Source organism: Camelina sativa, chromosome 8 (genome assembly GCF_030686135.1).
Source record: "Camelina sativa cultivar CO46 ecotype springtype chromosome 8, ASM3068613v1".
NCBI classification, from domain to species: domain Eukaryota; kingdom Viridiplantae; phylum Streptophyta; class Magnoliopsida; order Brassicales; family Brassicaceae; genus Camelina; species Camelina sativa.
Window position 1 is genome coordinate 21,020,648 of NC_141887.1, and position 71,165 is coordinate 21,091,812.

General features: G+C 35.3%; 5 protein-coding genes and 5 pseudogenes across 5 annotated transcripts; 8 read left to right on the forward strand and 2 right to left on the reverse strand.

Moving 5' to 3' along the window:
* The window catches only part of LOC147940252 (uncharacterized), a 2,753-nt pseudogene extending 393 nt beyond the window's left edge, over positions 1-2,360 (forward strand).
* A 5,106-nt stretch (positions 2,361-7,466) lies between these two features.
* On the reverse strand, positions 7,467-8,947 carry LOC109125957 (protein FAR1-RELATED SEQUENCE 5-like; annotated as a pseudogene).
* An 8,846-nt stretch (positions 8,948-17,793) lies between these two features.
* LOC147940253 (uncharacterized) lies at positions 17,794-18,832 on the forward strand (annotated as a pseudogene).
* Positions 18,833-24,325: 5,493 nt separating this feature from the next.
* Positions 24,326-27,568, forward strand: LOC104707437 (uncharacterized). Its single transcript, XM_010423788.3, has 3 exons — positions 24,326-25,486; positions 26,731-27,273; positions 27,364-27,568. The coding sequence occupies exons 1-3, from the start codon at positions 24,599-24,601 to the stop codon at positions 27,463-27,465; spliced, it is 1,533 nt and encodes a 510-aa protein (XP_010422090.1). The 5' UTR covers positions 24,326-24,598; the 3' UTR covers positions 27,466-27,568.
* A 7,371-nt stretch (positions 27,569-34,939) lies between these two features.
* LOC147940254 (uncharacterized) lies at positions 34,940-37,516 on the reverse strand (annotated as a pseudogene).
* A 5,279-nt stretch (positions 37,517-42,795) lies between these two features.
* Positions 42,796-43,306, forward strand: LOC104707438 (E3 ubiquitin-protein ligase RHA1B pseudogene; annotated as a pseudogene).
* A 1,513-nt stretch (positions 43,307-44,819) lies between these two features.
* LOC104707439 (beta-adaptin-like protein B) lies at positions 44,820-50,447 on the forward strand. Its single transcript, XM_087463378.1, has 15 exons — positions 44,820-45,287; positions 45,881-46,078; positions 46,202-46,315; positions 46,441-46,691; positions 47,047-47,182; positions 47,323-47,502; positions 47,601-47,693; positions 47,779-47,990; positions 48,077-48,140; positions 48,253-48,432; positions 48,530-48,622; positions 48,771-49,168; positions 49,287-49,476; positions 49,558-49,761; positions 49,930-50,447. Exons 1-15 carry the CDS (start codon positions 45,072-45,074, stop codon positions 50,227-50,229), a joined length of 2,829 nt encoding a protein of 942 aa, XP_087319504.1. The 5' UTR covers positions 44,820-45,071; the 3' UTR covers positions 50,230-50,447.
* A 1,566-nt stretch (positions 50,448-52,013) lies between these two features.
* On the forward strand, positions 52,014-53,316 carry LOC104709655 (uncharacterized). Its single transcript, XM_087463379.1, has one exon. It carries the CDS (start codon positions 52,056-52,058, stop codon positions 53,001-53,003), a length of 948 nt encoding a protein of 315 aa, XP_087319505.1. The 5' UTR covers positions 52,014-52,055; the 3' UTR covers positions 53,004-53,316.
* Positions 53,317-66,292: 12,976 nt separating this feature from the next.
* Positions 66,293-68,880, forward strand: LOC104707440 (AT-rich interactive domain-containing protein 2). Its single transcript, XM_010423791.2, has 3 exons — positions 66,293-66,680; positions 66,883-67,772; positions 67,893-68,880. Exons 2-3 carry the CDS (start codon positions 66,954-66,956, stop codon positions 68,679-68,681), a joined length of 1,608 nt encoding a protein of 535 aa, XP_010422093.1. The 5' UTR covers positions 66,293-66,680; positions 66,883-66,953; the 3' UTR covers positions 68,682-68,880.
* Positions 68,881-69,440: 560 nt separating this feature from the next.
* LOC109126075 (uncharacterized) lies at positions 69,441-69,677 on the forward strand. Its single transcript, XM_087460736.1, has one exon. The coding sequence runs from the start codon at positions 69,441-69,443 to the stop codon at positions 69,648-69,650; it is 210 nt and encodes a 69-aa protein (XP_087316862.1). The 3' UTR covers positions 69,651-69,677.
* The last annotated feature ends 1,488 nt before the right edge of the window (positions 69,678-71,165 follow it).

Genomic DNA, 71,165 nt, shown 5'->3' on the forward strand with positions numbered 1-71,165 from the left:
TATCTAGGTCCATTAGTGCGGGAACATGTTCCTGTCACCGTTGATGATTGTAGGAAAACCAGTGACGAAGTCAAAACTGTTCTGTGGAAATCTGTTCAGGTCACCTTCTTCTTTACACTCTCATATGTCAATATTTTATATATGTTATGTTTTGATTATTAACTCTGATAATTATATGTAATATAGGCAAGGTTTGAGGTTGATGAAGAGTTTCAGAAGAATGTTGTGATGGGGCAAATGGGATGTCTTTGGAGGGCTTCCAAATCACGACTTGTCTCATTGATAAGGAGTAAATCTACTAATCAAGAGAGGATGAATCTGCGACCAAAGAATGTTTCACCAACAGAATGGCGTAAATTTGTTAAGATCAATACCAGCTTAGCCTTTGCAGCTGTTAGTGAATCCTACAAGGAGAGAAGGCGACAACAAATACCTCACACTTGTAGCCGAAGAGGAATGGTCATGCTGGCTGAAGATATGGTAACATCTATTACCTTTATTATGATAAGAACTCTATACAAGTCCACCATGTTAATTTACCCGAGTTATTTATTTAACAGAAACAAGAGAGTTCAGAATCATCACAAGTGACTAGGCTTAAGGTCTGGGTAAAGTCACGTACCAAAAAGAATGGAACCCCAGTGAACACCCAAGCAGCTGAGAAATTTGTAAGTTATTGAATTTCCCTCACATGAGTTTTCGTTTAGTATTTGTTCTCAATTACCCACTCTATATATGTATGTTTCCTAAATGATGCAGAAGAAGGCAGCTCAACTGGTTGATCATGCTGCTTCGTCAAATTCAACAAACCCACTAGAAGACAACCTAGCACAACTATTAGGACTTGATAATCCAGGTCGTCTGAGGGCAATGGGTAGAAGCATGAGTAAGACCAAGTTAGCTTGTTTTCAAGTTAAGAAAAAGTTTATGGCTGAGATGGAAGAAAAACAGTATCAGTTAGTTTACATGAATTGGAAGACGAGATTGCTAGAATTAGACAGGTTAGTTAAACTCACATAGTTGTAAATATCTTCATACAATGTTTTATTATATGTTATTCTAACTTTGTTTTATTTGTGACAGAGGCAAGAACCTGAAGTTAGTGAAAACTCAGCTCCTGCAAGAGCCAGAGTAAGCTAATTTGATTTGAGATTAGTTATTTGTGTTCATACGAATTCTCACATTGTCAATAAAATTATTGTAGAGTGTTAACACGCAAGAACGTCGTCATTGTGTGTTGGTTGACTGGTCTAGTACTGATGAAAATGTGGCTGAGGAACTTCTTTTATTATCTGATCCGAAGGACTTCGTGAATGACATCCCCTTGGGCCCTTTTGCTGTTAAAGTTTTGGTTGAGAAAGCAATAAACACAGAAGCCTTTCTTTGGAGACCTTCAATAGGGATGTTTAATGTTGAGCAAGCTGTTGGTGAAATGATTGCATGGCCTGAAAGTAAATGTGTTCTTATTGACCAGATGGGATTTTATGCTGAAGAGATTCCTCTTAGGGTAAAGTTTCTTATACAAAACCATATTTCTTATGGTTTTTGAGTTTATTATTTTCTGCATTTGATAGAGCCCAACAACAGATTGTTTGAACAAGTGCAAACTGCTGGACTGGTCTGGTAGAACTGATGGAGTTGTGGCTGAAGGCTGTTGGCAGTGTAATGAACCAAAAGCGTTGGTTAATGATATCCCTCTTGGACCAAATGCAGTCAAATTCTTTGTCGATGTGGTACATGGAGGAGATACATTCCTGTGGAGGCCTACGCCACAAATTAGATACCTTGGGGACTCTGTGAAGTCATTCGTAGCATGGTCTGCCAATAAGTGTGTTTTAGAAGATGCATCAGAATCAACTTTCCAAAGGTCTCCTACATCATCTATAAAAGCACCAAGTCCTAAAACTGCATCAAATGGTAAAAATTCTGCATCTCAAGGTTCTAACACTCCAAAAGCACCTGTAAAGATAAATCCACCACTTTCTCAGTCCCCACTCCAAAATTCTCAGGTACTTTTTCATATGGTATAAAGTGGCTCTTATTTTTCTGTTATTCGAACTATAATATAATGGTTTCTTTTGTAAATATTGTAGAATGATATTGTCAAAGAAAATCAGAAGTGCAAGTTAATGGAGATTAGCGGAAAGAATCAGGTGGTTGCTGAAGGACGTTGGGCTTCAGACAACCCATACCAGACTATTCATTTTGTTCCCTTATGGCCTAATGCAGTTAAGGTTTGGGTTGACATAGTGAAGGTGAATGTTGCCGCAGTTTGGAGGCAGTCGGGTGAAATTGAATGTATGGGAGATGCAATTGGGACATTCATTGCATGGCCAAAGGATAAAGTGATATTGTGTTAAAACTTATCAGGTTTATTCTACTATTGTTTCTGTTTGATCTAAGGCTTGAATGGTGAATTTGAATTCTGTAATGAATTGTTGGATTGGTAAGTGCTGCAACAAACCAATTAGTAACACTTTCCCAACGCTATAATGAAACAAATATAGCATCAATACCGAAAGCTTTCACAAAATAGCATAATCAATAGTAAATACAAACCAGTATTATATAACAAATATAGCGTCAAAACGAAAAGCTATCATAAAATAGGCCATCCATAGCAAATTGAAAAAATGTTATTGTATAGAACTTACAGCGTTAATAAAAGAAGCTATCATAAGAAAGACCAATTAATAGCAAGTCAAAATAAACGCTATCATATATTTAAAATAAGATAGCAAACCCAAAAACGCTATAATATGTGTGCGACCTATTATAGCTGCCGCTAACATAGCGTTTGATATCGTTATTAATGACATATAATAGCATTTCTCTATTGCTAACAAAACCTATATTTCTTGTAGTGGCAATAACCGACTTGAAGAAGAAAGCTGTATTTGCATCTCCTTCAGCCAACCACCGCACTATAGACTTCTGTCTGTAGAAAGACTCCTAAGCAATTAAGAAATTCCATTTCTTTCTCTCTACAAACTCCTCTCTAAATAAGGAATCTGACGGTGATCGGAGCAAATCAACCTGAATGGATTCAAGATGAGCCAAAGAATCCTTAGGGGCTGTTATTGGATTCTAATTTATAAAGATTTTTGAAGAGTTCAACAAAATCATTGAAAGTGAATAACTGAAAGATAGTTAAAGATTGCTAGAGAGTTTTGTTGATTAGTTTTCTAAAATTTTGTAAAGTTCTCCAAACAATCTCTGTATTTTTGTGATACTTTCCATGACTTTATTTTGTAAAGAAAGTGTCAGAGATCATGAACCAATAACATAATAATTGAAAACATTAACAATCCTAGATTCTTTTGTTTTGTTTTAAATGAATAACACCAAACTTTTGTTAAGATTTTAAATGACTTTTTACAAATCACAAACTAATAACATTAAACTTTAACAGAGTTTAACAAAATCTTGATCTAATAACAACAGATTTTACATAACATTTAAAATCTTTAAAATTCTATTCAAATCTCAAACCAATAACCCTCACTTAGTCTTGTGTTGGATATTACTAAAGCCCTCCCTATTAAACTGCTTGCAAGCTGCTTAAACATTCTTCATTTTTTGAGCCATGGTAAATAAAGCAGAGCCTGCCCCACTTTGCTCCAACAAGGCTGCAGCGATAACCTCCTTGAACCTGGGATGAGTGGATAGGAACAAGAAATACTTGAAGGATTTCTTACTACTCTGAATATGGGAAGAGGTGTGCACCAGAATAGGAGAATGGTCTGAATCCCTAGGAGGATCATAAATAGCTATAGCTTCCGGGAATGTGTCCCTCTAATGATCATTCCCTAAAACACTGTCTAGCTTTCTCAATACTGGATCTTCCGGCTGGTTATTCTTCCACGTATAAAATGCTCCTCTACTCGTCAAATCTGACAAACCATTCTCTACCAAACAGTGGTTGAATTCTGACTTACCTGTTAGAGGCAAGGGATGAGAAAGCAATGAATAATGTTCATTAGCTGAGATAATCTGGTTGAAATCTCCCATAACCATCAAAGGAGACCCCCTTGCATGAGAGTTCTGAGCTATCCTTGTGATATCCACCCAAAGGTCTCTTCTCTGGAGAAGAGTGTTATAGCCTTAAACAAATGCTACTGGAAAATTTTCTTTCGACTCCGGTATGTAAACCCCGCAAAGCATAACCTGAGCTGATTTATAATAACATATGACAGATACAGATGGATCTCAAACCACCAAAATTCTGCCATTCTCTGCAAACTGGTAGTTATATTCTCCCCTCCACCCTCGAAAGGAGGCCCGTAAAATTTGATCTGCATTCTCCTCCGAGACATGCATCTCCAAAAAACTACACATAACTGGCTTATTTCTGGACATCCAATTTATAACAAATCTTTGTCTAGAGAAGCTGTTTAAACTCCTACTATTCCAACAAAAAACCTTCGTCATCTAGAACCCAAAAGTGAAGGTAGAGCTACTCTCTTTCAAGGATTAGCAGCCACTAACCGGGGAACTACCCCGATTAGGCTGAGAACCTGATGCAGGAGGCGAAATCCGGTACTTCTCTGGACAAGGCTTCCTAAACTGAAGCTTATTAGCGCTCCTTTGTATTCCTAACTGTTTCGTAGTCTCCATCTTAGCAAACTTACGAGCACTCAACGCTCCCGGAAACCCACATTGCATATCCGCTACACCCTAAGCTTTCTTTCCCTTGTTCTTTTTCTTGCAACAAACTTCAACCCAATGGTTCTCTAGAGGAAGCGTCTCTTGCTGTTCCTTTGAACCCCAAACTCTTCACTTCTTCCCTCTCATCTGAGACGGGACGTTATGCAACTCTGCCCCAGTCGGCACCGTAGTGAGTTCATGTACCTGGAGAAAAGCATCAATCGACCAAGAATAGAAGTTGAACGCACAATTCCCAGCTTTCCATTACCCCACTTGCAGAACCCAATCCCTAGTCTTCACACAAGGTATCAAAATGAGGCACGACGTGTCCGAAACCTGACGAATGGTTATGTTATCATATTTCCCCTAGACAAGGTTGAGATCGAAGTAAATTTTTGCCGAGAGAGGAATCAACCCATGAAACTTAGCCACAATGTGACCCTTCAATTTATCAGCAGTAAAATCGAGGGCGGAGCTTGGACAACCGGAATCCATTTCCAATAGTTATCGGCAAGTCAATCTTCTTAAGGTTCCTTAAAGATGCCTTAAACCGCTCTGTTTGAGTTGGTATTGTGGAATTAGGTAAATTCTGAGATATCCGAGTCGAGAGGTTAGAGATCTGAAAAGGAACCAGATCCAAATTAGAAAGAAGATCTGGATCTGGAACTAGAGCCAGAATAGTGCAAGATGAAAAGATCCAATATCCTGGAAAAAACTGAAGAGAAACCGACTAAGAAAAAAAAAAAGGGGGTGAAAGAAGAATATTCTCGGCGAATGGCGTAAAACCGAATTCCGGCGAAAAATTTATGGAGAAATCGCCTTAAAAACTCTCAGACACGCAAACTAAGAAAACCTAGTATAATAGATTGTTTTCCTTATATATTTTTGTTCACCGAGTAGTGTATATATATCCGCGGTGGTTAATTATTTACTGGAATGTGTGTTAACATCAACCTTTGATATTTGTTACATGAGCTCGATATGGAATATCTCTAACACTGGGTTAAATTAAACACATGTTTCGTCATTGCATCGTCCGTTGCCTGTAATCTGTCGGCAAAAACATTGAAAAGCTAAACACCCGACCGCACAAACGGTCCAATACCATCAAACATCATTACAAAACAAATTTTATAATTTTATAAATTTGTCATGTAACCAATGTTGCAAGTTGGCATGTGTCCTAACTACTTAACCTGTCAGCGACTCAAGAAACCAAGCAGCTTCCACTAGCAACACCATAATCCGTGTCTCTCTATACCGCTCCTCTATATAAGCACAAACATGGGAAGATATTTAGATTTAAGGAAAATCTCCAAGCTTCTAAAGGTTACGTGCTGAGAAAGAAAGTGGTTCTCTTATAATTTTTACTTATACGATGAATGGAGAACTAGTGAAAGGAGGTTCTGGTGTTTCCGTGAAAAGAAGAAGACAAGGAGATCATTCTGGAGAACTTAGGATGATCCCAAAACGCGGGCAGATCAAATCGCGGATAGCTGCAACCGCTTTGCACTCTATTATTTCGGTTTTATCTAGGTCTAGATGATGATGTTGATAATGATGATCACTAGTTCATCATCTTGTATGTTATGTTTAGAGATCTAAAGATCCGTATGTGTGTTATCTTTTCTTTGCTTTACACATAACCATATAAATAATCCCATGTGGTGATGAGTGTTTGGATCGTGATTATGTTTTCTAAAAATCATTTTAGTTATGTTATTTTGAATGGTTCATCCAGGTGCCTCGTTTCTATACCGTCGTCTTAGAATAAATAGATTCGACAGAGTCAGCAAATAATACAAAGACGTTGAAAAAACATACAAGATTCGTCGGAAGCACATGCATGTAAATATGATATATATGTTGATCGACAGACACAAATGAAGAAATTAGTGTATTTTTTATGATAAAGAAAAAACATGTTGCTTCCTAGACTCCACACAAACCGCCACTATGTCTGCGACAATTGCAATTATTAAATTGTATGCTAAATAAGAAATTTATTGATTTTATATTGGCTTCTATATATATATATATAGAATAAACAATATATTAAAATATTTTATGTAATATATAAGGTTCAAATATTTTATTACATTATTTGAATTAGTAAATCGTTTTGAGTATAAACTTGTTATTATTTAAAATACACTATAGACTAAAAATCTTTCTCTATAAATTAATATTAAAATTAATCTATCCATTTAATAAAATTTGAACAATATTTGGATTCATCCTTAGGGGTGAGCTAGGGGTGAACCCCTTTGTTCACCCCCTCTAATGTTAACCAATAAAAATATGCTACCTAAGACTAAATTTAAACCATATATTGAATGAAAAAATAAAACAAAAGCTGTATTATTTTGTTTGACGTTGTTAACGTCGTTGACGTCTCCCATCTTTTACATTTTTTTTTCTCGGCCTCCTGTCTTTTAGTTTTTACAAATATTTAAATGAAGATTTTGTATTTACAAGTATTGTTCATTAATCATTATGAACACAGATTTTGGACGTTACTCATCTCTACAATCCAGTAATTTTTTTTTTCTTGTCAGTATATACATGTACGCCTAAGCCAAAAAAAAAAGCACATTTGAAAGAAAATAATAAAAAGAAGATCATTGTAGAATAAAATAATACTAATGTACTTTTGCAAAAATGTGATTTCATAAAGGAAAAATGAAAAGTGATATAGCTTTATATGATTTTGGGAAAAAAGAAGTGGTATAGCATAACATTAAGATGGACCACCATAACTCTTGTCATATTCCTACAAAATATAAGACTTCAAATTAATAATAAAAATGACAAATAATTTAAGAACATAGAAATAGTAAAAATGAATTGTTTACCTTGAACACTTGTGAGATAAATGACTCATGATGTAAGGTCAGACTAGTGGTAGTAACAGATAATTGAGTATCTGGAGTAAGAGTAGTGTCCTATAGCATTTATCATTTTATTAAATGTTAATATACATATATATATATATATATTTATATTTATATTAATAAGTGAATATATATGTAATTATATTAATAAGTGAATATATATATATATATATATTTATATATATATATATATATTTATATTAAAAAGAAAAAATATATATCAAATACCTGAAATGATAACTTTTTTTTTGCTGTATCATTACTTGATGATTTTGATGTACGTCGATTTTTTACTTCAAGAACATTCAAGTATCGATCATGGGGACCAACTTTTTGGTTCTTTGGTCGTCCAACATAAGCTTTTCTTTTTATTCCACGTGCATTTGGAACTTCCTTGTCTTCTACTTCTTCTTCTTCTTCCACAAGTCCAACATCTGAGCTTTGGGGCATCCATGCATTAGCTTTCACAAGTTCTTTTTCTTTTCCTCCAATTTTCTAAGCAATTGAATGGCATCTTCATTTGCGCACAACGTCAACTCTATATGATCAGCAGCAACAGATGCAATTTCACGGAAAGTACGACATATATGGCTGTATCGCCTTCCAATCGATTGCTTCTCTGTTTCATTAAGTGTCTTCGGATGATAATAAGATATTCTTCGTGTTTTTGCCTCTTTGCTCCATCGAGTTAGAATGTATGTAGATGGAATTCTTCTAACATTTTTTTTGTCCAGCACTTTCAATGCATGACGACATAAGATCCCAGCAAAAGAAAACTTCATGCAACCACAATGTATTGTTTGGCTTATATCATCATAATTAACCAAATGCTCTCGTGTCACACCACGATAAGATACTTTGTATTCATACACCATCTCAGACTTATTGACTTTTGTAGCAACATAATCACCGATAACTATATATTGCCTCTGGAACAAGCTAAAAACTTCAGGCGTATACACTTCCTGTGCATGTTGCAACATTTCTACATAAGCACATAATACCGGCAAGGTATGCATCATATTGAAGTCAGCAATCAATTCTTTGTATCTTCGATCATCCAACACTCTCTCATAGTGTCCAAAGAAGCACAACAAGTTATAATTACGCTTCAACTATTTTTTCAATATATTATTCATACTTTCACTACGTTGTGTGCTCACCATATCTGCTGTAAAAGTATGACGTCCATATACCATTGCCCATTTTTCTTTGAGCTCAAACAAATTCTTCAACCATTTATCCTCCGTCAATTTATGCTTCCCGAGCATATCACTCCATGCCAATAACCAATCTTGTTCTTCCTCATGGTCATATACACACTTACTAAAGTCCATGGCAAATTGTTCTGCTCCATGAAATACATGACTCAACTTCTTTCCTATACCCCTCCTTTGAGCAAACATAACGAAGCCTTACTACCTTCTCTTTTTTTATCGTCCTTCGTTGTTTCCTTACGTCAAAACCATGACTGCCTCCATACTTTTGGTAAGTTGTATGCGCAGTCTCATCAGAGCTAAACTCCATGCCAATACATAGTTCATCTTTCAGCTTTTGATGCACCATATATCTCGAACATATATCTCCTAGTAAATATACTTAGAAAAAAACTCTTTTAATTGATGTTTACGTCTTACCTTGCGGAATTAGTACGTCTTTGTTAACATCCACCAAATCCAGACTTCAATATATCCGGATCAACACACAACAGAGAAAAAGATGACCTGAAAAACCTAATCCATAAATATTTTAATATAGAAACTCACACATATGTATCGATTACAATACCTCTATTTTTCACCACTAATTTTTAAAAATATATTAGTTTAATAATGATAAGAGAATCTGAAACTACTTCATATTGGCACCCAAAACAAAAAAGAGAATCTGCGTAACTTCACCTGACAAGTTGATGTTTGTATAACACTGAAGTTTTCCTTCTTCTAGATGTCTAAATTGATATTATCTCTGTCTTCCTCTGTAAATTTGTGAAAAACTTCTGATTAGCGTTTGTTACGAAGAACCCAATAAAGAATAAAAAGAGAAAGTATCCAAAGCTTAATCAAAACAAAAAAGTATCGATGAAGTAGACCTACCGATTAAAGATGAACAAAAACCCTAATCAGTAATAATAGCCTAAAACTATTGTATAATATATATATATAAGACAGGGGGCCGAGAAAAAAAAAATGTAAAAGATGGGAGACGTCAACGACATTAACGACGTCAAAACAGCTTTTGTTTTCTTTTTTTATTTCAATATATGGTTTAAATTTAGTCTTTAAGTGGCATGTTTTTATTGGTTAACATTAGAGAGGGTGAACAAAGGGGTTCACCTCTAGGGGTGAACCCAAGTATTGTTCATAAAATTTCTACAAGTAACAAATATGTTAAATCTCAATATTATTAATTTATAGAAGTTTAAGTAATATGTCCAACCTATTGTCTCTTTTTTTCCCTTGGAAGGGATTTATATAAGAGTTGCTCATAGCTTAACAAGATTAAGCTGTACCGATTCAGACTTTTATTCAGCTACTTGTAATCCGTCTATCAGGCTTATGAACAATTAGTTTGTTGATCACCAAGTTAATAAAATATTAATTTTGACGAAATATATATATATATATATATATATATATATATAAGGCTTGAACAATTTATTTGTGCTTTATATTAAATGCAAAATGAAGAGATCCAATTTTCCTTTGTTGTTAGCTTCTCGGTCGCAACATCACTCAGTGCTGAATCAACTACATAATGATAATATTTGCAGGTACGCAAAGCCATGAATCTTTCAAACCGTCGAGGGCAAGACTAAGCTTATGCGTTGTAACATATAGTTTTTACTAACTCAATGATGTGAGAAAGGCAGAAAGCATATCTCAAACATCAAAAGAATGCGAGTTCCTTTGTTGAGTTGCAAATTTGTATCCTTTTGTTGCAAATGTTAGATTTAACGGAAAACATCACAAAAATATTGAAGAAAGTTTGAGGGCAAATGTTTTAAAATATTATATATAACAGACGTTTAGAAAAGAAAGAAAATAGAAAGTTAGCTCACTCGTTTAGTGGACCACTTAAATTATTCCTTTATTTTTTTCAATAATTTAACAATTTAACATAACTTAACTATGAAACTTTTTATAGTTAGAAAACGATTATGGATTTATGTTTTAAAATGAACGAACTGAAAAATTACCATTTTTATTTTGGAAAGAAGAAGGAAAATATTTGGTGGCAAAATGAAATAATTTTTGTGTGATTTTGAAAAATAATGTGTAAAAATATAAAATTCACAAATTATATATATTGAGCTTAACAACATGTTGTTTGTAAAAACACAATGTATTACAAAAAAGCATGTTAAGATATAAATAAAATTGTGTAATATATAAAATTTAAAGTTTATGTTATCCGGTGTAGAAGAGATTAACTATGAATCGAATCTTGATTCAATTATGACAAAAAAGGGTTTATACAAAAACACTACAAGAAAATATGCGTTTAGCGACTCCATTAATAGTTGCTAATATTGGAGTCGCTAAACAGTTGCAAACACCTACTTTGCGACTAATAAACGACTATTTTAGATGGTCGCAAAATTTACGTGTCTCAAAATGGTCACAAATTTACGACTGAATTATGACGCCGTTATAAAGTCGCCAATAAGCGATTCTTTACAGACTCTTTATATTTGGAACCTTCGCTCGTAAACGTAGTTACAAATCAGTCGCAAGTTAGTGATTAAATTGTGTGACCATTTTAAGACTCCTTAACTGTCGTCACAAAGTAGTCCTCGTATATTAGTTAGCATTTTGCCACTAATCTGATAGTTTCATAGAAATAAATTTGGTCGCAATTTGGTGACATTTTGGCATATAATAAACCTATTTTATTATCAAATTTGGAATTAATCACAATAAATTAAAATTGAAAACCAAATCATTAAGAAAGATATCATAATCATTCTTAAACAAAAAGATTAGCATGATTGTATTAACCAAAAAGATCATCCTAAAGCAAAACAAGTAATAAAATCAAAAAAGCAATTCATGTTTTTTAAGAAAAGATAATGTTTAGAACTTGGAGTAACTGGAGAAAGGGATGTGGTGGCTGTTGTTGTGTCTAACGTGGTGGCTGGTGAGTACCTGACACGGTGGCTGGTGGTATGATGTCTTCAGGTGCGGTTGCTGGTGTTGTTGATGGTACAGTTGGTCGCAAGGAAACCATAAAAGTTGCAAATCCTGGATCTTTATCTTTCATGTAGCTAACAAGGTCATCGGTCTTCATTTGATATTCTTGATGTTCTTTATCACGTCAGGCATTCTCAGCATCTAGATGAGCTATCTTGCGGCGAAGTTGTTCTTGAAGCTGGAGAAGTGTTGGTGTTGATGAAGAAGATTCTGCATAGCTTTCTTTCCTTTTCCCTTTCCTAAGTGTCTCAACAAGAGATCTAAGGCCAAAAATGTTTCCCTTCTCATCTGTTTGAGTACACTAAAACAAAGAAAAACAAAAGCATTTTGTTAGTCAAGACTAGAAACAAGTATTAAGAAACCAAGATGCTCAGCAAATAAAGAAACCATGCGGATTAAGAAAACAAAAATGTGGATTAAGAAAGCAAAATACTCATTCTTTTCATCAAAATAAAGAAACTAAGGAGTTACCTTAAGAATAATCATACACACTCATCAAAATAAAGAAACTAAGGAGTTACCTTAAGAAAGATTTCATTCTTTTCATCAATACTGAGAGTGCGATGAGTTGAGCGTTCAGAAGAATTCCCTGAATTTTCTGGACCACATCGTCCACTTCACACAGTCTCTCCTCTAATATTTTCTCATAAGTCTCAGCTACTTTTTTAGCTTTTTGATCAACAAACGATCCGTCAGCTCGAGTATGTGTCTTCATGAACACTTCGCCAAATGATATCGGACGGCCCAATTCTTCCTCCTCCAAAGAAATTGTAAAATGTTAAAATCATGGAAGCGAGGTGTTTAGGGTATTAATATCATGGAAGCAAGGTGTTTAGGGTGTTCGTGGAAGAAATGTTAAATTACCATCTCTTGATGAATTTGCACATATGATTTCTGACCAGCAAGGTGTTTGTGGACTCCAAGACCACCACGATCGGAGTTTCTGCACTGTGAAGCATATGAGCTCCTCTCCATTATATCATGTTCGTTCCAATGAGCACACATCTCAGCCCACAGTTCTCCACGAATCCAAACAGGTTTTTACCACTGCTTTTAGCTTGACTGACAATGTCTTTCATTCGTTTGTTGGCTATCTTTAAGAACCCCTCTCTAACAAGTCAGTAATTCTAGTATCTCAATAGAACTTCCGCTACATATTACAATTGAGTTAAGTTAGCAATGATACGAAGTCATTTATGAGAGATAATAAAACTTTGAAAGCTATAAGACATTACCGCAAATGTCCTCAAATATCTCTCTTGAATGGGTGTAGGAGTAACCTTCCAACTGTAGTAAGGACCATCGAATTTCCTTCTAAATATTCCAGCAATCACCCGAGAATTTTTTCCTTTGTGCCTGTTAAACCTGTCACAAAGAAAAAAGACAGAGTATTAGTCTTTATAAAAACATTGTAACACTAAGCGGATGTAACTTAGATCTAACTAAGCAAACAAAGTAAAGAAAACTTAATCAAACAAAGAAGTCCTTTACTAAACTTGATCAAACAAAAACAGAGTATTAGTCTCAATCAAACACAATCATCTCAACCAAATAATCAAACACAACCAAAAACTTAATCAACCAAACAATCAGTCTCAACCTACCACTAAGCGGATGTAACAATCATTCTCAACCTAACACTAAGAGCAAAGAGAAATTACCATAGAGTCTCAACGCCGAAGGATGGGTTCGACAGACATAATTGGTAGATGTTGTCGGCCTGGAAGAGCTAGCATAACATCTAACAAATCTTGGTAGTCTTGTTAGGCTGGATTAGAATTAGGGTTTTCTTCTTCGGCAGGATTGGGATTAGGGTTTTCTTCGTCGTAATCCTCTTCCATATTTAGGTTTGGTTGTTATGGTATGAGTGGAGGAGCAGGAAACGGTGGTTGAGGAGCAAGAAGCGGTGGTTGAGAAGCAACCCGCGGTGGTTGAGAACCAACCCGCAATGGTTGAGAAGTAGGAGGCGGTGGTTGAGAAGCAGGAGGCGATGGTTGTGTCCTCGGCGGAAACTGGGACGGCATAATTCTATGTGATTTAGTCACGGACTAAGAGCCTGATGGATTCGAGGAGTGAGACAACGTTGCAACACCACTTCGACCTCCGCGTGAAGTCGCACCATTGGAGGCCCGATTACCTGCGCCAGAACTGGGTTCCCCTGTAGTCGCACCATTGAAAACCCTAACACCTCCAGCGGATCTGCCTCCGCGACCCCTACTTAACCTTCTATTACCAGCCATTAGAGAGAGTTGAGAACGAGGAGAGATTTGAGAGGAGAAGAGGAGAGATTTGAGAGGAAAAGAAGAGAGATTTGAGAGGTTTTTGACACTTTGTCAAAAATTAGAAAGAGATAAAGAAACCCTAAATGGTTTCTTTGCCTAGTAATTAATGAAGATGAGCCGCAAAGTAGTCGCAAAAGAGACAAATACTAAAAACTATGGGGGGATATGATGCGCCTAAACCTTGGCAAAAAATACTAAAAATTAGACAACTATCAAATAGAGTAACACAATGTTCGCAAAAAAAAAAGAGTCGCAAAGTTGGTAACAAATTAGTCGCAAATTGTTACTCTATTGTGACTCTTAGACTTTAGTCACAATACAAATTTTTGAAATCTATAATTTTTGACCAATACTATTGATATCAATTAACAATATCGATTCATGATTGTATTACAAAGTATATGAAATAGTTTATGAGCTTAAAATATTGTTTTCATATCTTTGTTATGAATTTTTCATAAAATTACAAACCTTCTTATGAAATAACATATAACTCTTTAGAATGATTTAGATATTATGAAATTTTTGGGTCTAACTACGAAATGGAAAAATTTGACAAAGTTTATATGACTGATATTGATCATTGTAAAGTAGAAATGTGTATTGAAACATGTTAACATTTCTCTAATGTAAAATTTCAAATTCAAAAAATCGAGAGTTGCTAAAGAGTCGCAAACAGTATCTAATTAAGGTTTTAGACGCTAAACAGTCACAAAACAGTATATATCACATGTGTTAGACGCAAAACAATTGCAAAAGTAGTTGCAAAGTAGTCGCAAAATTTGTAGCAAAATAGTCGCAAAAAACAAGAGTCGCAAAGTTGTAACCAATTAGTCGCAAATTGTTACTTAATTGTGACTCTCAGACTTTAATCACAATACAAATTTTTGAAATCTATAATTTTTGACCAGTTTTATTGATATCAATTAACAATAAGGACTCATGATTGTATTATGGAGTATATCAAATAGTTTATGAGATTAAAATATTGTTTTCATATCTTTGTTTTGAAATTTTCATAAAATTACAAACCTTATTATGTTATAACATATAACTCTTTGGAATGATTTAGATATTATGAAATTTTTGTCTCTAAATACTGAAATGGAAATCTCTGACAAAGTTTATATGACTGATATTGATCAATGTAAAGTAGAAATGTGTATAGAAAAATGTTAACATTTCTCTAATGTGAAATTTCAAATTCAAAAAATCGAGTGTTGCTAAAGAGTCACAGAACAGTATCTAATTCAGGTGTTAGACGCTAAACAGTTGCAAAAGTAGTTGCAAAGTAGTCGCACATGTGGTAACAACTTCCGTCGCAAAAAATAAGAGTTGCAAATTCGTAACAAGTTATCGATAAATATACTTGTGACCGGAGTAAAAAGGTTGCTAATTTGTGACTCTTTGTTTTTGATAAATTACAGTTACTGAACAGTCTCAAATTGCGATGTTTTTACGACTATATTCTGTTCGTCGTAAATGTGTGTCTATTTTGTTTCTGCCTTGACTTTGGTCGGGAAACAGTCTTAAATGAATTGCTAAATGGTCGTTATTTTTTTGTGACCGAAAAAAGAGTCACAAGTGGTAATCGCTAAACACAGATTTTCTGTAGTGAAATAATTTAACATTTAACAAATAACATATTCTTTAATTCAATATAACATATTTTATAACAAATAACATGTTCTTTTAAAGTCATACGAAAAAAATATCTCGTTTCCTCTTAACCACAGAACCATATTTTTTGTATCTCATTTCTTTAAAATGATGATTTTATCAATTTGCTCTTTGTTGGAAGTGAATCCATTTTCCACTAAAAAAATAGGGTATAGTCATTTTGTTATTTACTTTAGATTTCTTAGACCTTCTCCATCGGGACCTCTTAGATACAATTCTTAGGTTTTGTCAGATTAAAATTAAATCAAAAATCATAATATTGGTAAAAGGTATCTCTTAATTAGGAGGTTTAAGATGCGTTAAGAGGTCTGAAGTGTTCAATAATTGTTAGATGAAAAAAAGAAAAAAAAAAATTGTCGACTATTTTCTCTTTCTCCTCTCTTTGTCTACGAAGAAATTGAAAAATCAGAAGAGATATATCTGAAAAATCGATTGCAAGCTCGGTTTGAGTGATTCACTTTCTTGTGACCTCCGGCGATGCATATAATCTCATAATGAAGGGGGAGGAGCTTGAGACCAGAGACGCTGAGCATGAGAAGCTTAAGTTGGAGTTAAAGAAACTTCAAAAGATGAAGGAGTTCAAACCTAACATGGTAACCCTCTAGATCTATTGCTTTTGATTCTTGATTTGGTGATTAGATTAGAATTTGGTTTGGTTTTTGCCTCAAACCACAAAGAATTTCACCACATCTGCCAAAAATTTAATTTTGCTCTTGATCGTGTTTATAATTTTTTTTGTTGTAAAACACTTGGAGTGGATCTTCCATAACCGGCCTGTTACATGTACTAGAGTGTATGGCCCATGGTCGAGGCCTATTACCTAATTCCTATGTCTAGTTGGTTTTGTACTATCCCTATATATATATAACCTCCATTCGATTCTATGAATAATAACAAGAGATTTACACCTTCAAATTCTCTAGTTTCATAACACGTTATCATCACGAAGCTCTAAATCCAGCTGAGAAAAACTCTTACCCTAAAACCCTAGAAATCGTCGCCTCTTCCCTTGTTCGTGATACACCTGAGTTCGTGGTCTGTTCCTGTCCGGGGTGAGTTCTGTTCGGCGATCGGTTCCTGTTTCGAAGTAGCAGCTCAAGTTCGTGATCGGTTTCTTCCTCCTATCTTGTCCGAGGTTCGTGATCAAGAGAAGTAAAACCAAGGTCTTTAGCTCCCGGTCCATATCCAGTCAACCTCCAAATCGGTGGAAGATAAATAAGATCAAACCCTCTTAGAACCCATAATCGAATTTGATCTTTAAATCTATTGGAACTCTAAAACTTACAAGTACACAATCAAACAAACAAGTTCATAAGCTTTCAAAACCCTAAACCCTATAACTTTAAAACTTTAAAAATCGGTTGTTATAGGTTGTTTAGATTTGGTTGCAATTAAACTGTTTATGCTATGATTAAAATCCGATAATGATTGTTTGATTGCTTGAACCCTTAGAACTAAACTCTAAAATCTGAATTGCTTAAGATTTAAAGTTTAGGGTTGTTTGATTGTTTGTTTGTTGCATAAGAACCCTAGAACTAAAACTATTAAATTCGAAATTCATAGAAGAAAATTAATCTGGTTGTTCTAAGGATTAAAACCGATTAAGATTGTTTGTTTAATCAAACCTTAAAATCTAAAACTTTAAAATCGGAAATTAGTCTAAATTTGCATGAAAAGAAATTTGGATAACTTCTAAATTAATTATAATCATTATCTTAAAGATTTAAGAAATATTTCCTAAAACTTTGTTGTTATCTAATCTTAAGAAAAAAGGAAATCCAATCTAGTAAAAGGAAAACTTCTAAAACTCAAAATTATTTAAGGAAAAGGAAATTGTTGCATGCTAGTATCTATCTAGGTTTGTTGTCTTGCATGCATGATTAAACCACGAAATTTGAGTGAAACTGTTGGGCATGGTTCGGTCTCACTACCGCATGACCCTAAGTGTTTTGGCATGGTTCGGTCTCACTACCGCATGACCCTAAGTGTTTTGGCATGGTTCGGTCTCATAATACCGCATGACCTAATATTGATTGCATGGATCGGTCTCATAATACCGCATGCTAAAAATCAGTTGACTATTTATGTATTATGCAGATGGCAAGGCTTAAAAATCTTGACTATGTTGCCTTGAATGCTTCTGGAGACAATTACATGCAATGGGCATTGGACACTAAGATCATGCTGAAGTCAAAGGACTTGTTTGAATGCATTGAGGAAGGTTATGACTGTTCTGATAAGCAAAAGTACAAGGCCATTATGCATATGTGCCATCACCTTGCTGAGAGTCTCAAGAATCAGTACCTCACCATAGAGGATCCTCTTGACCTTTGGACAGAGCTGAAAAGCAGATATGGACACCAAAAGACGGTGCTCCTACCAAAGGCTCAATTTGATTGGAAAAACCTAAGGATCCAAGATTACAAATCCGTGGATGAGTATAACTCAGAGCTGTTTAAGATAGTCTCAATCCTTAGGTTGTGGTAATGAGGTGACCGAGAAGGAGCTGCTAGAGAAGACATTCTCTACTTTTCACACTAACAACATACTGCTTCAGCAACAGTACCGTGAAAAGGGGTTTAAAACCTATGCAGACCTAATCTCGTGTTTGCTGCTAGCTGAGCAGAACAATGAGCTATTAATGATGAATAGTGCAATGAGACCTCCTGGTACAGCCCCATTACCAGAAGCTCACAAGATTGATTTAGCAAAGAAAAATCCTCAAGAGCCTAAAGAGCCAAAGGAGACCAAGGAGTCTACCTATGTCCATAGGGACAAGAGTGGCCGTGGCCGTGGAGGAAGTGGACGTGGTGGTCCTGGTCGTGGGACTTACCAAGGACACAAGTTTGATGGTCAAGGCCGTGGTAACCGATCCGGTTTCGGCCGTGGTCGGGGTAGAGGCCGCGGGGCATTCAAGCCTCAACCAAAGACCAAGTCCACTTGCCATAGATGTGGTTTGGAGAACCATTTGATAAAGACTTGCAGAACTCCTAAGCACTTTGTTGATCTCTATCAAGAGAGCTTGAAGAAAAATCCAGAGGCTAACCTGGTCTATCTCGATGGTGAAGATGATTTTGATCATGAGAATGATCTATTTGATCATGAGACCTCCGATTGTTTAGGAGAGGATATGTGAACTCAAAATGTTGTTTTGGTTTAATTTCTATGCTTTATGTTTTGCATTTGATTGAATTATTGTTTTGGATAATTATTTTGGTTTAAATTCAAATAATTTTTTTTCCTTCAATATATTACTTTAAAAGCTTAAAATATAAATTCTTGTCTATATTAGAAATGGTTGAGGACAAGAGTGAACTTGTGGTGGATAGTGGATCTAGCCACACAATTTTGAAGGATAAGAGATACTTTATTAATCTCATAATGAAAAATATCAATGTTAGTACAATTGCGGGTATAGCAAGCCTTATAGAGAGGGCTACGGCCATGCTCATATATTATTACCTAATGGCACACATCTTGAACTAAGTGATGCCTTGTATACCCAGCTCTAAGAGAAGCTTATTGAGCTTTAAGGACATTCGTTTGAATGGTTTCCATGTTGAAACAAAGGGTGAAGGAGACAAAGAGTTTCTATATATTACTGAAATCGTACAAGGACATAATAAAGTCCTAGAGACTATACCTGCACTAGCCACTGGTCTTTACCATGCTAAGATTAACATGATAGAAGCAAAATTGGCAAAGATTAAATGTTCAATGAACAATTCACTCTATTGCATGACCGGCTTGGCCATCCGGGTTCAAACATGATGCGTAAGCTTATAATGAATTCAAATGGGCACAATCTTAAAGAGAGGAAAGTTATCCCTAAGAATCTCACGTGTGTAGCATGTGCACAAGGGAAACTTATTGTTAGGCCATCACCAGTCAAAGTAACTAAGGAAACTTTGCATTTTCTGGAAAGGATACAAGGGGACATATGTGGACCTATACACCCACCTTATGGGACGTTTAGGTACTTTATGGGCCTTATTGATGCATCAACCAGATGGTCGCATGTTTGTTTGTTATCCACAAGGAACCTAGAATTTGCTAGGCTTTTGGCTCAAGTTATAAGACTAAGAGCACATTTTCCAGATTTTCCACTTAAGACTATACGTTTAGACAATTCTGGTGAATTTACATCCCAAGCGTTTAATGAATACTGTATGTCCATGGGGGTGAGTGTGGAACATCCTGTGGCACATGTCCATACACAGAACGGATTAGCTGAATCCTTCATTAAACGAATACAACTTATTGCCCGACCATTGTTAATGAGGTCGAAGCTTCCTGTGTTGGCTTGGGGACACGCAGTATTACATGCAGCAGAGCTTATACGCATCAGGCCATCTAGTGAACATAAGTATTTGTCATCCCAACTATTAACGGGTCATGAGCCAGACATATCCTATCTCAAAACATTCGGGTGTGCCGTTTATGTATCGATTGCTCCACCACAGAGAACTAAGATGGGACCTCAAAGGAGGATGGGAATATATGTTGGATATGAGTCTCCCACCATTATTAAGTATCTTGAGCCAACTACAGGAGATTTGTTTAAGGCTAGATACGCGGACTGTCAATTTACAGAATCCGAATTTCCTATGTTGGGTGGAGAGACAAGCAAGCTGGTTAAAGAATTATCATGGAATCAAACATCCTTGAATTTGCAAGATCCTCGAACTCTAGCATGTGATGCAGAGGTTAAAAAGATTATTCATTTACAGAAGCTAGCTAATCAATTGCCAGATTCCTTTGTTGACCCAAAGAGAGTAACAAAATCGTACATACCAGCTTGTAATGCACCAATACGTATTGATGTTCAAAAGGAACACAATCAAGTTGCTACAGAGTCTAAGCCACGTTTAAAACGAGGTAGACTATTAGGTTCCAAAGATAAGAACCCTCGGAAATCTAAGAAAGGTGCAAAACAAACCGAGGTTAAGGAAATTACAGACATGGCCGCGGCAAATCCTAAGGTACCAAATGAGGTTTGGGACGCTGAACCTCAAGGTCCTGAAGTTATTGATAATAATGAGATCTCAATCAATTATATCATGTCTGGAATTCAATGGAACCGTAAGAATGTCGACATTGATGAAGTATTTGCATATAAGGTAGCACTTGAGATAAATGAGGATCATGAACCCACGTCTATATTAGAGTGCACTCAAAGTAAAGATTGGCTAAAATGGAAAGAAGCCATTGACGTGGAGTTAAACTCTTTAAAGAAGAGGAATGTGTTTGGTCCTATTTTAAGGACACCATTCAATATAAAACCAGTAGGACATAAGTGGGTCTTTGTAAGGAAGAGAAATGAGAGTAATGAAATCGTGAGATATAAGGCACGACTTGTAGCACAAGGATTCTCTCAAAGACCAGGAATAGATTATGAGGAGACATATTCCCCTGTGATGGATGCAACAACTTTTAGATATCTAATAAGTCTGGCTATAAGAGAAAAACAGGATTTGCGGTTAATGGATGTTGTAACTGCATACTTATATGGTCCACTGGATAATGAGATTTATATGAGATTACCAGAGGGTTTTGAGCTTAAAGATTAGAGTGGTTCTCGAGAACAATACTGCATAAGGCTGAACAAATCCCTTTATGGACTGAAACAAAGTGGGCGAATGTGGTACAATAGAATAAGTGAGTACCTAGCCAAAGAGGGCTATAAGAATGATCCCATCAATCCATGTATTTTTATAAAGAAGTTTGCAAACAAAGGGTTTGTGATAATAGCAGTGTATGTGGATGATTTAAACATCCTTGGAACCTCTGGTGAAATTGCCCAAACAGTTGGATATCTCAAGAAAGAGTTTGAAATGAAAGACCTAGGTACAACTAAGTTCTGTTTGGGATTGCAGCTTGAGTACATTGATAATGGAATCCTTGTGCATCAAATGGCATATACAGAAAAGGTACTCAAGAGGTTTAATATGGACTAAGCTCACCTATTGAACAGCCCAATGGTTGTGAGGAGCCTTGACTTGAATAAAGATCCATTTGGTCCAAAGAAGGACGATGAAAAAGTTCTCGGTCCTGAAGTGCCATACCTCAGTGCTATAAGAGTGTTAATGTTCTTGGCTAGCCACACTAGACCGGACATATGTTTTACCGTGAACCTCCTAGCAAGATTTAGCTCTTGTCCGACTAAAAGGCACTGGAATGGTATTAAACATGTTTTGCGTTGCCTACAAGGGACGACAGACTTTGGTTTGTTTTATACTAACTATAACAAGGAAGGTTTTAGTTGGTTTTGCTGATGCAGGTTACTTATCGGATCCGCACAACTCAAGGTCTCAAACCAGTTATGTTTTTACTCACGGTGGTACGGGGATCTCATGGCGTTCTATGAAATAAAGCATTGTGGCCACTTCGTCTAACCATGCGGAGATCCTAGCTTCATGAAGCCGGATGTGAGTGTGTTTGGTTGAGGTCAATGACTCAACATATCAGGACAGATTGTGGCATGATCGACGATAAGGAAGCAACGGTTATATACGAAGACAATAAGGCCTGCATCTCACAGCTCAAGGAAGGATACATCAAGGGAGATCGGACGAAGCACATCCTACCCAAGTTCTTCTTCACACATGAACTACAAAAGGCCGGAGAAGTTCAAGTGGTCTAAGTTCAATCATGCGACAACTCAGTCGATCTCTTCACTAAAGCATTACCGACAACTACATTCAAGAAGCTCATATCACCAGATTGGAATGCGGAGGCTTAAGGACTTTAGGGATGCTTAGAACAGGGGGAGCAATGCGTGCTGTACTCTTTTTCCTTCACCATGGTTTTGTCCCATTGGGTTTTCCTGGTAAGGTTTTAATGAGGCAGCACCCCCAAGCGTATTGTACGGTTATGTCATCCAAGGGGAAGTGTTATAAAACACTTGGAGTGGATCTTCCATAACCGGCCCGTTACATGTACTAGAGTGTATGGCCCATGGCCGAGGCCCATTACCTAATTCCTATGTCTAGTCGGTTTTGTACTATCCCTATATATATGTAACCTCCATTCGATTCTATGAATAATAACAAGAGATTTACACCTTCGAATTCTCTAGTTTCATAACATTTTTCCATTTGTTTTTGTTATAAAAGAATCGAAGATTGTGTCTTTCTTTGCTGAATTATAAATGATGAAATAGATCCAGAATCCATGTGTTTTTTCCCGAAATTTCTTTGGATGCAGGGATCATTGTTGTGGACGAAAAGAGTCACAACAATGGCTTCAGAGTATCCTGAATTTAAATTGAGTTATCTGTTGATTGACACCGTTGCGATGGATTTGTTCGGTACCCAGGACAGGTTTTCATTTCGTAACACCAGTCCAATTTGGAACACTTTTTCCAGCTCCTCATGTATTGACTACAATAATTCTTACAAATGCATTTTAATTTTATGATGTTCAAGTTCGATACCATTCTGACTGGTTCATGTTTGGTGATATTCTTTCAGATCTCGCAGCCACAGGTTGTCTCAATTGCCAAAAATGTGCTTCCAGGTAAAGAAGATCAAAAACGTTAGCCAAGAAGCTAAACGTGAATTCCAGGTAAAATAACATACCGAGTCTTCATGAGCATTGTCGTCCACCAATTATCAGCATGGATTTAAAATCTTCAAATATTATTCTTGATTCTTCCTTCAACGCCAAGGTTCGTACCGAGTCTTTTTCTTAAAATGTTGTTAGATAAGATCTTGGTTCTTGTTTTAGTGTAAAACTACTGTTTGGTTACAAAAATGCAGATTTCAGATTTTGGTCTTGTTGTATCGCTTGATGAGCATGGCAAGGCCAACATTAAACTATCTGGGACACTTGGTTATGTTGCCCCGGAATATCTCTTAGACGGTAACTATCTATTCAGATTCCACAAAGTCCAAAGTCATTCTTGTTTGTTATATGTCAAGAAGCTATCTGTAAAAATGTCGAGCGTGCTTTTGGAGTTTTGCAAACTCGCTTTACCATAGTCAAAATCCCCGCTTTTGTATAATGATAGCGTGTATCATACTTTACAATATGATAGTAAAAAATAAATGAAATGGCTACACGCAATTTGATCCAACAGAATTCGTACAAGTAGAAGCAAACAGAACTTTAAATGTGGACTCTACATTTTCAACTAATATACTTTCAAATGTCAGCAATATAATGACCATATTGAGCAAGTGGAAGAAAATTCATAATCAAATAAAACATTAACAATTGAAGGATGATTTGGTTGAGAATATATTGCAAAAGTAAAATTAAAACTAATCTTTTTCTCCATTTGTAATTTCTACTTCTATTTTAATATGTTTTTATGATTTGTATGTTTAAAAGTTTATGAAATACAATAATTTTCTATTTTAATAAAATTTTAATTATTAAACATTTAAACTAATTGTTAAAAAAAAAAATTTAAACTAAGAACACCACTTAAAATTTATCATTAAAGAAGTAGAATTTTAATTAACAAACAAAAAGTTCTTACTTTGTAAACATATACTTTCTAATACTAAAAAAATATAAGAGCCCTTAAAATACAAACCTACAATAAAGGACGTAAATTTTGTATATCGACAAAAATTTATATGGTCTGCTAAATGACGTAATCAGAGCAAATCTCGACACGTAGATCGTTCAGTATGACCCACGATGGAAGCTTAGGAACAGTCAGACCCACACAAAGTTGAAAAAAATTGGTTCTGCTCATTTGGTTTTCTTCTACTTTTATAGTGTGAGAGCATTAGCTTAGTACTCTGTCTCTCTCTCTATCCAGAAAAAAAAAACAAAAACAAAAGCAAAAAACTCATAAATTTTTATTTTTATTTTCAGACAAACCCATCAGTTTTTGTTTTCCTACAAACAACGGTTTGGTTTTTGTCACAAATTCATATTCACACTGTATATGAAAGGAAACCAAAAGGACTCATCGGAGAAACCCAAATGGGATCGGAGCTCATCGAATATATCCATGACCCGACCCGGTCGTTTAATGATCTGGTTCATCCTCTTCATCTCCGTCACTTACATCATCTACACTCTCAAGATCGTCTCCACTTCACAACCTTGCGAAGATCTAACCTCCTCCGACTCAATTCTCAATCATCAAAGACGACCGGAGAAAAAAGCAGTCACGGTTCCAGCTACGGCGGTGGAGACGGCGGAGCACGAAGCCACCGATCTAAACCATGTGGTTTTCGGGATTGCTGCGTCGTCGAAGCTATGGAAACATAGGAAAGAGTACATCAAGATTTGGTTTAAACCAAAGAAGATGAGAGGCTACGTGTGGTTAGACAAAGAGGTAAAGATAAAATCCGATGCCGGAGATCAAGAAAACCTCCCGCCGGTGAGAATCTCCGGTAACACGTCGTCGTTTCCTTACACTAACAAGAAAGGACACCGATCAGCGATTCGGATCTCGAGGATCGTTTCCGAGACGTTGATGAATCTTGATTCTGTTTCCAAGAAGAACGTGAGGTGGTTCGTGATGGGTGATGACGATACCGTGTTTGTTACGGATAATCTGATTAGGGTTTTGAGGAAGTATGATCACGAGCAGATGTATTATATTGGGAGCTTGTCGGAATCTCATTTACAGAACATTTTTTTCTCTTATGGGATGGCTTATGGTGGTGGAGGTTTTGCTATTAGTTATCCTTTGGCTGTGGCTTTGAGTAAGATGCAAGATCGGTGTATTCAGAGGTATCCGGCTTTGTATGGTTCTGATGATCGGATGCAAGCTTGTATGGCCGAGCTTGGTGTTCCATTAACTAAAGAGATTGGTTTCCATCAAGTAAGTATTTTGATTTGGTCTTGTTGATTTTATGAAAATGGGTATTGCTTAGATTGGTTTAAGTCCAAATGGGTATTGCTTAGATTGGTTCGATTCCAAATGAGTTTGGCTTAACAAAATTAGAAAAACTAGTGAAATCGGCAAGTTCGATGATTGGTGTATGTAATTGGCATTCATGGTATGCGTAGCTTAAAGTTTGGTATAATTTATTAATTTAAGATTAGAGATTAGTCGCAATGGATTTGTTAAAACTTGTTTAACGTTTTTAATTGAGATCTTGAGAGGTAAGAGATTAAAAGATTAATTTCTGCACAAATTTTAGACTGTTTAATGATTTCACTAGCCCTGGGCATATTATCCGAACCCGAATCCTGAACCCGACCCAAATTCGGATATTCGATCGGGTTTGGGTAATATCAGAACCCGAAATAAAATCCGAACTAATCCGAATTAAATGTAAAAATACATTTAGGGGGAATTAAACCCAGTATCTTGGACATTTAAGGGTGCATATTAAACCATTTTGCCATCTTAGTTTTTTTGTCCTAATGTGAAAAGTTAAATATTTATATATACATATGTGTTCTGAAATTTATAAAATGATAAAAAAACAAAAAAAATAATTTTTTTGAGTTCGGGTATACCCGAATAACCCAAATCCGAATGGATAATACCCGAATTCGACCCGAAATACAAAAAACCCGAATGGAAATCTATATGCCTAAATCCGAAAATCCGAAAACCCGATTGGGTTGGGGAATCCGAATGCGTAGGGCTAGATTTCACATTCGTTTCAATTTTAATAAATTTTTCGTAGGTGTGTGAATCTTTATGGCATTCGAGTTTATGGAGATCCGAGTTTTGTGTCGCTGTCGCACTACTTAATTGGTAAACCCATTTTAAAACAGCCGACCAAAAAGTTAACCATTGGAAATAACAACAAGCTTCATTATATCTTTTGATTAAAAGAAGAAACGTGAATTGTTGTAAGCTTTGGTTGATGTTCATTAGTTTATTTAAAACGAATTAAAGAAAGATTAAAGCAGAATAATTCGAACATGTGGCGCTTGAGCAGAGTAACCATAGTTGTTAGATTCCTAGATGTCGGAATAGGACCCGTGTGTCAGTTTCAACCTTTAAAGGTCTTCTTAAAGACGTGTGACTCTCTTTTTCACTCTACGCGCAACGTAGCACGTGATGCCTACGCTTTTATTAATTCAGTTTTTTTTGTTTTCCTTCTTTAGTACGATGTTCATGGGAACCTCTTTGGCCTCCTAGCTGCCCATCCCGTAACACCGTTTGTATCAATGCACCATCTTGATGTGCTGGAACCGATTTTTCCGAACATGACTCGCGTTCGTGCCATCAAGAAACTAACTACACCGATGAAGATTGATTCATCCGGGATTCTCCAGCAATCAATATGCTATGACAAGTACAAAAGCTGGACGATTTCGGTCTCATGGGGATATGCGGTCCAGGTGTTCCGCGGATCCTTTTCTCCTCGCGAAATGGAAATGCCATCTAGAACTTTCTTGAATTGGTACAAAAAAGCGGATTACACGGCCTATGCATTCAATACTAGGCCCGTAAGTCGCAATCCTTGCCAAACACCGTTTGTTTTTTACATGTCAAATGTGAAATTCGACCCGCAATTGAACACAACGGTTAGCGAATACACGAGGCATCGGGTTCGCCATCCGGCTTGTCGTTGGGATATGGCTAACCCGGAGGAGATCAACACTATAGTCGTTTATAAAAAACCGGATCCTCACCTATGGAACAGGGTAAGTGAATGATTTAATTTTTAAAGATGTGAAGCTTTTTTCATTACATTAATATGTTAATTCTTATTGATTGTTGTTTCTCTTGGGCAGTCACCGAGAAAAAATTGTTGCAGAGTATTACAAACAAAGAGGAATAATACATTATGGATAAATGTTGGTGTATGTAGAGCAGGTGAAGTCACTGAAGTTTAGTGATATCAATTTTTGTAACATAACTTTTTTGAAAGAGACAAAAAATATATTAGAGGTATCAGAAAAATATATATCAGAGGTATCACCTTGTTAGGCCTTTTAATCCTGGTTTTGCCGGCTAATTATTTAAATTTTACACCGTATTTATATTTTGTTTATGCGTTTCAAATATCATTTTTTCCATAATTCTTCCGTAGTAAGAAAGAAAAATATTAAGTAGTGTAGAATTTATTTATCTCAAAAACAGGTTTACATGAACCATGATGACATGAGTTCTCTCATTAGTAAGCGTTGGATAACTCTTATACTTACAAATTTCCAAACACTAACCATGTAGTGATTACTAGGTCATATACATTGATAAAGTTTCAAGTTTCAGTATGTTGTAAGTAACTTAATTTTAATTTGAAGCTGGTCCGGGTCTAGAACTCACTTGTGTTGAGTAAGGGTATGACTAGTTCAAACGCAGCGTTTGCGGTTGCGGTTGCAGGAGATTGCGTAATTGGGTGGTTGCGGTTTCAAGCGTTATTAATCGTTTTGAATGACTGATTTAGCGCTTTAAATGGATGCGTTTGCAGGAGGCTTACGACTGGTTGACCAGCGGGTGCAGTTAAAACATAATAAATGTAATATATAATTATATAAATGTTTTCAAACACCAAAAAAAACATTAAAATTGATTTATAATTATAATTCATTAAAAATACTAAAATAATTATTCAAAAAATAAATAAATTTCATATTGAAGCGAGAGTTGAGAAAAGTCATTGGTGATTTGTTTTAATATTTTTCACAAATAATTTTATTTTCTTAAATTTCTGATGAAATATTATATTTATTTAGATTTTTTTTGAATTTATGTGTGTTGTGCCATTAAAATTTACGTCAAGTTTTTCGGGTTATTGTTAATTAAAATCTTACTTTCTTGTATAATTATTTATTTTTAATCTCCTTAATCGTATCTGTACTTCATTTTCTCTCATCCTCAATGGATAAAATGGTTAAGTAGAAGATTTCTGAAAAAATATTTCATTATTATTAATTTGTTTTAAGTTTTAAAAATAAATCCAACCACAACCGTCCGCAAACACAAACGCTTGCGAGAAACAGCTTTCGGAATTCAGTAGTTTCAAACGGTTGGAAGCGATTGGAAGCGGTTTGTGTGATTGGTACCAATCGCTAGCAACTGCTACTACCCGCAAACGCTTCGTTTGCGAGAGGTAGCGGGATAACCGATCAACACCTAAATTACTAGAGTTGGTTTAGGGGTTTGGGTCACATGTGTCGAGTGTGGACTCTAAATGATCTGGGTTGAAGTCACTGCGACCCATTTCAAAATTTTTGCTCTTATAAGCTAAAACATAAAGATCAGAGATGCTGCAATCAGACGGAGGATAATTACGCATTTGGAACCATTTTTTAGTTGAGAATAATGTGACAATTGCTTTATGGGGACATGTTCAAAGATACGAAAGGTTTTGTTCCATTAATAACAACATTTGTGATAAACGTTGGCAATGGAAACCCTTCATCTTGTGACTGCGGAATTTGATTTTTGGGTGTTTTATTGGGGGGTTTTAGTCGCGGAAAGACAGAATCTGGTCTTGGATCCAAGTGAAGAACGAGGAGACATGATTCAACTTACTTGTTTTTGTTGGTTTGTTTGCCACACAAATTTGTGTAGCATTATTTTTTTATGAGGAACCCAACATTGACTATAAAATAGTTGTTGTATATATTCACTATGTGAACTAGATTAGTTCAAATTACAAAACAAGGAATGGTGGAGAAAACTTATTAATATCAATGTACATTCAGTGTTCGATTCAATTACTTAATCAAAGCTATATGAATTCGTATTTTCTTAAACAACTAGTTCCTTGGTTCCTTAGACTAAACACATCATCATGTCAAACGATCACTATGCAAGTAGATTCATTAACAATTAACAAATATGCACCCAACTCACAAGAAATTCGAACCAGACATACATAATCTAAAAGGAGGTTTCATATTCCCTCAAACTAGGTCTCGTCAAAGTCGACATCAAAGTTTGATTTAACCCAAAGTTAAAACGTTTAACATACATAATTGGATCTAAATCAACTTATTAAACTTAAAGATTAATCCGGTTTTCAATTAAATTAAGCTAAACTTGAATTAAACCAATCGGTATTTTTCTTTAACCAAAAGTCAATTAGTAATTGTTGAAAACTAAACCTAAGTACAAAGTATTCAACATCCATTTTAAAAAAAAACCGAAACAATCAAACATGTATTTCAACCTTGCAAATATTTCTCTGTTGACATTTTTCAATTTGATTTTTACCTTTTATAACAATTTGTAAAACTTTTCCCAAAAAATCAATTTGTAAAACAATAGTAGTTTTTTGAGAAACTTTCTAGTTGAAAACAATTTTGAGAATTTTTTTGGAGAAACAATTTGATGTAAAAAAAAATATATAATTTGTAAAAAAATTTCTCAAAGTCGGTTTAGGCCTTCACGACCAAGTTGAGTCATTTAGATGAAAACGTTTTGAAAGTCAATCTGACAAAAAAAAAAACTTGGTGTTAGTGTTGGTTGTTTCTTGGGGCATTGATAGCCATCTTAGTAGCTCAGAGTCTCTATTTCCCACTTATCTTGTAATATTGAAGACTCTGACCAAACCATAACAGATATATGTTAGGAGTTTTTCGCTCCCTTTTAATTGAAAGGAAAAAAAAAAGAAAGATAAGTCCAATCATATAGGAGACTTAATGCATCTAGAAGCACTAGAATTGCTTATATCATGGCTTAAAAGCCTCAAAGAGTCTTGAATCAAGATCCATCACTTACCAAACATTAGAGTTTAATACCTCATCATATGTCAGATCACCTGGTAATGTTGCAATAACATAAAGTCAGCAAAATGTAATCAGTTGACGTTCATATCTCAACAATAAGCTAAGAATTTCACTCAATACAACAATTAATTTATTCTCATAGATACATACAACAACCAACAATCATTATAATCCATCAATCAACCTAAAGAAGAATTGCTTGTAATTCTTATTGCTTTAAGAGATCAATCTACTTCAAACATGTAAAATTCAACAACAATATTATCCTCTACAATCCCTTTTTTGCTGAGGTATGTGCCTCAAAAACATGGTAAAAATACATCTCATTTCCTTTTGTAACACTACTATTAATATTACCTCATTGCCTTGTGTAAGGACAAGCATCAGAATTTCTTACCAACCATCTATTTTTTTATTTATAGACTCTTAAGAATCTAAATCAGCGCCGAGGCATTTGAATAGGCAACATGGGACAGAGTTTCTCACTCACACACCACTATCATTCTATTTCTGATTTATAGGCTCATCATAAGAAAAGTCTCAAAACCGAGCCGAGGCATTTGAATAGGCAACACAAGACTGGTAAAGAGGTAATTTAAATTACCTTATTTCTTGCACTATCATCAATCCATTTATGGTTTATAGACTCATCATCACAAGAGTCTTGAACCCAAGTCGAGGCATTTGAATAGGCAACATGGGATAGAGTTTCTCACTCACGCACCACTATCATTCTATTTCTGATTTATAGACTCATCATAAGAAAAGTCTTAAAACTGAGCGGAGGCATTTGAATAGGCAACACGGGACTGGTAAAGAGGTAATTTAAATTACCTTATTTCTTGCACTATCATCAATCCATTTATGGTTTATAGACTCATCATCACAAGAGTCTTGAACCCAAGTCGAGGCATTTGAATAGGCAACATGGGATAGAGTTTCTCACTCACGCACCACTATCATTCTATTTCTGATTTATAGACTCATCATAAAAAAAGTCTTAAAACTGAGCGGAGGCATTTGAATAGGCAACACGGGACTGGTAAAGAGGTAATTTAAATTACCTTATTTCTTGCACTATCATCAATCCATTTATGGTTTATAGACTCATCATCACAAAATTCTTGAACCCAAGTCGAGGCATTTGAATAGGCAACATGGGACAAAGTTTCTCACTCACGCACCACTATCACTTTATTTCTGATTTATAGACTCATCATAAGAAGAGTCTAAAACCAAGCCGAGGCATTTGAATAGGCAACACGGGACTAGTAAAGAGGTAATTTAAATTACCTCATTTCATGCATTACCATCAATCTACTCTTACTCACGCACCATAATTAGAATAGACAACATTTGTGTCTCACGCACTAGCATTCTATTTCTTTCTCTAGGCAGAAACGCAATATATTTCCTATGAAATATATAGAAACAAGAAGATTCAATAAGAGATATCGACGGATTTCCTAATAAAAAATATAAAATAAAAAAGGAGGTTTACTCAAATAGCCTAGAAAAGATCAAAATTGACTAGAATGTCATTTTTTCGTAATATTTTATGACATATAAGCCCTTTTCGAGGTGAATAAGGAAAAAAAATTACGACTGAGCCATTAAAAAGCGTTGCCACATAATTGTTTTGAGCACTACTGTTCAAAGTTTTTTTTTGGGGGGGGGGGGAAACTCCCGCTCATTTAAGCTACATAACGATAGAGACATTATGTACGACAGAATTATATAAATTTTGGCAGAGTTATTGGCTAGAGTTTTTATAATGAGTAGATTAATTTGGTAGAGAAATAACAGCGATGGCAGAGAAAATAAATGCTAGGAGATTTATTGTTATCGGTAGAGATAGTCGATAGATATATTGTAATGGTGATAGAAATATGAAATTTTGATAGAGATATTAGGTAAACGGCGACAGATATAGTAAGCTTATGTCGGATGGCAGATTTGTTTGACAGATTTAATTAGTCATTATGGCAGACATATACGACTTAGTAGTTTTATATGGCAGATATAATTTTTAGCGATGGTAGATATTTCCATACAGATAGATATAAATAATAGCGATAGATTTATTAGTTAGTGTAGTGGTAGACATAATTCTTACTGAAATAACAAAAGTTAGGTAGAGTTTAACCAAAAGACGTGATAGATTTATACTATTGTTGTTTTAGGTTTTACTGCTGATTAACAGTCTCTTTTGAGACGAGTTTCAAGCAGCCGCTAAAACTTCAAAGCATAGTTATCTCTCCTTCTCTTCAACTATTACAGAGGTAGTTGTGCATTCAAAGTTCTGTGTTTATCCTTTTACAGATCTAGATCTATAGCTCGTTTTCCATAATGGAGGATATATCACTTGTGTGTGGAAAGTGGGTTTTACTGAAAAAGCGCTGGGAATTTTGTGTTGACGAAAGAAGAGGTTCGAGGATGTTAATAGCGAGCAAAAAAACATTATATGAAGATATCGTTTCCATGGTGTACGAGGATTTTGGGTTGGACAGAGAGATGTATGGTGTTCTACTAAGTTATAAGTTTTCAAGGACGTCGCAAACAATGCCAGCTGATACACCTCCTGTATTTGTCTGCAATCATCGCCAGTTTGAAGGATATCTTAGAGTGTGTAAATCTGAGCGTCTATGTGTTGAGCTCGATATTGTAGAGGGAGAGGAAAGTCTCGATCGAGCAAGGTCCTGCGGAGTATATCAGAGTAAAAGAGAAACTAAGGGTGAGGAGTACAAGAAGAGGAAGGTAGCTGGGAAAGATCTCATCCACACTGAACATTAAAAGTTCCCCGAGAACAAAGGTGTTGAAGAAACGAAGTCATTTAAAGAGAAAGAAAGAAACGAGGGCTCAGATGCAACAATACCTATCATTGATGAAGGCGATGATAGCCGATATGACTGTTGCGAGGACGGAGCTAGCTCCGGGGATGAAGACTATTGTTTGTATTCTAATTTTTCAACCGTATACGAAGATGAGAGATCAGTAAAAGGTCAATACGGAGGGAAAAATAGGAGGAAGGCACCTTTGCGAGCAACGAGTTCAACCCCGGCTAAAGATTCAGTCGTTATCGAAGTTGGTTGTGTTGATGTGGCAGTAGGTCAAAAATATGACTCAAAAGAAGCTTTGGAGAGTAGACTGAAGATAGTCTTTGTTCTACAAAAATTCGACTTTGATGTGGATCGATCGAATCCTGCGTCGTACACTATATTGTTGGGTAGAAGGATGTCAATGGCGTATAAGAGCTAGTAGGATTGGAGATTCCCCTAGTCTTCATATTAGATTATATGTAAATGAGCATACTTGCTCAGTTACTGAACGTTCTGCTCGTGCACGTCAAGCTACTCCAGATATATTGGGCCATTTGTATAAGGAATTTGTTGGTGGAGTTGGAGGCAGTATTCGACCAATGCATGTGGCCGATGCTTTAAACTTGAGGTTTGGGCTGACGGTAAGTTTTCTTACGTATGATACTGCGTCTGACTAAGTGTGGTTGTTTTCTTAGTCCGTTGTCAGCTTTTCTTACCTCATCTATTAACTTGTAGGTTGACTATTGGAAGGCACGGCGGAATCTTCTATGTGCTAGACAATTAGTTTGTGGTACAGCCGAACATGGGTATGAAGAGTTACCCACTTACTTGTATAGGATTCAAAAAGCAAATCCTGGAACATACACCAAGCTGGAAGTGGATTCATAAGACAAATTTAAATATGCTTTCATAGCTTTTGGGGCAAGCATTGCTGGGTTTCCTATTATGAGGAAAGTTATTGTTGTGGATGGGACATTCCTTAAAGGTCAATATCAAGGTACACTTCTGCTAGCTACTACACAAGATGGAAATTTCAATATTTTTCCCCTAGCATTTGCTGTCGTTGATAATGAGAATGATGAAGCTTGGGAATGGTTCTTTAGACAATTGAGTCGTGTAATACCAGATGATGAAGCCCTTGCTATAATATCAGATAGACATCAATCCATAGGAAAAGCAATAAAGAATGTCTACCCCCTTGTTAGTTGTGGTATTTGCACATACCATCTATACAAAAATATTGTTCTTAAATTCTGAGGTAGTGAGTCATTTGGACTTGTAAAGAAGGCAACAAGTGCTATTCGTCTTGAGGACTTTAACATGTACTTCTAGCAAATCGGTGCATTGAATCCAGAATTGCATGCTTATTTACAACACGTTGATGTAAGTATGTGGAATCGACTGCATTTTCCTGGAGAGGAGTACAATTTCACAACCAGCAATATCGTTGAGTCAATTAACTGAGTTCTTAAACAAGCAAGAAAGTTTCCCATTGTCGAACTACTTGACTATATACAGTCAATGTTGACACGCTGGTTTGCTGTAATCATGAGTCCACTGATTCACAAACCATGGATCTAAAAATGCTATCCTATCACTTATGAAAGGAGAAACCGCCTGCATTGATCTTTTTCGAAGCATTTGCATGATAGACACCAAATGATAACATAGATGGAACATAATATGAGGTTTAAACGTCAGAGTTTGGAGGATGTTATATAATGCAAAAAAAAGAATAAAGGGGGGGGGGGGTAATAATTACCAAATCCATCAACCAACCATACGTAGGATCATTTTTCGGCCACATCGCCTTAGAAGTTAGAGGCCCCAAAATCCGTTCTCAATGGATCTTCCCTGTTGGCATAAACCCCATCAAATGAATATGCAAAAATAACCAGAAGAAGAACTAGTAGGGATGAAGAAGATGACAACTTACGTTTCTAGTTTTATAAAATTCATTAGGGCTTCCACCTTTGCAGCATCAGCCTTTGCGAATGGATCATAAGCTGTTGGGGATAACTTAACACCACGCAGCATACGCTTCACCATTAAACTGCCAACAAAAGGATCTTGTTGGGTGTATGATAGGTTCTTTGGTCTAATTTTCCTTGTTTCAACATCAACCTTGCACAACACAATCAACTTGTCCAGGGCACCATCAAATGCCTTATTGCGAGCATCTTCAATAGGATCCGATGCATCAGAAAGTGTGGTTGGTGTAGTTGTGGCTTTTTTTTGGGGAGATTGGTTTCTGTTTAGTGGATGTACCATCCTCTACTAGCTTTACAAGTTGTGGGCGTTTGGTGGACTTTGAGTATACTAGATCATCTTTGCTTTGGGCTTTGGGCTTACAGGATTTGGCTTTTGCAATTGGATTTCTAACAGCACAAGATATGGGGTACCCATCGGAAGTTTCATGTACCTGAACTAACCATGACTAAAACACAAGATGTAAATTTTTTGTCAATTCACAGTTATCAAAAAACACATGATAATACACTTCCCTAGTTCTCCAATTGATTCAGTTGTTAAGTTTTAATAACATAAAAATAAATGTTAAAATTATAAGAAGATTTGGAAAATTTGAAAGGTGGAAGTAGCAAATAGCAACCAAAACATTTAAAATTTAACCAAATCGACGAGAACATCAATTCAAGTATCAATATATGATGAGAAAATGTTTGAACAACTCTAGAGGAAAAGGTTAGAAAACTCCTCAACCAATAGACTTAAATTTCTTATTCTGTAATTCCACACCCAGCTACCCAGTACGCTGCGAATGAAAACCCCTTTTTTGATCAACCAAATCCTCTTAAAAACTAATTTAAAGAGGACTTTGGGTCGAGGAGCTTACCTCATCTTTCTCTCCAACCACACCATCTTCACATGTTGTAGATTCGGCGGTCTGAGTTTGAGGTTTGCCTTTCTTTATGACATCAACATCAGCTTCTAGATTTGCAACCTTCTCTTCTAAACCTTTAAATTGTTCACTTAACAAGACCAATTGACCGCCCAAGTGAGAGTCCATGGTATCAAATTTGTTGGACAATGACGCTAACATATTCACCACACTTTCAACACCAGCTACATCCAACGGAGCATGCACTCCACCAACTGACTCCGTCTTTTCCGCAGATTCATCCCTTTTGGCTTTCTTGTCCGAACCACCATTTCCATGTGACTTCTTCCTGGATTTATTAAGTTGTCTACGTTTTCCACCTCCGCATCCAACTCGACGGCTTTCCTCTTTCCTGGCTGCCTCTCAACAACAGAACCATCCCAAGCTCGCTCATCTACAGAGGCATTCATAATATTACCTAACAAGTTATCCAACAATTTAAATCCACCATCCCCTTCACCATAAGCTTCGGTCTCATCAGGCCAAAATGGAAACAGTTCCGCTTCAGGCCTGACAACTAAATGATGAATTTGAAGCTACAAAACACCAGAAAATTGTAATATAGTCAGTTATATTATTAACATCATATGACACTCATTCGAAACATACACCTATATGATATAACATACCTTCTTCTTCTTACTCTCTGAGAATAAGAAGTCACCTATACTTCCCCTGGTACGACCTGCATCCCAACTAAGAAGGGGGACATCATCACCTTGGTTTTTATTCTCATATTCTTTCCCTAGTTCTCTAACACTCTCAAAGGCCCAAATCAACAGAACATGTGCACATCCATGAACCACATACGACGTGTTCTCATAGGACACAACTTTGATGGAGTCTATTAGTCTCTTGAAACTTACTCGACCCCAAGGAAACCTCTCAAATGCTTCTGTATTGAAAACACGTTTATCATATTCCAAAGGGATCCTACTAGACCGCGAAATCCCTAAAATACCGACATGCAACACAAACAAAATCCCAATCATTTTCCTTTTCGACTCACCCCATGTCCTACATTCCCTCAATACATCAGTCAACTCTTCCAGTTTGGTCCCACCCTAGAATCAACCTTCATCTCGCCCCACAACTCTTTGTGATCAACATCCACTCTGTCTTCCTCATCAATTTTGTCACAGTTGAGGTCGGTGATATCACTAAACTCATGTGAGGAGAACCTAATTGGATTACCTTCTATTAGCGACCAAATCTCATATCTCCTATGAATTGCCAATTGCTGAGTTAAGAAGTGATGCACAATCTTGGAACCCCATACATATCGACTATCAGCGAGCTTCAAAATCACTCCCACTTGCGAATTATCACGAATGTCGTTATAGACATCATCCCCAATGCAATCTCTCAACAGCTCAAAACTGTTTAATGTGCAATTAATGTGCATGCTCCTCTTCTGTAAAGAAGATTTCCCCTGAGGATATAGCCTCGGAGGATACCTTAAGTTCTTTTCAGAACTAGTAGATTCCATATCCTCCTGCAAGAGACATTTTCAAAATCCATCAGATTCTACGCGACAAGCATATCACATTACACCAAATTTTACTACACAATATCTTCTCCCAAAACTTATCCCTATCATTTCATCACAAATTATCTCTTCCTATACAATCTCTACCACAACTAGTTAATAGCCTCTGTAACTCTATCAATATATACATATCTTCATTGCCAATACCCGCCAAATTCAAAAGCAGTTACATTTTATAGATTTCTCTTCACACTAGTTGCTGCCAACCCAAATGTATCTTCACCCACACTCACTACCGCCACCAATTCCTATCAACCATCTCTAATTACCAGTTATTTTCCTTCAATCAAACTCCTACCGCCACCAATTCCTATCAACCATTTGAAAATTAAAGAAAGGGTTTTCAATGTGTTACTAACTAACTTACTGGGACACTCGAAATTAAACTACACCTTTTACCCAATCTTTCTACTCATCGGCGCCGTCACTATATCCTACCTTTCTCGGCCGCCGCTAAATCTACCCAACACACCTTCACCAGAGGAAAATCAATAATATACAACTGTACTATCAACACATCTGATACGTTTCACTCACAACTTACCTTTACCGGATTCTCGCCGTCGCGTAGCTACATTCTCCCGAAAACCTTCAAAATTTTCTTCTCTGCTTTATCACAACCCCCTCACGACTAAGATAACATTTATCCCAACTCCAACTCACCAGATCTCCTCACCCTCGTACAATTGTAATGGGACTCAACGACACGCCGTTACCGAGCCTTCCTCGCAGAAAGGAGATTTTTTTTTTCTGAAAAAGTTTTAGGTCGAAATCTCTGTTTAACTATCGGGTTTAACAATATGTAATGGCACTTCTGTAATTATTAGTTTAACCTAATGCTTAAACGTCTTTTTCAAATTTTTATGTGTTGTTTGAGTAAAAGTTTGGTCACAAGTGTAGTTTGAGTAAAAGTCGAACTTATAAGTGTTGTTTGAGTAAATTTCTGTAAAAAAATCTACTGTTTAAATTTAATCTCTATCGAATATCAGAATAGTGGATATAGTCATGATTCGATGGGTTAGGTCTACTTACTTTTTTTTTTATTTGTCGATTTCTAATCTATCAAAAAATCGAAAAAAAAAAGAATATATATTTAGCGATTCAAGAGACGACTTATCATTATTCATTAGTATTATAATATAAAAATGTTCAATTTTATTTTTTAAATTACTCGCTAACTTTATTATTAGTTATTATTTGAATGAAATTAACAAAATTAGAAATTAAATTATACACTTTCGAATAAAATTTTGACTGGTAGAAAGTAAAGGGAAAAAAGCCTAAAAAACCGCCATCTATTTTTTATTTGGACGTTTAATACCTCTGTTATTTTATTGGAAGAAAAATACCTTGATTATTTAATTTTGTCATAAAAAACCTTGGTTTATATAACGGTTGGTGAATTCGTATAAACGAGTTAACAGCCATCAACGGACGTTACCAAATTTTAATGGTGTTAAATCTTAACCTCCACATGTTTTATAGTATATATACCATTTGGTTTAAAAATTAATGATTTTATTACTGTGGTATGTTGGTGATGGGTGAACACTGATTAATCCTCAAACCCAGGTTCAAATCCCATAAAACACGGTTATTTTTTAAAATTTTTATTTTTATTAAACCAGACCACATCTTCTCCGCCGTTGGTTGACATTTGCATCTCCCGTCCCACAGCCTCTCCGCTGCCGTTTCTTCTTCCTGAGAGATGGTGAACAAGCATCACGCATAATCGAATTCAAGTAAGAATTAGTCTTCGAACGAGGTCTTATTTGTGGAGACATTTATAAAATAAATCATGAAGTTGGCACTTATTTATATGCATGCCATTGACATTAAATAATTAATTTAAAAAACAAATTAATTCTATTTATATTCATTTTTTTATAGAAACTAAATGTTTAAAACGGTAACAAACATAATTATAAATGTATACAGATTTTATTTTCTTATTTTATAATGAGGTGAGTGAAGAGGTACTGTTCTTTAAAATTTGAAAAACTGATTTGATTAAAAGTGACTTTTAGCCTCACATACTATATTTTACTTTCACGGGTTTCATATTATGAGTTTTTGCGGATTAAAAATCTTTGAACATGTTGCGTGATCAGCCTAGCATAACGTGTTTGTTCCCTTTAATATTCTGAATCCATCTATATATACATTTGTGGAGACATTTATAAAATAAATCCTGAAGTTGACACTTATTTACATGCATGCCATTGACATTAAATAATTAGTTTAATAAACAAATTAATTCTATTTATATTCAATTTTTTATAGAAACTAAATGTTTAAAAAGTAACAAACATAATTGTAAATATATACAGATTTTATTTTCTTATATATAATGAGGTGAGTGAAGAGGTACTGTTCTTTAAAATTTGAAAAACTAATTTGATTAAAAGTGACTTTTAGTCTCACATACTATATTTTACTTTTACGGGTTTCATATTATGAGTTTTTGCGGATTAAAAATCTTTGAACATGTTGTGTGATCAGCCTAGCATGACATGTTTGGACTATAGAACCAATACTAAAACAATTAGTTTATTTCATATACTATAGATTTGTAGTCATAGCTTAGAAAATTAACTTATAAATTATTTAGTATATGAACTACAAAATATTACACATACTACAACATATTCTTAATATTCCAAAAAAAAATTGTATACACATAACATATCATATAGATATATAACTCTGTTTAATTATAGAAAACAAAACTAACTTTTTTAAAATTTTATATTCTATCTAATAACAAATTGTATAATCGAATTCAAGTAAGAATCAGTCTTCGAACGGGGTCTTATAGCAACACAAGTAGTCATATCCATGGCTAAAGAAGAGGAGAGAAATTGAAAACCCTAGAAGAGTGGATTTGGTGAAGGAGGTAGAAGATTGAAGAAGCTAGAAGAGTGGATTTGGTGAAGGAGGAAGAAGATTGAAGAAGCTAGAAGAGTGTATTTGGTGAAAGAGGAAGAAGATTGAAGAAGCTCATGATGAGCTCTCGACCAATGTTGGAGAAGATGTGGTCAGGGCTGGCGACGCTAGGGTTTTCTACGAAGAAGGAAGGAAAGTTAAAAAATAAAAAGTTTTAGAAAATTGGCATATGGTGGGTGTCGATCCGGTTTGGTTCACATAAAAATATTTGTAGCCAAAATTGAACCGAATATAAAATTTATATTTTGTTTATTGGGAGAAATTAAATTTTGTTTTTAGTTGTAATTTTGGTATCTTAAATTGTTTTTCTTTTGATAAACCAACTAGGTTTTCACCCGCGGTACACCGCAAGACTAAATTATAAATTATTGTATTTTAAATAATATTTTTTAATTTATTTAGTTTTCAAATTCCTAATTAATCAATTTTTATCTAATTAATTTATTATTTTGTTTAGAATGTTTTTTCTTCTTCTTACGTTTTATACAGTTTATAAGCTAATTACATTAAATTTGTTATTAGATAGAATATAAAATTTTAAAAAAGTTAGTTTTGTTTTCTATAATTAAACAGAGGTATATATCTATATGATATGTTATGTGTATACAATTTTTCTTTTGGAATATTAAGAATGTGTTGTAGTATGTGTAATATTTTGTAGTTCATATATTAAATAATTTATAAGTTAATTTTCTAAACTATGACTACAAATCTATAGTATATGAAATAAACTAATAGTTTTAGTGTTGGTTCTATAGTCCAAACATGTCATGCTAGGCTGATCACGCAACATGTTCAAAGATTTTTAATCCGCGAAAACTCATAATATGAAACCCGTAAAAGTAAAATATAGTATGTGAGGCTAAAAGTCACTTTTAATCAAATTAGTTTTTCAAATTTTAAAGAACAGTACCTCTTCACTCACCTCATTATAAAATAAGAAAATAAAATCTGTATATATTTACAATTATGTTTGTTACCTTTTTAAACATTTAGTTTCTATATAAAAATTGAATATAAATAGAATTAATTTGTTTATTAAATTAATTATTTAATATCAATGGCATGCATGTAAATAAGTGTCAACTTCAGGATTTATTTTATAAATGTCTCCACAAATGTATATATAGATGAATTCAGAATATTAAAGGGAACAAACACGTTATGCTAGCCTGATCACGCAACATGTTCAAAGATTTTTAATCCGCAAAAACTCATAATATGAAACCCGTGAAAGTAAAATATAGTATGTGAGGCTAAAAGTCACTTTTAATCAAATCAGTTTTTCAAATTTTAAAGAACAATACCTTTTCACTCACCTCGTTATAAAATAAGAAAATAAAATCTGTATACATTTACAATTATGTTTGTTACCTTTTTAAACATTTAGTTTCTATGAAAAAATGAATATAAATAGAATTAATTTGTTTATTAAATTAATTATTTAATATCAATGTCATGCATGTAAATAAGTGCCAACTTCATGATTTATTTTATAAATGTCTCCACAAATGTATATATAGATGAATTCAGAATATTAAAGGGAACAAACACGTTATGCTAGCCTGATCACGCAACATGTTCAAAGATTTTTAATCCGCAAAAACTCATAATATGAAACCCGTGAAAGTAAAATATAGTATGTGAGGCTAAAAGTCACATTTAATCAAATCAGTTTTTCAAATTTTAAAGAACAATACCTTTTCACTCACCTCGTTATAAAATAAGAAAATAAAATCTGTATACATTTACAATTATGTTTGTTACCTTTTTAAACATTTAGTTTCTATGAAAAAATGAATATAAATAGAATTAATTTGTTTATTAAATTAATTATTTAATATCAATGTCATGCATGTAAATAAATGCCAACTTCATGATTTATTTTATAAATGTCTCCACAAATATATATACAGGGTATCGATCTCCGTACCTCTCCCATGCTAAGCGAGCGCTCTACCATCTGACCTACATCTCCAATTGTTACTTAGCTTAATTTAAAGAAACTATATTTTTGAAATATATGACTTTTACCCTTGGGACTTTAGAACTTTCGACGGTTCGGTGAAGAATCATTTCTATTGATTCACGTTCATGCATACTAATGAAAGAACTTATCAGAGAAAAGTAAATATATATTATACAGTCCATTGACCCACCATTGATTAATCAAATATCTTCAGCCACCGGATTAAATTATATATTACGCTTTAAAGTTTAAACACAAATATACTTGTCTCTTGTTATTCTCATTCCCACACCTCAAGCTTCATCTCTCTCTCTCTCTCTCTCTCTCTCTCTCTCTCACACACACACACACTCATAGTCATGGGTGTTGTTCTTATAGGTTTCAAGGATTTTAAGATACCAGGGTACGTACTAAAGGCACTTTACGTCATTGGTTTCATCAGAGACATCGTTGATGCTCTTTGCGCTTACATCGTTCTACTTCTACCTAGTTTTCTATACCACGATACCTCTCACCGCAACCCGACCAGACACACGCTCTCGAAGTCAGCGAGTCTTGCCGACGAGTTTGTCCCCGTGGTTCGTATCTCGGATCTTTTGACCGTTCCGGATGATTGTTGTACGGTGTGTTTAGCTGATTTCAAGTCCGACGATAAGGTTAGGAAGCTTCCGAAGTGTGGACACGTGTTCCACCATCATTGTTTAGACCGTTGGGTAGTTGACTGTTGCAAGATGACTTGTCCGATTTGTCGTAACCGGTTCTTGCCGAAGGAAGATTACACGCAGATGGATTCGGATTCTGGTTCGGTTTGGTGAAGTGGAAAGTATAAAGTATAAACTAATAGTGGTTTTGTTTAAAGAACACTATGTGTATATTTAATCCGATGAATATTCTAAGTTCTGGATTAAATTTTAAATGTCTTCTTTAAATTTGAAAAATGATAAGACATCAAATAATGTTGGTCTATCGATTTATGACAAGACATATTTCTTGAAACAAAAATCAGTATCTATGATCCTTTTCGTCTCTCTTTACCATATATATACATGTGCGTTATAAATTACACAAAATGCAAACAAACACCATACACTTGTGACACACAGAAAATATAGAGTGTGTTTTGCTCTGTTATAAACATATATTAGAATAGTTTCCGTGCTAGGATGGTTATTATTTTTATTATATGTCATGAAAATATGTTTATATATATCGGTTCGTATTTTCATATTATCGGGTTCGTATTTTCATATTATCGTGTTAATTTGGTGGATATATCCAGATTTTTTCTCTTATTCTGTATATTTTTTACCATGTTAAATTTGTTAATATCATGGAAAGCGTAAGAAATTTGTTTAGATAATTAGGTACAAAAAAATTATTTGTTAAGATGTGCATCTGTTTGAAAAGAAATGATGTATATATATTTATAATATTATAAATAATAACTTTAAGTTGTGGTATTTATTAAAATGGTAAAGGTTTATTATGTAAATCTTAGAAATAAAATGTTATATTAGTAAATGTACTTTCAATAAGAAGGGGATAGTTATACCATGCATGTCCTATGTACTCAAACAGTTTGATATTAAACTGTATTCCTAGTCAGTGCGAGCTTAGCATATGTGCTGAGGGTATAGTGCACAATGTCCGATGGTCTAGGTAAAGTTTGAGCCGGACCAGTTCGAAGTTTACATGGATCTTTAATTTTTGTTCTCATTTTTCCAAACTCTTGGTTTTCGTTTATTCTGATTGGATAATTAATCCCTATAATTAATTAGTTAAATAATTTCGTCACCAAATCGTGATCTATCAAAACATTGAAAACATATAGAATAATTGGAATATTTGTCAACATATTCCATTTGTGAGTGACGCCACCGTTGAAAGTTCAACCGTACGTCAAGTACTAAAGCTCTCTTACTTTTTCGAATTTTTCTTGTCATCAGTCCACCAATGAGTGACGGCTATGAGTTTGTCAATACTTATATCAGCGAAGGTTCATGCATGCGATAATCTTTAAAAATATGTACGACGACTTGTCAAAAGCTCATTCGATAATATGGTAATTAACCAGCCACTTCTTACGAAAAACTCCAAGATTATAATAGCAAACACATATACTTTACAAAACCAACATTATCTTAAATGTTTCCACAAAAAGTAAAAGAGAAAAAGGTTTATCCCAACATTTTAAAGAGAGCGTGTTAGTAATCATTATCATGTTGGAAAAAGGTTTATCCCAAAGTTTTTGTGGTTTATAAGAAACAACAAAAAGAATTATCATTCATCATTTATCATTTATCAAGATTTTGAAGTCTCTTCGTCGTTGTCATTTAGAGCTACAAATAATATGTCAGTTTCACTATTAATTCTCACTCACACACAAGAAGCTCAAGATTACCATTTAAACCCAGAGGTCCTTCCTGTACTGATATAAAAGTACAGGGATTAATTTGAAAATTCTCTTTAAATAATATAACCAAATATTAATTTCGCTAAATTATTCAAAAGCCACCCTGGACAATTTCAAATATGGGCTCAATTATCATTAAGCCCATTAAAAAATCGGCCCATTAGTCGATGAAAAATCGTCACCGGCGTCTTCCCTTTCACCATTTCTCCGTCATCGTCTCTGTGTGTGTGTCTCTCTCTCTGTCTCACATAATCTCGGAGAAGAAAGATCGTCGTCGGGGGAGAAGAAAGGAGAAAATGAGTGGTCACGATTCAAAGTACTTCTCGACGACGAAGAAGGGAGAGATCCCTGAGCTCAAGGAAGAGCTTAATTCCCAGTATAAGGTTTTCTTTTCTTCTTCTTCTTAACCTCACTCTTTTTTTTTTTTTTTTTTTTTGTCTTTACATGTGGATCTGTGATCCGCCGCCATTATTACATTCACGATCTCTCCGTCGATGATCCTTTTCTCCTTTATAATTTTGTTATTCATGCAAATTTTGGTAGATCTGGATTTGAATTATCAATCTGTAAAGTTTTGTTGCTGTTTTTAGTGGAATTGGTTTCGTTATTTTTGTGGGAAGAAGGATGATTCTTTGAGATATAGCTCGAATTGGAGAGAAACTGAGAATGGCTTATGAATTAGATGTGTGCAATCTCGTAGTGACTTATTAGTGGAGTATAGGTTGGTGAATCAGAACTCGTTAAATCTGTATCAGTGCGTTTGTTAGAGGATCAGTGAACTGCCGTTTCGATCTAGGAGTTGTTTTTGCAAAGGAAGAGGCTAGACTAAGCTATTAACATTAGTACGACTGACATTGTTTGTGCTCAAAGTTACTGTTCAATAGGATGCATATGTTAATGATATTAAGAAGGAAGGGTGCTTTTCTATTTTGGCTTCAGTTTTGTTAATTTTTCATGTATACTTTCTGTTTCCTAGGATAAGAGAAAAGATGCGGTTAAGAAGGTTATTGCAGCAATGACTGTTGGAAAGGATGTTTCATCACTTTTCACTGATGTAGTCAATTGCATGCAAACGGAAAATTTGGAGTTGAAGAAGCTTGTTTACTTGTATCTCATTAATTATGCGAAAAGCCAGCCAGATCTTGCTATTCTAGCAGTTAATACTTTTGTAAAGGTAACACTCAAACACCTGACTTTTCGCACTCCTTTGCTCTGTTCTGACCCTGGGGTAATAAGAGAAAATGGAAAGGAGCTGATCAAGTGATCATTAATTTAATTGTTAATTTGTATTCTACAGGATTCACAGGATCCAAATCCGTTGATCCGCGCTTTGGCTGTGCGGACAATGGGCTGCATTCGTGTTGATAAGATCACAGAATATCTATGTGATCCTCTTCAGAAGTGCCTAAAGGTTGAGTTTTAAATCTTACCGCTTCTTTGGGATTTGATACCAACATCTCAATTATTGCCCTTAAGAATCTGTTTCATCTTAACTAGTCAGTATTTACACTATCCTCTGCATAATGTTTTCTTTAGGATGATGATCCATATGTCCGGAAGACGGCCGCTATTTGCGTTGCTAAGCTTTTTGACATAAATGCTGAATTGGTTGAGGATAGGGGTTTCCTTGACGCCTTGAAGGATTTGATATCAGATAACAATCCGATGGTTGTTGCCAATGCTGTAGCAGCCCTTGCAGAGATTCAAGAGAATAGTACTAGCCCCGTATTTGAGATCAATAGTACAACCCTTACGAAGCTCCTTACCGCTCTAAATGAATGCACTGAGTAAGCCCTCTCCTTATCGCCATTTCTATTGTTTCACTGCATTCTGTTTAGTATTGAATATTTATGGCCAGTTGTCGAAAGCTTTCCTAGTCGAAGAACATAAAAGGTATTGACCTAAGATTAGAGGTTAGTGGAACGGTGATGGATTATGAAATTGCTAGCTAGATGTGGTATGGCCTCAGTTGTTTATGCTTTGTCTTCATGTCCATTATCAGACAGCAGTTTGGAAAATTACTTTTTCGTTATTGAAGGTTTTATCTGTAGATAAATGACCCACTATTTTGAAGTTTGGGGAAATGAGTGTTGGATAAGCTTTTGTCACCTCCACTTTTAGTACTCACTATGATCATCGCAGGTGGGGTCAAGTTTTTATTTTAGATGCTTTATCGAGGTATAAAGCAGCTGATCCCCGCGAAGCTGAAAATATTGTTGAGAGAGTCACGCCAAGGTTGCAACATGCCAACTGCGCTGTTGTGCTTTCAGCTGTTAAGGTGAACAACTTTCATTTGATTGTTATTCTTCTACTGCTCACTGGTAGCTCGTCAAACTTGCTTGTAAACCATCAGCTACACCTTTGCATGTTTTCTAATGTGCTCCCACTTCTGTTCTATATTTGATAATTGCCTTACAGATGATCCTTCAACAAATGGAACTTATTACTAGTACAGACGTCATTCGTAATCTTTGCAAGAAGATGGCTCCACCCCTTGTTACATTGCTTTCTGCAGAACCTGAGATACAATATGTTGCACTTCGTAACATTAATCTTATTGTCCAGAAACGACCCACTATCCTTGCCCATGAAATTAAGGTAGTTTGACCTGTGCTTTGTTAATTCTCAGACGACGCAACTGTTACATCCTTGCTTTTAGTACTTATGTTGCAAGTTATCTTTTTTTTTTCTTTCAGGTTTTCTTCTGTAAGTATAATGACCCAATTTATGTTAAGATGGAGAAGTTGGAGATTATGATTAAACTTGCCTCGGACAGAAACATAGACCAGGTATCCTCACTGAACTTTACCATCTTCTGTATGTCTCTATTATTGTTGGTGCATATTATGATTTTTTGGAGAAATGCTAATGTAGGTTCTTCTGGAGTTCAAAGAGTATGCCACGGAAGTAGACGTTGATTTTGTTAGAAAGGCTGTTCGTGCAATAGGCCGATGTGCTATTAAACTAGAGAGAGCAGCCGAACGGTGCATCAGCGTTTTGCTTGAGTTGATCAAGATCAAAGTAAACTATGTTGTTCAGGAGGCCATTATTGTCATCAAAGATATCTTCAGAAGATATCCAAACACGTAAGTTGACATTTCTTAATCACTTTCGTAATGGCATCTTGAATTCTTCTTTAAATATTTTTGATGCTATTTCAAATTCCATACAGGTATGAGTCCATTATTGCAACACTCTGTGAGAGTTTAGACACTTTGGATGAACCAGAAGCTAAGGTAATGAACTTTCTTGTTTTCTTTGTTTATTAAATTTGAAATACTATCTTAATTTTGACCATAAATCACTGAACTTATAATTGTACATCTATTGGAAAATTGCAACTTGAAGGCATCTATGATATGGATTATTGGTGAATATGCTGAAAGAATTGACAATGCGGATGAGCTTCTTGAAAGCTTCCTTGAGAGTTTTCCTGAGGAACCAGCACAGGTCCAGCTGCAGCTTCTCACTGCTACTGTTAAGCTCTTTCTGAAGAAGCCAACTGAAGGCCCTCAACAAATGATTCAGGTTCGGCTTTTCCCTTGCTCACACTGTTTTATGATTGATTGATGTGCATGTATCATGTATGTGACGACAGGCATTACGTTATGTTTGATGTTTTCAGGTTGTCTTAAATAACGCTACTGTGGAGACGGATAATCCTGATCTCAGAGATCGTGCATACATATACTGGCGCCTTCTATCTACTGATCCTGAGGTGTGTGTCATTTTGATATTTCATAGCTTTTTTAGTACTCAGCTAGTCCAGAAGGAATATATTCAGAATTGTTTATTCAAGCAACACATACCCCGTTGAGCTTTCTCTTGAGATATATATTGCTAATCGCGGTATTTCTCTTCATTAGGCGGCCAAGGATGTTGTTTTGGCTGAAAAACCTGTGATTACTGATGACTCAAATCAACTAGACCCATCCCTTCTTGATGAGCTGCTTACAAATATTTCGACCTTGTCGTCTGTGTACCATAAACCCCCAGAAGCTTTTGTTACCCGCTTGAAAACCACAGTTCAGAAAACAGAAGACGAGGACTTTGCGGAAGGAAGCGAAGCAGGATACTCATCTAGTAATCCGGTTGATAGTGCAGCTTCCCCTCCAGCCACCACAGGTAATATCCCACAGTCTGCCGGAAGACAACCAGCTCCTGCACCAGCGGTCCCAGCTCCTGTGCCCGATTTGCTAGGTGACCTGATGGGATTGGATAATGCCGCTATTGTCCCAGTTGATGAACCCATTACTCCATCTGGGTGAGTTATGTCTTGAATAACAAAACTTTCTATTGTAGGGACTAGTTTATTACATTAGATCAATTTCGGTTACCTAATTCATAGTAAAGCTCATCGAATCTTATGAACTCGATCACAGTCCTCCTTTGCCAGTTGTCGTGCCAGCTTCAAGTGGTCAAGGTCTACAGATAAGCGCTCAATTATCCCGAAGAGATGGACAAGTATTCTACAGTATGCTCTTCGAGAACAACTCGCAGACGGTACTTGATGGTTTCATGATTCAGTTTAACAAGAACACATTCGGCCTTGCAGCTGCTGGACCTCTTCAGGTACTCTATCTGAATCTACTTTTATGTCTGAAACTTAGGTACGAATCTTTAGAACTGATATCCGCGTTTGTATTATTTCAGATTCCGCCAATGCAACCGGGAACATCTGCCAGGACAATGCTACCTATGGTCTTGTTCCAAAACATGTCTGCTGGGCCTCCAAGCTCGCTATTACAAGTCGCTGTCAAAAACAATCAGCAGCCTGTTTGGTACTTCACTGATAAGATTATACTTCATGTTCTTTTCGGTGAAGACGGTAGAATGGAACGTGGAACCTTCCTTGAGGTAACATAGCATTGTACCAAACATCCTTAAAATTTGGACTATTCGCATCTGTTTGGATTTAGGATAATAGTGGCAACTGTAAAACCAATTCTGTTAAGGTTTGTATAGTTTGGGTTTTTATATCTGCAATTTTTTTAAGAATATACGTTTTGGTTTGTCTTTTCGCAGACATGGAGGTCATTACCGGACTCAAATGAAGTCCAGAAAGAATTCTCCGGGATCACCATCGCGAGCATCGAATCAACTATAGATTTGCTCACAGCTTTCAACATGTTCTTCATAGCAAAGCGCAAGAATGGGAACCAAGACGTGATCTACTTATCAGCAAAGGATCCACGAGATGTACCGTTTTTGATCGAGCTCACTGCTATGGTGGGCCAACCAGGTCTCAAATGCGCAGTGAAGACTCCCACTCCCGAGATCGCACCTCTCTTCTTCGAAGCTGTCGAGCTTCTCTTCAGGGCTTGATGATAATTAATTGTTGTCAAATGCTTTAAACCCAAACCTAAAAGGTTCCAGATTCTTTGTTTTTTCTTTTTTGTTATCTCCAACCCTTTTTTACTGAGTTCAGTGTATGTAATAAATCCTGTTTGTGTTACTTCCGGTTGGACCCATTTAGTTTTGGTATTTGTAATGCTCACTCATTTCTTCTAATTCTTGTATTGAAACCACTTTTATTTACCAAACACCATCAAAGAACCAAATCACCATGGATGATCTTGCTACATTGGACCCTTGATGATGCTATTGGTGGACAACGCCAAAACTTTCAAAACATTTCTTCTTAATTAGTACACTTGTGGCTATACCAAAGACGGCTTTCACAACGGATGGAACAACCATCTTGTATATTAAAAGGATTATAATTTAAATGCAAATTCCTACTGTTTAGTTTCGGGTTGTGAAAAAAAAAAAAATTAAGTAGTTTCTTTCAAGAAATGCTAGCCGCACAGGCACACACAATGAATATAAAATTTCTTATAAACAATATGGGTATACTTGAGTTACAGTTGAGTATCATGAAAAAAAAGTGAAAGAGCACCACAAGCAGAAACCTCCTCCAAGCAAATGGTCTCATCCTCCTCTAGGTATATTCAAGTTGCAATGTGAAGCTTCTTGGATGGGTAGCTTAGGACAGAACGGTATAGATTCTAATTTCTACATAATGAGGTGGGTACAATGAAATAACTCCGTGTTAAAGAGAACCCCTAAATAATAGACTTAACAGTCTCAATAGAGATTATTCGTTACTTGCCTTACCCACAACATACTTGTTAGATCTCTACATCTACAGCAAACAATAGAGCACCGAGTTACCTTGTCATTGCCGCCGCTAATTAGGTATCTGATCTTGATAAAGAATAACATGAACTATCTTCGACAAACAAGCCTCTTATGATGATGCAACTTTTATTCATTTCTTGTTAATCTTTTTGTTTATCTAATTATATTTGGTGTGAATGTGTGATGATTTTGATTCCTTTCTTGTGATCTTTCCCCTGATTTTAACTAAGTTTTTGGTTCCACCACAACATACAGTTCGATCAATCTATGTTGTATTCATTCTGTGGACTCCTCAATAATTATGTACGGTCGCTGTTATAAGTAACACTTTATCTGATGTGTCTGTAGAATGATTTTTAAACAAATTATATAATGCGTAAACGGTTAGAAATAGGTGATTAATATGTTTAAAACAAAGTTCTTGTTTCTTCTAAGTTCTTAATAGGTGTTCAATCACATTGTTTAAGGAAAACGTAGAGTAGACTGTAGACAATGTCTACTAGACATGTATATTATAGCCACATACTACACAAGACTAACGAACACGTACGCTCCCTTTTTTTTATATAAAATTATTATGACAAAGACGAACACATAACATGAGGTTTTACAAACATGGGAAGGCAGTCAATACAATATATCTTTGTTTAGAAGCCAAGAAACTTTGCACACACATACACATATATATATATATATATATATATATATCCTCAACACCGAATGAAACCAACGATAAGGCAGTTTAGAATTCATACAGCACTGGTTTATTAAAAAACGAAACTTTTTTCCATGTAATATTACTACGGGCCCTAGTCTCATTGTTTTTTTATCAACGGCTAATGCCTTTTAAAATTGCTTTCTCCTGATAGTTGTAGTCAGTCTAAGTCCAGTTATTTTAGTTATTAATTATTAAATATAATTGTTATTGGATGCCTACAAAGTTCTATATAACAAAAGAATAGCTTTGAGATCTCAGATTCAACTTTTCCTTCTTCTTGTAGTATACGACCATGGAATCTGAGGGAGTGTCACTACCGTTGATCCACGAGCACCTTATGATGCCTTTGAATGATCTGCGGGAAGGTGATTGTTGTGGACGCTTGGAATCTAGCAGTGATGGATACTACTGCAAAAGCTGTGATTTCTTTGTTCATAGGAAATGTGGCGAGTCCCCTGAATATAGTGACCACCCATCTCACTCTGTTCACACTCTTGAGCTTCGAAGTAAACCTGACAATTTCTGTGATTTATGTCACAGGACAATCACGAATTTACACTATCGTTGTGAGATCTGTGACTTTGATGTGGATCTATTCTGTGCCAAGTACCCACCACCTGAAGCCATTGACGTTTCCGAGACGCATCACCACAAGCTCACCCTTTTCAAGGAGCAGACCGAGTTCGACTGTGATGCTAACTGTGGTAAGATTGGTTATGAGTTTCCTTACAAATGCGATGAATGTGATTTGGCTTTCCATTTGGATTGCGTATTGAATCTGTCGGAGACAAAACACCCGTCAGAGTTAAACCACACTTACCACAACTTACACCCTCTTAAGTTCCACACAAGTCAACCACCGAACTGTTCTGATGGAAAATGTCGTCTTTGCGGAAGAGAGATTAAAGATAGGTTCTTTTATCTTTGTTCTGCTTGTAACTTCAGCTTGGATATGCGTTGTGTTTTGAACCCACCGCTACAATTTGTTCTAAATTTGAAAGCTCATGCTCACAAACTCATCTTTCGCCCAAGACTTGATTCTTTTACATGTAATGCTTGCGGGTTGAGTGGAGATCGAAGCCCTTACGTATGTTTTCAATGCGATTTCATGATACATCAGGATTGTCTTTCCCTTCCACGCCTCATAAACATCAATCGGCATGACCACCGTGTTTCTCGCACTTCTGTTCTTGGTGTTGTCAATTCTGTTTGTGGAGTTTGTCGCAAGAAGGTTGACTAGACTTGGGGCGGGTATTCTTGTTTGCGGTGTCTTGGCTATGTCGTTCATTCGAAATGTTGTTGAATAAGCTTGACATAGCTTGAGGCCAAAGACAAGTATATTTAGGAGAAAAGCTAAATATACATATTTGAGATTTAGGAGATATCTAATAAGTTAGTTTTCCAATTTGAATTAGGAAACTTTGTCTAAGGTATTTACTATATAAGAAGATGCAAAGGTGTTGCATAGCTTATGAGTTTTTGAGAGAACAAGAGAGAGCTTTAGGTTTTGAGTGATTTTCCTAAAGATTAATAAAAGAGAGTAATTCTTTTGATCTTGTGTTCTTAAATTCTTTGAATTTCTTGTGTTCTAGTTCTTTATTTGGTATCAGAGCAAAACTAGATCCTAAGTTCTTCCGTTTAAAATCGCAACATGGGTGATATCGTTGTGGCTAAACCCAAAGAAAACAATCCCTCGTCCATCCAATGTCCTATGCTTACCATCACCAACTACACCGTGTGGTCCATGCGTATGAGGATTACGCTCATAGTACATAAGGTTTGGGAAGCTATAGAACCAGGAACGACCGATGCTGAGATAGACGACATGGCGAGAGCTCTTCTCTTCCAGTCCATACCGGAGGTGCTGATTTTACAAGTTGGAGATATCAATAATTCTAAAGTTGTTTGGGATGCGATCAAAGCAAAATATGTTGGTGCTGACAGGGTCAAAGAAGCACGATTACAAACTCTCATGGCCGAGTTTGACCGACTCAAGATGAAAGACACCGACACTATCGATGCTTTCGCTGGTAAGCTCTCAGAATTGTCAACAAAATCTGCTGCTCTAGGAGAAAATATTGAAGAACCAAAACTTGTCAAGAAATTCCTTATGAGCTTGCCAAGAAAGCGATACATACATATTATTGCTTCACTTGAACAAGTGCTTGATCTCAATACCACAAGTTTTGAAGACATCGTGGGAAGGTTGAAAACCTATGAGGAGAGGATCTCTGCTGAGGAAGAGGATGAACAGTCAAACGACCAAGGGAAAATCATGTATGCTAATACGGACTTTCAGCCTTACCAAGGGAATTATGGCTCAGGTGGAAGAGGTAGAGGTCAAGGAGGACGGTTTAACAGTCGAGGAAGAGGAAGATGACGGTTTTCAATCAATCAAACGGAGGATATAGACAAGAGCGAGACAAGTCTAAGGTGATTTGTTTTTGGTGTGATAAAGCTGGACATTATGCATCAGAATGTCCAGATAGGTTGCTTAAACTCCAAGAAACACGAGAGAATGACAAAGAGGATACCAAAGAAGCTGAGGAACTTATGATACATGTAGTTGTTTACTTGAATGAGAAGAATGTGACACCAAATGATTTCGAAAAACATGATACCAATATCTGGTATCTTGATAATGGAGCGAGCAATCATATGTTCGGAAATCTCACATACTTCTCCAAACTTGATAAGACGGTCACAGGTAAGGTGCGGTTCGGGGATGATTCACGCATCGATATAAGAGGAAAAGGCTCAGTTCTGTTTATCACAAAGAGTGGAGACAAGAAAATTCTGGCAGATGTCTACTATATACCGGATTTAAAGAGCAATATCATAAGCTTGGGGCAGGCTACAGAATCAGGATGTGATGTAAGAATGAAGCAAGACTACCTCACACTGCATGATCGAAACAGTATTTTATTGGTAAAGGCTAGAAGGTCAAAAAATTGTTTGTACAAAGGCCTTATGGAAGGTGGCGAAACCAATAAGTGTCTGCAACTGATGGCGCAAAGTGATTCTACTAGATGGCATGAAAGGTTAGGACATGTTGGTCCAGAAACCTTAAAGAAGATGATACAAAAGGAGCTGGTAATTGGTATACCCAATATACGAATTGAGAATGAAACGTGTGTTTCCTGTCTGCTCGGAAAGCAAACACGACAAATCTTCCCTCAATCAACATCTTTCCGGGCATCAAAGCTACTCAAACTCATACATGGCGATCTGTGCGGTCCTATCACACCCTCTACGTCTGCTCGAAACAGGTACATTTTTGTCTTAATTGACGATCACTCACGATATATGTGGTCGCTACTCTTGAGAGAGAAGAGCGATGCGTTTGAAAAATTCAAGAAGTTCAAGGCAATGGTCGAACAAGAAACAGGAGATTCTATTAAAACGTTTCGAACAGATAGGGGAGGAGAGTTTACTTCTCATGATTTTCAAGAATTCTGTGATGATTCTGGTATTACAAGACACTTGACAGCACCATACACGCCTTAACAAAACGGGGTGGTCGAACGTCAAAATAGAACATTCTTGGAGATGACTAGAAGCATACTAAAACCAATGGATATGCCAAATTATCTTTGGGGTGAAGCTGTGAGACATGCTACCTATCTCATCAATAGAGTTGCAACTAGAGCCTTGGACACAAAGACTACGTACGAAGCTTTCAAGGGAAGAAAACCAGTTGTTGATCATTGATATGTTACGGTTTTGACTCACTTTGACCCCGTTTATTTGATAGTTTTGTAGTTGTTTGAGTCCTTTTCAGGTTATAATAAGAGGCTAGGAAGCTAAAAGCAAGGATTGGAACAGCAGGAGCAATCGGAGCGGAAAGGAGTTGAATTGGAGCAGAAAAGCTGATTTTAGACCCAGGAGCACATGCTCCCGATTTCCGAGCACATGCTCCCAACTCTACGGTTTCATGACGACACGTGGCAAGCATCTAGGCGCCGATTCCCTGCCTAATTCCCCTTATTTTAGGCGATCCTTTGTGAGAGAAAGAGGGAGGAGATCGTTTTTTTTAATAGGGAGATTTGAATTTGGATTCTTTCCTTATTTTTCTCTACTTGTATGCTATTTAACCTAGGGTTTTTAGGAGAGAAGATATACCTTTTCTTTTGGTTTTTGAGCGACGTTTTTGTGAGAGGAAGAAGGGCGGCTACCTTGTGAAGCATTCTCTGAACCCTTTTTATTTTTATGTCATTGAATTTCTCATCTTTTGCTATGATTCATTTCTCTATGTCTGAGTAGTTTTCTTTGCTAGATTAGGGGTTTCAAAAGGGGTTTCATGGGTTAGCAACAGAACACAAATAGGGCTTTATGTAATCGATTGTCTTCACTATTGTTAGACTTAATGCTTAGGTTGATTTGATCACCCAATCTATGATTCTAGGTTTATCTATTCATCAAAAGTGTAATAGGTTGCTAGAAAAGACATTAGTGGGCAAATTATCCTAGACCTGCGAAAGTTGATGTGTAGGTGGTTTGTGAACTTATCATTCATGTTCTTTAATGCTTGTCTGCGATTCTGGGCTCAAACGACAGTTTAGGGTTTATGGACCGCCGAGCATGTGCTCCGGATGTCTGAGCACGTGCTCCGCGTTTCCGCACAGAATCGATCAGATAGAGTTATTGATGCCACGACAGTGGATCAGTTTATATTTATGTTTGAGTTCTAGATTGGTACTTAATCTATGCCCCGAATAGTTGTTTAGTTGCTGTCTCTGAAATTCCCGAGAATTACCCCTGATCTAATGTTTTGCTTATTGCCTTTTTATACTGTTTTAATCGCGTTATTGTTACCAAACAAACCTAACTTTGAATTGTCTTAGCTTGAAATTGAACCAATAGAACCATAGAGTAAAACTTGGTCTTCGTGGGATTCGACCCCTAAGTACTACTTCTTTGCTGTGCACTTGCAGTAGGAAAATAGGGTTTAAAACTCTGTGTATCAATCATCTGCGTGTCTTCGGGTGTGTTTGCTATGCTAAAACAGAGGTTCAACATCTTAAGAAGCTTGATGATAGGTCTCGAGTCTTGGTGCATCTTGGAATTGAACCAGGTTCAAAAGCCTATCGCATGTTGGATCCAACAAGTAAGAAAGTCATGGTGAGTAGAGATGTAATATTTGATGAGAGTAAAAGCTGGACTTGGAGTTATATTGGAAGGGAGACACATGAAGATGGTGGAACATTTAAGATAAGCTTTGAGGAGTTTGGTAATAATGGAATTAGAGCCGAAAATGATGCAGACATGGAGAGAAATGAAGAAGAAGGTCACGAAGGAGATAGCTTCGATGACAATGGTAGAGCTGAAACAGAGCCAAAAACAGAACCAGAAACAGAGAGTGTACAAGATGAAGAACAAGCTCAACCTCAGCCACCATTACGAGCATCATCGCGACCCAAGACAAAACCTAAGTACTTAGAAGACTATGTTTTGCTCGCTGAAGCTGAAAGTGAACATCTCTTGATGGTCATAGATGGAGAACCGTGTGAATTTATTGAAGCAGAAAAATCAGAAGCTTGGAAGGAAGCCTGTAACAAGGAGATTACATCAATAACAAAGAACAAGACTTGGGATTTGGTTGATCTTCCTGTGGGAATAAAACCAATAGGGTTAAAATGGGTTTTCAAACTAAAGTGTAATTCTGATGGGAGTATTAACAAACACAAAGCAAGACTCGTAGCCAAAGGATATGTTCAGAGACATGGAGTTGATTTTGATGAAGTCTTTGCGCCAGTTGCTCGTATGAAACAGTTCGGTTTATCATTGCACTAGCAGCTTCACAAGGTTGGGAGATACATCATCTGGATGTAAAAACTCTGTTTCTTCATGGAGAGCTAAAAGAAACAGTGTATGTTACTCAGCCTAAAGGATATGTGGCTAAAGGAAGTGAGGATAAGGTATACAGACTAAACAAGGCACTCTATGGGCTAAAACAGGCACCAAGAGCATGGAACACAAAGCTAAACAAAATTCTTAAGGGCTTGAATTTTGTTAAATGCTTTAAAGATCCTTCTCTGTATCGAAAGCAAGATAAGGAGCATCTTCTCCTTGTAGCCGTGTATGTTGATGATCTATTGGTAACAGGTTCAAGTCTAAGCATTATTCTAGAGTTCAAAAGAGGAATGGCTTCTAAGTTTGAGATGAGTGATCTTGGTAGATTGACCTATTACCTTGGCATTGAAGTAGTTCAACACAAAGATGGAATCACGTTAAGCCAAGAAAGGTATGCAGAAAAAATATTAAGTGAAGTTGGAATGGCAGAGTGTAACTCAGTTCACATACCAATGGATGCTGGGTTAAAATTATCTAAAGCAGCAGAGGAGCAAAGCATCGACGAGACAGAGTACAGAAGAAACATTGGCTGCCTTCGCTACTTACTTCACACGTGACCAGATCTCTCGTATTGTGTTGGAGTACTAAGCAGATACATGCACGAACCTAAAGAATCTCATGGAGTTGCTTTGAAAAAAGTCATTAGGTATTTGCGTGGAACTTCGTCATTTGGTCTCACATATTCTTGGAAAAGCAGAACAGGTCTCATTGGTTATAGCGACAGTAGTCACAATGGAGATAAAGATGATGGCAGGAGCACAACAGGCCACATCTTTTATCTAAATGATAGTCCTATTACCTGGTGTACACAAAAACAAGACACGGTTGCAATGTCTTCCTGTGAGGCTGAATTCATGGCAGCAACTGAAGCCGCAAAGCTAGCGATTTGGCTTCAAGATTTGCTTAGTGAAGCTACTGGATCTTCTTGTGCGAAAATTACAGTTTTAATGGACAATAAGTCAGCAATAGCTCTTACAAGGAATCCTGTTTTCCATGGCAGAAGCAAACCTATACATAGAAGGTATCATTTCATAAGGGAATGTATTGAGAATGGGCAGATTGAAGTGGAGCATGTTCCTGGAACAGAGCAAAAGGCAGATATACTAACAAAGGCGCTTGGAAGAATCAAGTTTAAAGAAATGAGGGATCTCAAAGGTGTACAAGACTTGAAGAAAAAGGAGTTCAAGCTTAAGGGGGAGAATGTTGAATAAGCTTGACATAGCTTGATGCCAAAGACAAGTATATTTAGGAGAAAAGCTAAATATACATATTTGAGATTTAGGAGATATCTAATAAGTTAGTTTTCCAATTTGAATTAGGAAACTTTGTCTAAGGTATTTACTATATAAGAAGATGCAAAGGTGTTGCATAGCTTATGAGTTTTTGAGAGAACAAGAGAGAGCTTTAGGTTTTGAGTGATTTTCCTAAAGGTTAATAAAAGAGAGTAATTCTTTTGATCTTGTGTTCTTAAATTCTTTGAAGTTCTTGTGTTCTAGTTCTTTAAATGTGCTACCATAAAGGACGTGTGGAACGGAAAAGAACTCGAAGGAGTTCCTGAAGAGACAAAAGATATAGAGCCATATATGGTAATATATGACAACACAATACAACATTTCAGCCACAAAGAGCATTACCTAATATTCCACGTTAATGGTCTTCTTTGGGAAAAAAACAAGCAGTGCAACGCTTGTACCCATCCAGTTTGTCTTCAATCCTTCTATGGTTGTATCGATTGTGATTTCATTCTTCACCAAAAGTGCGCTGAATCTCCTAGAAGGAAATGGCATGTGTTACACAATGAGCGGCTTACATTAGTTACAAGCATCGCTGATTACTTTTAGTGTGAAGCTTGTCGTAGAATTTCCAATGGTTTCATGTACCAGTGTGGGGATAAGGAGTTGGATGTACTGTGTGGTTCAGTTTCGGAGCCTTTTGTGCATCCAAGCCATCCCCATCATCCGCTATATTACATTTCGGAAGTAATGGAAACAAAACAATGTGATGGTTGCAACAAATGGGCACCTTATGTGCTTACGTGCATCGAAAGTGGCTGTGAAATTGTCATATGCTTCGATTGTGCTACGTTACCACAAGTGGTAAAGCATAGAGTAGATAATCATCCTCTCTCATTATGCTATGGAGAAGAGGCAAGTGGCAAATACTGGTGTATATTTGTGAGGAAAGGATGAATCCAAAGATGTGGTTCTACACGTGTAAAGATCACCGAGCTAGTTTGCATACAAAATGTGTGCTGGGAGACTTTGAAGGGCTCATGCCAAGAAGCACACTAAAGTTGTTCACCAGACCATTTGAGGTGGTGCTCAATAATAGCTTATCTCGTCCATTTTGTAGGGTGTGTCAGTCACGTTGCATGTATCATATCATCTTGAAAATGCTTGGAACTTTAGATCTATACATTTGCTCTTTCGAATGTGCATCATATGCAGAATATTTCTGAAGATGTGCGTCAGCAAGCAAAGTGATAATAGATCGTTAAAGCCCAAACATGATAAAAGGTTTGTAAATATAGAATTCAGTTATTTTTCAATAATTTTTTTAATGGTAAATTCATTTTCACTGTGAATTGTAAAACCAATTTTGTGAGGGATAGTATTAGAGTATTCCTATTCTAATAGATAGGTTTGTATAGTTTGGGCTTTTATTTGGATATATCTGCGATTTTTTAAAGAGTATACGTTTTGTTTTGTCTTTTCACAGACATGACTGGACTCAAATAAAGTCCATAAAGAATTCCCCGGGATCACCATCGCTAGCATCGAATCAACTATTGATTTTCTTACAGCATTCAACATGTTCTTCATGGCAGAGGGCAAGAATGGGAACCAAGATGTGATCTACTTATCAGCAAAGGATCCACGAGAGGTATCGTTTTTGATCGAGCTCACTGCTATGATGGGCCAACCAGGTCTCAAATGCGCAGTGAAGACTCCCACTCCCGAGATATATCACACCTCTTTTCTTCGAAGCTGTTGACCATCTCTGTAAAAACAAAGTAAAGCCAGCAATGAACAAAACTTGTTCTAATATTAAGAATCACTTAAACCACCTTAAAAGATGTGTTTAATCAGTTTTACACACAGTTGATCAAGACTTGTCACTGACCAATTCTCAATCACTCTCAAGAATTGTATTTTCTAAAGTCTCTAAGCAAACTCTCTTGACGGCCAAACAACATGTTTGCCCTCACAACTCAATATATAGGAATCCTCCTATAACCTACTTTCCTAAACAAGGATAAGTTCAAATCTTCTAGTTGATACGATAATATCTTGTCCTCCAATTAACAAGCTTTCAAAAGTATTGCCACGTCAAGCAATATCCGCGACTCCTCCAAGACGCGTAACCATCTTCCAGAATCCTACAACACAGCCTGGTAGCACCAGAACGTCTTCATCCTTTCAATCTCTTCAGAGCTTCATGGTTCATTGTTATCAAATGGTTTAAACCCAAACCTAAAAGGTTCCAGATCTTTTTTTGTTAACATTATTTCGTGCCTTTTTACTGAGTTTAGTTTATGTAATAAATCCTATTTCTATGTTTGTGTTACTTCCGGTTGGACCCATTTAGTTTTGGTATTTGTAATGCTCACTCGTTTCTTCTAATTCTTGTTCGAAGATGTTGTGCATGTTATAAGCAATTATTGTGGACGTTTTTAATGTATTATCATCTATATAATGAGTTTCATTTGATGATTACATTATTTTACCATCTTAGAATACCGATTTTTTTGGGATGATTACATTATTTTACCATCTTAGAATACCGATTTTTTTGGGAGGATTACATTATTTTCTTACTCTATCTTGCATGGTACCAAAAATGAATACGTAAAAACGATTTATAAATAGGACAATACTTGGGTTCACCCCTTAGGGGTGAATCTCTTCATTCACCCCTTAGTAAATAAGGAAATTAAATCTGTATATATTATTATAGAATTAAAAACTTAAACCACTCTTTTACAAACCCAAACCGATATATAATTTCATCCTAATTGTAAAATCTAAACTTTAACCATCACATTTGTAAACCCAAACCGACATATAATTTCATTCTAATCATAAACTCTAAATCATAACCATCTCATTTATAAACCCAAACCGACAAATAATTTCATTCTAATTATAAAATCTAAACCCTAACCATCTCATTTGTAAACCCAAACCGACATATAATTTCGTTCTAATTGTAAAATCTAAACCCTAACCACCTCATTTGTAAACCCAAACCGACATATAATTTCATTTTAATTGTAAAATCTAAACCCTAATTCTCACTTATAAATCCAAACCGTTATATAATCTCGTAATCTAAACCAAGTGAATATTTAATTTTCCTTAAATAAAAGTATACAGAAATTGTTTACTTAATTTGTTTTGATTTATTTTTTGAATGAAATATTAGATGGAACATTCTGATTGGTTGAGAGATGAGGGGTGGGGTGAACCTAAGTATTTTTCTTATAAATATAGAAAGTGTGTAACATATTTAAAACGTATATATTTGTATATAGTTATATAGTTATAGGGGTTATTGGTTTGAGATTTGAACAGAGTTTTAAAGATTTTAAATGTTATGTAAAATTTGTTGTTATTAGATCAAAATTTAGTTAAACTCTGTTAAAGTTTAGTGTTATTAGTTTGTGATTTGTAAAAAGTCGTTTAAAATCTTAATAAAATTGGGTTATTGGATTCAGACTTTTATAAAGTCATTAAAAGTTTGTGTTATTTAATTAAAACAAAAAAATAGGATTGTTAATGAATTCAATTATTATATTATTGGTTCATGATTTTAGACATTTTCTTTGCAAAATAAAGTCATGGAAAGTATCACAAAAACTCTCTAGCAATCTTTAACAATCTTTCACTTATTCGCTTTTAAGTGGAGGTTATTGGTTTGAGATTTGAATAGAGTTTTAAAGATTTTAAATGTTATGTAAAATATGTTGTTATTAGATCGAGATTTTGTTAAACTCTGTTAAAGTTTAGTATCTTGGTAATCCCGCCTGACACGCGGGTGACCCGGGTTCGATCCCTGGCAACGGCGCTAATATTTGATACGCTCAAATTGTAATACCCAAATGGTACTAACATCCTTGCAGTTGTAATACTTTAGGGGTCGAATCTACAGAGACTCTAGATCACTTAATAAACTTATTAATATTTTAATTATGCTAAATCAAAATATTAATTTAAAAACAATGCAAAAACAGAATTAAAAAGTGTTGTAAATTCAGGAATTAAAAACGCTAGGTCTATGGAAATTCTCAGGAATTTATAAAATATTAAATCAATCAATAAATTAGGATTCAATCAATTAAAATCAGATCTAAAACTCTAAACTCAATTGTAAAATAAATCAGTTCTCACTGCAAATATTATCTAAGTTTTAAAACACGAAAATCCAAATCTCTTTGCAAAATTCAAGTTAAAAAGCAGATTTAAAAACAAGTTTAGATTTGTTCACAAAATTACTAAATCAAATTTCTTTGCAAGAAGTAATTTTGCTCAACAATGATTTAATCAGGAAAATCAATTAAATTCTCATATCAATTTATTTTCCTAAGTTATTAATTCTAGGTGATCAATCAAGAATTAATATGAAGAACAACCAAAGATGAAGATCACAGAAGATAAAGAATCCTAATAAATAAACAGATCTAATAAATCATAAAAATCCTATGAAAACCCTGAACCTAACTAGAGATCTACTCAAACATGATTATTGTAACAAAAACCATGAATAAAATAGATATCATATAATTCAAAAGAGAAAAACAAAGAGTTTAGAATAGCTTATCTCAACAGGGCTGAGTTCTTGGCTTGTCTCTCCCAAAAATCTCTCAGGTCTCGCTCAAAAAGGTGGCAGTAAAATAAAACTTAGGTCTAAACAATGACCTAAAAATCATATATATACTAGTTGACATGAATTGGGCCTTGATTGCAAATAAGAAAAGCTTGGGAAATTTTTGTAAATCTTCCAAAACTTGCGGGAAAACTTTCGATTTGGCTTATGGAAGCTGCATCGATCGATGATGTGGTTGCATCGGTCGATGCATACTCATGAACTCGTCTCCCAGCTTCGTAGCTCAGCCTTATTGCTTGATTATGCTCCAAATCTTCCTATTTAGTTCCATTATGTTTCATCTGTGCCAATGAGTACCTAATCCTATAAAGACTCAAAAAAAATCTAGAAAACAAATCACAAGACTCAAAAAGACTCCTTATATCATGGTTAAAAACACATACAAATCATGATATATCATGTAGAAAATATTGTTATTAGATCAAGATTTTGTTAAATACTGTTAGTGTTATTAATTTGTGATTGGTAAGAAAATCATTTTAAATCTTAACAAATTTGGGTTATTGAATTCAGACTTTTATAAAATCATTAAAAGTTTTGTGTTATTCAATTAAAACAAAAGAATCTAGGATTGTTAATGAATTCAATTGTTATGTTATTGGTTCAGAATTTTAGACACTTTCTTTACAAAATAAAGTCATTGAAAGTATCACAAAAATACAGGATTGTTTGGAGCACTTTACAAGATTTTCGAAAACTAATCAACAAAACTCTCTAGCAATCTTTAACAATCTTTCACTTATTCACTTTTAATGATTTTGTTGAACTCTTCAAAATCTTTATAAATTAGAATCCAATAACACCCTTAATGATTTTGTTGAACTCTTCAAAAATCTTTATAAATTAGAATCCAATAACACTTTCTAAGAGTTTACAATCAACATCAAAACCATATTCAAAAAAGAAAAATTCTTGGGTTCACCTCTAGGGGTGAACCACTTTTATTCACTCCCTCTTAATTAATCAATCAGAATACAACAATATGCTATATCATATTATATTTTATAAAAAATCAAAATTAAAATAAATATACAAAACAAATTAAGGAAACAAATTATGTAGATCTTTTATTAAGGAAATTATGACGGCTTGGGTTTATAAAAGAGGATTAGAGTTTAAATTTATAATTTTAAATAATATATTGTCGGTTTGGATTTATAAAAAAATGGTTAAGATTTAGATTTTACAATTAAACAAAATTATATATCGGTTTGGGTTTACAAAAGAGTGGTTAGGATTTAGATTACAATTAAACGAAATTATATATCGGTTTGAGTTTACAAAAGAGTGGTTAGGGTTTAGATTTTATAATTAAACAAAATTATATGTCGGTTTGGGTTCATAAAAGAGTGGTTAGGGTTTAGATTTTACAATTAAACAAATTATATATCAGTTAGGGTTTATAAAAGAGTGATTAGGGTTTAGATTTTACAATTAAACAAAATTATATGTCGGTTTGGGTTTATATAAAATGGTTAGGGTTTAGATGTGATAATTAAAAACTGTAATATAATATTAGAACTAAAAATTTTAAAATTGATTGATCTACATAATTTGTTTCCTCTAAAAAAATATTGTCTTAGGTGTTGATTGGTTCTCCCATTATCACCCGCCTAGCGGTTGTTAGCGGGCAGTTGCATTTGTTAGCGGTTGGTACCATTCATAGAAATCGTTACATACTTCTTCAAACCGTTCGAAATCGCTGGATTTTAAAAGCTCCCTATTATACATGCTGGTCAACTTTTTAAAACTTCTGCAAACTCACCAATTTTAAAACGCTAAACCAATCATTCAAAACGCTTAATAATGCTTGAAACTGCAACTGCCCGCTTCCGTAAACTCCCACAACCGCAACCGCAAACATTGCGTTTTAACTAGTCAGACCCTTAAACAACACAAATCTTATACACTTATTAAGTTTAGTTAACATTACAACACATAAAGTACCATCTTATTCTCATTTTCATTAGTTCCATTTAGGTTATATTACATTTATGAGATTATGAAAAAAATTGAATGATATTCATTAAATTACAATATATAAAATTTTAAGTTATAACTTGCCAAATATATCCTTATGTTGTTAAGTTCATTATTTATTACGTTTCAAAGATTCCGAGTGTTTTAAAAACAAAATCGGATATTTATATATATTAAAACTTCTATAAAATAATAACGTCGCTATTTTATTATTTATAGAATTATTAATTTATCGAATTATATTTAGCCAAAAAAACAATTTAGGACCAAAAGAAATATATAACTTATCGATGTACCAATTTATCGGATATTAATTTATAGAGGTTATATTGTCATGTATTCAAAAAGTTTTACAAGAAATATTTTCTACAACATTTCTGCACTTTTATAAAGTTTTCATCTTATGACATTTTCGAAACGGAAAACGGATCTCCGATCTTGTAACCTCAAAACCTTTTCTCAAAACGACGATTTATTTATTTTCATGAAATACAAAATATTAATTCCGAATTATCTGTGTTTTTTTTTTTGCATTGATGGATATTTAAAGTGAGTTGTAAAAGGTGATTTCATTTTAATGTTTCAAAGCATTTTGTTGAAAAATAGTGGTCTAATTCAAAGTGTCATTTAAAGGGTAACCAATATTTAGCTTAAATTTGTTCCTAGGAGACTAATTCTTTCAACCCAAATCTTATATATTGACCCAATATAACCAAAAAAAGGATTTAAAATGAATACATATTAATTATTTCCAATACATACAAAGTAAAAAATAAAAATCTTGTCAAATTTATGAAATAGTTGAATTCCAGGTTGTGAAACCCTACAATTGAGATATAATTATCTCAATCACCTCCACCACTCAACCTCTATATAAACATAAACCTAGAAATGTATTTTTATCATCATATTCTCAGATTTAGCTTTCTCTTTTGTCTTATAACCCAATCTATATATTAACCTCAGATTTGTTACAAATCAAAAAAAAAAATAGGAGAGAGAGATTAAACAGACAACAAAAAGGGTTCTCTTTGGTTAAGTGCTTGCATGTCTTTTCCAATTGATCTCTAAATTTTTTTGCCTTTTTGTCAGTAATTTTTTTTTTGGTCACTTCTGTAACAACAATGGCGGAGTTAAATCCATAGAAGGAGGATTCTTTCAAAAACATATCCTCTTGGCTTCTTCAGCAAATCCCCAGGTAAAACCTTAAAATCCCAATTGAAACACTTCGAATTATAGAAAAAAAAAAAAAAAATCAGAAATCAAGAAAGACAAACATCTTCATTTTTAAAAAAAAAATCCAACCTTTAGGCTAAATCCATGTTTATGTTGTACCATTTCTTGAAATTAGCTTCAGAATGGTTAATTGATTGATCTGTTTGTATGTGTTTTGGCTGTAGGTTCAGTAACAGGAGGAGAAACCTTTCTTAATTAGAGTATGAAAGATGGGAAATTGAGTTTAAGGGTGTAAATGGCAGGATGTTCAGGTTCCTATTATAGTTCAGGTCCATACATTGATGTTAGGGTTGAGTATTTGAATGAATGTGAGGACAGGTTAAAGAAATTGTTTGCTCAAGCTCTTTTGTATTTTCTTGAGGAAGAGGCTAATGGAAAGCCTCTGCCTGTTACCCTAGGTAATGGTGAAAATGTTGATTTGTTTAAGCTGTTTGTGTTCGTCTGTGAGAGAGATGGGTTTGATTCTGTGTCTAGGAATGGGTTGTGGGACTTAGTGGCTGAGAAACTAGGCTTGGATAGTTCAGTGTATCCATCTTTGAGATTGGTTTACTCAAAGTATTTGATCCGGTTGGAGAAATGGGTGGTGGAGAATTCGAGGAAAGTGAAGTTGGATGATCCGGTTGTTAGAAAGATAGGTTCTTATGTGGGTTTGTTACATGAGCTAGGGTTTGGATTGAAGAGTTTGTTGGATAATGGAAAGTGTCAGAAACGTAACAGAGCTGTGGTATTAGGTTGTAAGGATATTGTAGAGTCCCACCATAGGAAGAAACTTAGACATGATAATAATAATGAAGGAGTAGGAACGTCTTGTCCTGTTGTTAGTGATGCGTCTGTTGTATGTCTTGAGGAGCAAGTAGATATACCGGAAATGCTCAAGTGGCTGACTTCAGTTGCAATATCTCCTCATGATCCTTCCATTGGAGTTATACCATACTCTTCTAAATGGAAGGAGTTTACTGGCAAGGAGTGTTACATCCAAGTCATTAAAGCCAAAAACGCTTTGCTTGTTCAGAGAGACAATGCTGCAATCAGATACAACTATTCTCCACTAATGGTACTTTCTTTACTTTTAACTCTTATCTTGCCTTTAAAAGTCAATGATTCAGTTAGTATGCTTTTGTTTTCTATATGTGAGATGGCTTTTAACTCAATTGATTGATAAAAACCTTTGCAGGGTAACCAAACTGTGCATCCGTCTATGTATGATGATGAACGACCGTCGTTAGGGAAGTTAAGATACAGCACAAGGAATCCGAAGGTATCAAAACACCATTCTACTAGTGGCAGAGAGGTTATTGCAGGAACATCTAGAGCCACAGGCTTACAAGTGCCAAAGCAACCCCAGTTCCCGAGAAGGAATGTTGGTGTAGGACCTCGTTACCAAGCCGTAGTGGACGAGTGGACAGAACCGTGTTTGGAGAGCGATACTAAATGGTTAGGAACCCGTTTGTGGCCGCCGTTAGAAAACAATGAAGCTGTAGATGGTTTGATTGGAAAAGGAAGGGAAAAGTCTTGCAGCTGTGACACCCTCATCTCTAACTCCGTGGAGTGCATTAGATTCCACATTGCCGAGAAGAGAGTGGAGCTAAAACGTGATCTCGGCAATGTCTTTTTCCATTGGAGATTCGATCGAATGGGAGAAGAAGTGTCTCTAAGATGGACAGAACGAGAAGAGGAGAAGTTTAAGGTGAAGATGATCTCGAGTCCTCAGTCTTTCTGGCAAAAAGCAGCAAAGTTTTTCCCTAAGAAGAAGAGAGAGGAACTCGTGCATTACTACTTTAATGTGTTCTTGATCAACCGCAGAAGATATCAGAACCGTGTGACTCCAAGGCAGATAGACAGTGATGACGATAGTGAATCTTTTGGTTCTGTTGGTCCCAGTTTTGGTCGTAGTGCTGTTACCTCACCTGGTTCAGATATTATGATCTGTTCTCAGAATAGTCAGTCTGAAGTCATTGACTGAAGAAGAAACAGAAGATTGTAACAAAAAGGAAAAAGAAAAAAAAATGGTTTTTATGTTTCCTATGAGCTTTTAACTCATAACCTTCTTCTGAAGATAGAAGTGTAGGAGTTTGTAGATTTTTTTTCCCTTTTTTTTTTTTCTTCTTTTTGTGACTTTATAAATTTATTAATAAAACTAGCAAAAGGTGTAACTTTTGGAATTAGATCGGTTCAAAGTTTTTATCAACAAGTTAATAATTTTTGGTACATTTCTTTAGTACTTATTAAGCTTTTTAGAATCTTCTTTATGCATTCCTAGTTCGGTAGTTCCTAAGAGTCACATACATCCGATGACCAAAGAAAATAGAGAGTCAAATACATTCTGGTTTAATTTTTATTTCATTTTCCAATACATTTTCTCCTTCATATTAAATTATTTGTTGCACGAAATTTTGTCTCTTTTTTTTCATTTTTCTTTTTCCGTAAAATGTCTTTTTCAGTAAAGAAAAAGAAAAACAAAAAGAGAGAGAAACTGAAGAAAAAGAATTTGGTACATTCTTTAAGTTTAAGAGCCAGACTCAGATTATTTAATTAAAACTGTATTAAAACACAAAGTATATGAAAAAACCCAAATCATTATTCCAAAAGTGTAATCAGTCAATTGAATTAACCCAAGTCATTAAATATGCATTAACCAACATAGAAACCATAAACATGAGAACCCCATAAATATGCATGTTTATCGTCAAATCCTAATCGAAGTGAATGTTATATGAAGTATATGGAGATGAAGAGGCTTTTCAAAGTTTTGGTCTTCTTGTTCGGTTACTTGACGTGTTCAATGGCAATGGTACCGTATCGTGGTTGTGACGTTATTGGAGTAGATTTGGGAGATGGAATGGAAAAGAACGAGAAGGGAGTGAACAAGGAGTTTTTTTGGTCGGGTCGTAAGTTAGTTTCTGGTCCGAGTCGCAGTGCTTGCGGCCACTAATTGTCGAGTAAGTAAGTTTTTTACTAATGGATGTTGTATTAATCTTTAGTTTATGTCTCTGTCCTTCATAGACTTATGAATATGTCATGACTTTATTGATGTACTTAAAGGAATGACTGGCTTGCAAGTTACTAATGGATGTTGTATTAATCTCTAGTTTATGTCTCTATTTTGGTTTTTGAATATTTTTGGGGTTATATTTTTCGTTTGAATCTTTGAGAAACTCAGAAAATTGCCACATCATGCCTCTTATTATAAGAGAAAATTACGGGGTATTTATAAAACACTACGACAGAAGAGTTGTAAATTATGCAGATACAGAACAAATGTAAAAAATGACAATCCATTGTCCAAAAAGTTAGTGTTTCATCCATGAAAATAAGATGAAAAGATGATAATGCATTTTTTGATTGGACAAAGAGATGACAGTGTGTAAATGATAAATGACTCAATAAACAATATATTATTAGACGGCCTATTGAGTATATTAGCACATTATGTAACAGTATTGTTATTGTTATCTTTGTCATTTGTGTAATACTTAACAAGTTATATATATATATATATATATTATAATAGTTAACATTCAAAATTATTGTTATTTATTTTGTATATATGATAAATGATTTTTGGTGTAGGATAAAACATGATAATATATAAGGTAGTTGGTAAAATCGTAAAAGTATGTTTATTGGACATAACTCATATTTAGAATGTTATATGTAACTCGTTATTTTCCGTATATGATAAAATAAATTAGTTAAAAATATAAAATGAAAGCTAAATATAATATAATTTGATATATATAATTTAATATGATATACATATATAAATATATTGTTATCATGTTAAGGCAATATATATATATATAATTATATAACTCATATTGATACTCATTTGATATAATTTATATTCTAGATCTACTTCGAGTGGGATGCCTCAATCGAGCATCTTGTTTAAGCCAACTTTGATCAGCTCGCTGCTACTCGCCTTAAAGGAATGGTTAGTCTTGCAAAGTCCAATGCAGTAAAACCCAATGGAGAAAAACATGATTGGATTCTTTCCGAATATTGGAGAGTAATGTTAGTTTATTGGATGACACCAAAAGCCAAAGATAAAAGAGCGAAAGCTCGTACGTCCCGACTATCTACTCGTGATGGTTTAGGCGCCCATCGACATAAAGCAGGTTCACGTTCTTATGTCAAAGTGCAAGATGCTTTGGTAATGTTTATATTTATTATTATTCTTATTTTTTCCATCAAAGCTTCTCTTTTTGTAATTAAAGATTTATATTATTACTTATATTAACTAATTTGTTGCTTATAGGTTGCCAACAACGAAGACTCTTCTTTGATTGCTGTAATGAAAAAAACACATCAGAAATCTGATGGAACGTATGTTGATGAAAAAGCATGACAAATTGCAGAAAAATTTGATGAAAATGTGGAAGAACTCTTGTCACAGAGAGAGTCTTCAAATGGTGAGGGTTTAACCCAAGAGGAGAAAAACGAAATT

Excerpts from the sequence above, each read along its gene's own strand:
- LOC104707437 (XM_010423788.3), top strand. The coding sequence starts at position 24,599 with ATGAAAGGAAACCAAAAGGACTCATCGGAGAAACCCAAATGGGATCGG. Across the intron at positions 25,487-26,730 it reads AAGAGATTGGTTTCCATCAA|TACGATGTTCATGGGAACCT; the intron begins GTAAGTATTTTG and ends TTCCTTCTTTAG. Across the intron at positions 27,274-27,363 it reads ATCCTCACCTATGGAACAGG|TCACCGAGAAAAAATTGTTG; the intron begins GTAAGTGAATGA and ends TCTCTTGGGCAG.
- LOC104707439 (XM_087463378.1), top strand. The coding sequence starts at position 45,072 with ATGAAAAATCGTCACCGGCGTCTTCCCTTTCACCATTTCTCCGTCATC. Across the intron at positions 46,079-46,201 it reads CAGTTAATACTTTTGTAAAG|GATTCACAGGATCCAAATCC; the intron begins GTAACACTCAAA and ends TGTATTCTACAG. Across the intron at positions 49,762-49,929 it reads AACGTGGAACCTTCCTTGAG|ACATGGAGGTCATTACCGGA; the intron begins GTAACATAGCAT and ends GTCTTTTCGCAG.
- LOC104709655 (XM_087463379.1), top strand. The coding sequence starts at position 52,056 with ATGGAATCTGAGGGAGTGTCACTACCGTTGATCCACGAGCACCTTATG.
- LOC104707440 (XM_010423791.2), top strand. The coding sequence starts at position 66,954 with ATGGCAGGATGTTCAGGTTCCTATTATAGTTCAGGTCCATACATTGAT. Across the intron at positions 67,773-67,892 it reads ACAACTATTCTCCACTAATG|GGTAACCAAACTGTGCATCC; the intron begins GTACTTTCTTTA and ends AAACCTTTGCAG.
- LOC109126075 (XM_087460736.1), top strand. The coding sequence starts at position 69,441 with ATGGAGATGAAGAGGCTTTTCAAAGTTTTGGTCTTCTTGTTCGGTTAC.